Here is a 72,089-nt window from a genome sequence, read left to right as displayed (position 1 = left end):
CTAGGAACACGGGAGTAATCCCTGAGAAGAGAAACACAAAAGAGAATGGTTATCTCAACAAAGGAAGTAGTTACTTAATGTGGATCATGGTTTCTACATAAATTACAAGAGATCTGTGTTTTTACATTTCCTAGGGGTATACTATAATACGAAGAACTGAGCTGAGTACAGTGAAATACTCCTCCAAGTGCAAAATACTACTAGAGAGTAGCTTAATTCCACTAATATTGTGTTACTATGTATTTTGGGTAATAGATTAACAAAGCCTTTTATCCTTTTTCATGAGAATTTGACCTTAGGTTAATTTTCTAACTCTGTTCCCCTGGCAACTTAATAAGGTGTTATGTCCTCTATGTTTCTAAGAAACAAAGATTATGATTAAAAATAACCTTTGTTGGCAAATTTCATCCAGACTCAGAGATCTAAAAATACTTGATAAGAAGCCATAGCTTCAGACTTCCCTGAGTATGACTCTAGGCATATCTCTTGAGAGGACTCTAGAAACTATGTCTATAAATTATAACAAAAGATATTGACTCCTGTGGAGCATGAGATTTGTACCTCAGGTCAGATCCCGCACTCACTTGATGCACATATCCTCTTCTTGCAAGTAAGCAGTATAGGCCCCTGAAACATGAAGAAGAGGAATGCTTGATGCTTCCATGCTGGTAAATTGTATTTCCATCTTGGATCCTTCTTGGTAGTCTGGTATCAAATATGGCTTATGAGAGTCTTAGAACATATTACTTTATTCTCCAAAATTCCCTTGGTAGGTATTGTACTTCACATGTGTATGGAAGAAATATATTATGCTCATAAAATATGAGCAGTTCTTCACTATTTTGAGCTTGATCATCTGCAAAGGCCCTATTTCCAAAGAAGTTTACATTCATAGAAACTCAGGGTTAGTAACTAGGGAATTGAAAATTCAAAATCTTTTGGGGGAACAAAACTCAACCCATAAAAGAAGCATAGCCTTGCAGAGCTAAAATCATAAAAGTCAGATAAATTGTCTAGTTATTTAGACATGCCTGAATTTTGGAAGGTATTTTTTAAATTAGAAAAGTAGCATAAAAATAGTAGATGTTTCCTTCAACTACCACCACAACTTTCCTCCTTCAAGAGCCAAGTGATTTCCTCACACAGCGAAACCAAAATGAAGTAAAAAGAAAAACTTCCATCCCCTTCTTACCCTCAAAAGCTCATTCTAATACAATTTCAAGATATCAAATTCAATAAACACGACAGATACTTAAGGAAACCACATATAAGCAGAATATTTAGAAAAATAAATCTGGAATAATTTGTGAGAAGTGTAAATACAAATGCAAGACAATGGTCTTCTTCACATATTCCTTTGTTAGAGTATATTTCTGATTTATGTACTTGTTAAAACAGATATAGATAAATGGGATACAGTTATATGAAATCAATAAATACTTAAGAGGTATAAAATAGAATGAAAATGTCAAAATCAGTTTTATAATTAAAAAAGTAACTTATAGTATGACAAATAACATGGTTATTACTAAAATGGTTATCATTATTAATTACAATTTGCCTCAGAATGCTAGAGGTTATCAGTTAAAAACCTAGTTTAAGTCTCTTATTTAAGTTTCCAAAAACTGTTAAGGAATTCTTCCAAAAACCATCCAGATATATGTTTCCATCATATAATGAAACATATTTCATCATATTTTGAATGAGAGTTCTAATACTCTCAAGAGCCATATTTGATACCAGACTACCAAGAAGGATCCAAGATGGAAATATAATTTACCAGCATGGAAGTACCAAGCATTCCTCTTCTGCATGTTTCATGTTTGTGAGCCAGAACTGCACTTTTTTTTTTTAAAGGCAATTATATTTCACTATTAGAAATATTATCTGGGCGCCTGGGTGGCTCAGTGGATTAAGCCGCTGCCTTAGGCTCAGGTCATGATCTCAGGGTCCTGGGATCGAGTCCCACATCGGGCTCTCTGCTCGGCAGGGAGCCTGCTTCCCTCTCTCTCTCTCTCTCTGCCTGCCTCTCCATCTACTTGTGATTTCTCTCTGTCAAATAAATAAATAAAATCTTTAAAAAAAAAAAAAAGAAATATTATCTGATGTCCTCCACGTTATTCCCTGTATTCCACAAGTAAGTGAAACCATATGATAATTGATTTTCTCTGTTTATTTTTCATTCAGAATAATATTCTCCAGTCCCATGTATGTTGATGCAAAAGTTGGGTATTCATCATTTCTGATGGTTGAGTAATATTCTGTTGTATATATGGACCACATCTTTATCCATTCATCTGTTGAAGGACATCTCAGCTCTTTCCACAGTTTGGCTATTGTGGACATTACTGCTTTGAACACTGGGGTGCATATGGCCCTTCTTTGCACTACATCTGTATTGTTGCAGTAAATACGCAATAGTACAATTGCTGGGTCAATAGATAGCTCTATTAGGAGGACATTAGAAGAAGGAAGGGAAAAATGAAGGTGGGGTAAATTAGAGAGGGAGATGAACCATGAGTGACTGTGGACTCTGAGAAACAAACTTATGGTTTTAGGGGAGAAAGAGGTAGGGGGATGGTTTGGTCCAGTGATGGGTACTAAGGAGAGCAAGAATTGCATGGAGCACTGGGTGTTATATGTAAACAATGAATTTTGGAACACTACATAAAAAATAAATGACATACTGTATGGTGACTAACATAACAACAACAACAACAAAAATGCTACCTGAAGTATATCCCTAATTTATTCAATCCTACATGTCATTGTTTTCCATTATGATATGCCATAAGGCAATATTTAATCTCATGTTGAGTTCTCAGGAAAAATTATGTAAACACACTTGACAAGGTTCCTGGGTTAAAGATTTATGGAGTAAACATCCAAACACCCTCATATTAAGCAAACTATTTAAAATAACTTTATGATGAATTTTTTAAAGTTTTTTTTACTTTATAAAAATCACATGGGGTACTACTCAATATTTATTAAACAAATCATTAAACTTTATAGTATGCTTGTGCAAAAGATCTGCTTGTATAAAGTTGCTGAACATGTTTGTTCCACATTGTGCTAGATTGTCATCCTGAAGAAAACTCATATATATGGTTCCTCAAATAAAAGGTCCTATACTGATTTATATTTCATTAAAGGTATTCAATACATTACATAAGGCTATTGGGTGGACACATACATTATAAAGAATACCAAATGGTTGGAGAGCTTAATCTAACATTTGTTTCTATATCAACAAAACGTATTTTAATACACTTTTTTTTTTCATTTTAGAGCTGTTTGACAAGGTTTACTATAATAAAATATGTCTTAACTCCTACCTTGAACTTGAAACTAGAAGAAGTTGCAATATAGACAGGGTAAGTCATTACATCTCTCCTAGGTATACTGGGCTTATTATGCTTTGAAGGCTAACCATATTAGTCCTTTAGGTTCACATTAGCTTTACTTCCTCATTTGAAAATGAACTTGTCTATGCTATTTTTTTGATTAATTATCTTCTTATTAATCCAAACAGTCCTTGCACTGACACTCTGAAAACTCCAAAAATTCTTCCCCAATTTAATCCATGTCCAAGTACCTGTGAGAGTTCTCTTATTCTATAAATGCTAGTGGGTAAGACCACTTTAAATACAATGTTCTATGCCCTTCAAGAATACTATCTTTTAATTGTCATAGCACTCTTTATGGAGGATATCAGAATTCACATGATCATGACTCTGACACTTAAATAGGTTAATTTCTATTATCACAGATCTCTGGTGAACTGTTACTCATGGATGATTTATGTCACTTTGCTTGTCCTATAAAGCTGTGCATTTCTACCATTAATTAGCTATGTCATCATAGTAAAATTATCAAACCAATCAGAATCTCATTTTCTTTATTTGTAAAATAAAGGTGGACAGGTGAGTAGCTGATACCTTATAAAATTATGATATATGCAGAGGCCATATCTATTACCTAAAATGAAGCAATTTTGAGAGTTAAAGGGCACTGCTAATAATTATGCTAGAGAACAGACACACATGAATGAGCAAGGTGGTTCTCCTCATCTAACTGGTGAGTTCCCATGACTTTTTATCCAGCTCAATACATTTTCCATAGAATAATTATTTGTGGCTCTTCTGTTACCATAGATAGTGAAATTCACAAAGTCAAGAAACTTTCTGATTTGCTCACCCCTTTATTCCTAGAACCTAGCAGAAATGCCTAGAATTTACTAGACAACAGACTTTTTTTTAAGATTTTATTTATTTATTTGACAGACAGAGATCATAAGTAGGCATAGAAGCAGGCAAAGAGAGAGAGGAGGAAGCAGGCTTCCTGCTGAGCAGAGAGCCCTATGCGGGGCTTGATCCTGATCCCAGGACCCTGGGATCATGACCTGAGCCAAAGGCAGAGGCTTTAACCCACTGAGCCACCCAGGCACCCCAACAGACATTTTTTAAACGTATGAAATAATGATTTAAGAGTCTATTGTTGTTTAGGTAAACGAATTATTGGTGGAAGGAGGAAAGGAAAAAAGAAGAGAACAACTATTAACCAAGTATAACTATGTAATACAGAATTTCTAAGTAACAGAGATGGATATGTAGGAAAATACTAGACTTCATTATATATTGGTAGAAGCTACTCCACAGAATTCCTGCACTGTCATCACTTACCCAATGTAGCCATGATTTTTTATAGTAGCTAGCATCAGCCCTTAGATGTAAGCATATAGAACTGATTAGTTTATTGCTAGTCAATTTCAGAACTTGAGTCTCCTGATAACCTCCCTGTCCAGAAATCTTTCCAATAAACAACATGTTCAGAACTGATAACGATGTTGTGTGCTGATTCACATTCTGTAAATATGTTAAAGAACATAGTTGTGCTTAACAATTATTAGTGCTCTGTTCCTAGGAAAGATTTTTGGGTAGTTAATGACTTGGTAAACAATTATAATTTAAAGTTAATTGAATAAATGAATCAAAATTTCCCATATAGAATGATCACCTATTTGATAACTTATGTATAAGATTGATAAGAAAAAATGAAATCTTACAAATGTTTAACAGTTCCCTCTGCAAGATGGAACTGTAGGTGATACTTTTTTCTGCTACCTGCCTGTGTAAGTACACACACACACACACACACACACACACACACACTTATTCAATGAGTCAGTCATTTTAAACCTTTCCAGGGACACAGTTACTTTTAGCGGCTCTTCAGTCATGGCATTTTGCAGGAGAAAACTCCAGCCCAGACTCCATTTCTGATTGGTGACTCCAGCTTGGGCTCCATCTCTGAAGGGTCACAACCTCCTGGTCTTGGTCTTTAGGGGTGACCACACAGTCTAAAAATGCAGCAAGAAGTAAGATTTGTTTCTGACCCAGTAACAACAAGCTGCTCAAAACTTGCAGCTACAAACTATGGCAAACCCATATATAGTTTTATCTATGGCTAGAGGTTACAATTTAAGAACCTAATTTGAGCCTATTCTTTAAACTTACAAAAGTTGTTAAGAATGTCTTCTAAACACAATCCAAATATATGTTTTAATAATATAGTTCACTAAGAAATAGATATATATGTACATATGTTCCTATAGGTAGAAGTATAGATATATTCCTATGTAGTCTTCAGATGTTCTAGCAAAATAATTTTAAAATAAATCAGGGGTAGGAGAGAGCAAGATGGCAGAAGAGTAGGATACCTAAACTTCCTCAAGTCCTAGGAATTCAACTAAATAATTATCAAACCATTCTGAATATGTACAAACTCAACAAAAGATGGAAGAGAAGAATAGCAGCAATTTTATGAACAGAAAATCAACCACTTTCTGGAAGGTAGGATGTGCAGAGAAGTGAATCTGAGGTGAGCTATGGTAGGATAGACCATGGGAGACTGGCTCATGGCAACTTGCAGAGCAACAGAGAACATAATCAGAACTTTTAGAAGTCTCCTCCAAGGAGGTATGTCACTCCAGAGGCTAAGCGGCAGGTGGAGCCCTCACTGGGACAGTGTGGTCTTAGGTCCCTCAGGGTCCCAGAAAGACCAGGGGTGCCTGAGTGTGGCAGAGCATCCAGGTACTGGAATAGGGAAGCGAGGTGTAAAGATGGGGCCGAGGACTGGGCTGTCAGCTCGGGGTTGCCATTAACTGTAATCCCCGGCAGTCAGACTACTGCTCTTTGAACAGGGAGCCAACAAATGGCAGATCCAGGGAGACAACACCCCTTCCTCCACTGGGAGGAGCAATGTGGGAGCACACTGCTGGGTTTAGAGACTCCAAATGGGGCTATGTGCCAGAGATAGAAATGCTTGGTCACAGGCTGGTTGAGCACAGAGCCTGGCTCTGTGCTGGTCTCTGTCCCAGAGGCCAGGGAAACAGGAGTGATTGATTACTTTCCTCTGATGGTGCACTAAGGAGTGGTGACCTGAGCCCTTGGCTCCTTTGTGTTGGAGATTTGGAGGCTGCTACCTTCATTCTCATCTCCCAAAGCTATATGGAAAGCATCCCAGGAATGAAATTTAGGGAGAGCAAAACTGACCAGATTACATAGCCTGAGCACTGGTAAGGGCAGTGCAACTCCAGCTCGGGCAAAGACATTTGAAAATCACTGCAAGAGGCCCCTCCCACAGAAGATCAGCTAAAACATGCCAAGACCAAGTTTACTGATCAATGAGAACTGCAAAACTCCAGAGCTAGAGGAATACAACACATGGAATTCATGTTTTATCCCCCCCATGATTTTTTAGTCTTTCAAAGTTAAATTTTAAATTTTATTTTTTCTTATTCAATTTTTAATAAATATTTCCTCTTTCCTATTTATCCTAGTTTAAAAATTTCATCTTATCAACACCTTTCTTTTGGAAATCTTTTTTTCAATTTTCATTGTTATAGTCATATTCTATCCCTTCATTGTATTTAACCTTATTTTTTTGTATACATGTAAGTTTTTCCTTCTTAAAGAAATTTTTTTCTTAAATTTCTTAATTTTTTTAAAGAATTTTATTCTTTAAGAAATTCAAGAATTTACTCTTAAAGAATAAAATTTATTTCTTAAAAAATGTCTATCAAGTATATCCATCCCTTGTACCATTAATTAATCTTATTATCAAACACAAAGTCTTAAAATTATGTTCTATTTTTCTCTCCACTATATATACATAAAATAAATCACCACGAACTTTAAAAAACAAACAAACAAACAGAAAAAAAACTTCTTTCTTAAAAAATGTTGGGGTACAGTTTCTTCTAACAGACCAAAATATAGCATAAATCTATCATATGGCTTTGTACTAGTTTCCAGCCTGATCACATTTTCTCCAATTTTTTTTTTCTTTTTTCAACTGCTTCTTATTTTTCCATTTCTTTTTTAAAATCTTTTTTTTTAATTTTCATGTTTAGAGTCATATTCCATTCCTTCAATGTGTTTACCCTTATTTTTGTATATATGTAAGTTTTCCCTTTTTCTTTTTTTAATTTTTGTAGGTAGTTTCTTCTAACACACTGAAATACATCCAAAATCAAATTTGTAGCTCTATTCTATTCATCAGATAGATAGATATAAACATATATATAATTTTTCCCTTTCTTCTCTCCCTTGTTTCAGGTTTATTCTTATTTGGTTAGTGTGTATTTTTCTGGGGTTGTTACACTTTTAGTATTTTGTTTTTGTTTCTCATCAATCTATTCTTCCCTGGATAAAATAATAAGACAGAAAAACTGACCTCCAAAAAAACAAAGCAAAACAAAACAAAAAACAAGAAGCAGTACCCAATGCTAGGACATAATCAATATGGACATTAGTAATATGTCAGAACTAGAGTTCAGAATGATGATTATAAAGATGCTAGCTGAGCTTGAAAAAATGAAAATTCTAGAGAATACTAGTAGATAAAAGGTAATAGAGAATCCAGTATCTAGAAAAAGAAGATACTAGAGAATCCCATTCTGGGGAAATAAAATCCCCTTTTAGAGAAATAAAAGAACAAAAATCTAACAAGTTGAAATTTAAAAAAAAAAAAAGCTACAATGAGGTACAATAAAAAATGGAGTTTCTTACTGCTAGAATAAATGAGGCAGAAGAGAGAATTAGTGATATAGAAGATCAAACCATGGAGAATAGAGAAGCTGAGAAAAAGAGAAGCAAACAACTACTGGATCACGAATGGATAATCTGAGAGAAAAGTGATACCATAAGATGAAACAATATTAACATAATTGGTATCTCAGAAGAAGAGAGAGAGGGGCACAAGGTACATTGGAGCAACTTATAGCAGAGAACTTCACCAATTTGGGGAAGGAAACAATCATTAAAATAAAGAAGGCAGAGAGAACCCCCTCAAAATCAATAAAAATAAGCCAAAACCCCTTCATCTAATAGTAAAATTGACAAGTCTCAGAGACAAAGAGAAAATCCTGAAAGCAGTCTGGGTCAAGAGGCTTATAACACACAATAGTAGAAATATTAGATTGGCAGTAGACCTATACACAGATACCAGGCAGGCCAGAAAGGACTGGCATTATATCATGCCAGAACACTAAATACCATATCGAGCTAGGCTATCATCAAAAACAGAAGGAGAAATAAAAAGCTTTCCAGGACAAACAAAAACTACAAGAATTTGCAAACACCAAACCAGCCCTACAAGAAATATTGAAAGGGGTCCTCTAAGCAAAGAGAGAGCCTAAAAGTAACAGGCCAGAAGGGAACAGAGAAAATATACAGTAATAGTAACCTTACAGGCAATACAATGGCACTAAATTCTTATCTTCCAAGTTGCCCTGAATGTAAATAGGCAAAATGCTCCCACTGAAAGATGCAGGGTATCAGAATGGATAAAAAAATAAGAGCTATCAATATGCTGTCTTTAAGAAACTCATTTTAGACTCAAAGACACCTCAAGATTTAAAGTGAGGGGGTGGAAACCAATTGACCATGATAATGGACATCAAAAGAAAGCTGGGGTGACAATCCTTATATCAGATAAATTATATTTTAACCCAAAGACTATAATAAGAGAAGAGGAAGGACACTATATCATACTTAAAGAGTCTGTACCACAAGAAGATCTAAAAATTTGAAGTATAATATGCCCCTAACATGGGAGAAGCCAATAATATAAACCAACTAATAATAATATCAAAGAAACACATCAAATATAATACAATAATAGAAGGGTACTTTAACATTCCCCTCAGTGAAACAGAGAGATCATTGAAGCAAAAGACCAACAAAGAAATAAAGGCTTTAAATGACACCCTGGACCAAATGTACAAGACACATATATTAAGAACATTCCATCTCAAATCAATAGAATATGCACTCTTCTCTAGTGCACATGGAACATTCTCAAGAAGAGATCACATTCTGGGTCACAACTCAGGTCTCAACCAGTACCAAAAGATTGGGATCATTCCCCACATATTTTCAGACCACAGCGTTCTGAAGCTAGAACTCAATCACAAGAGAAAAGTTGTGAAGTACACAAATACATGGAGGCTCAAGAGCATCCTACTAAAGAATGAATGGGTCAACCAGGAAATTAAAGAAGAATTTAAAAAATTCATGGAAACAAAAGATAATGAAAACAATGTTCAAATCTTTGGGATGCAGCAAAGGTGGTCCTGAGAAGAAAGTATATAACAATACAAGCCTTCTCAAGGAAAAGGAAGGTCTCAAATACACAGCCTAAACCTACACATAAAGGAGCTGCAGAAAGAACACCAAAGAAAGCCTAAACCCAGCAGGAGAAGAGAAATAATAAAGATTAGAGCAGAAATTGATAAATTAGAAACAAAGAAGTCAATAGAACAAATCACTGAGACTAGGAGCTGGTTCTTTGAAAGAATTGATCAGATTGATAAACCCCTGGCCAGACTTATCAAAAAGAAAAGAGAAAGAAACCAAATCAATAAAATCATGAATGAAAGAGGAGAGATAACAACCAACACCAAAGAAATACAGACAATTATAAGAACATATTATAAGCAACTCTACGCCAGCAAATTTGACAATCTGGAAGAAATGGATTCATTTCTAGAGACATATAAACTACCAAAACTGAACCAGGAAGAAATAGAAAACCTGAACAGACCCCAAACCAGTAAGGAAATTGAAGCAGTCATCAAAAATTTCCCAAAAAACAAGAGCCCAGAGCCGGATGGTTTCCCAGGGGAATTCTACCAAGCATTTAAAGAAGAATGAATTTGTATTCTTCTGAAAATGTTCCAAAAAAATAGAAACAGAAGGAAAACTTCCAAACTCATTTTATGAGGCCAGCATTCCCTTGATGCTAAAACCAAAGACACCACTGAAAGGAAAATTACAGACCAATATCCCTGATGAACATGGATGCAATAATTCACACCAAAATATTAGCCCTTAGGATCCAAAAGTATGTTAAAATGATTATTCATCATGATTAAGTAGGATTTAGTTCTGGGCTGCAAGGTTGGTTCAACATCCGCAAATCAATTAATGTGATACAATGCATTAATAAAAGAAAGAACAAGAATCATATCATACTGTCAGTAGATGCTGAAAGAGCATTTGACAAAGTACAGCATCCTTTCTTATTCAAAACTCTTCTAAGTTCAGGGATAGAGGGTATATACCTCAATATCATCAAAGCCATCTATTAAAAACCATGGCAAATATCATTCTCAATAGGGAAAAGCTGAGGGCTTTTCCCCTAAGGTCAGAAACATGGCAGGGATATCCACTATTCACTACTGCTATTCAACATAGTACTAGAAGTCCTAGCCTTGGCAATCGAACAATAAAAAGAAATAAAAGGGATCCAAATCAGCAAAGGAGTGAAACTGTCACTCTTTAAAACAATATACTTTATTTGGAAAACCCAAAAGACTCCATTCCAAAGCTGCTAGACCTCATAAAGGAATTCAGGAATGCGTCAGGATATAAAACCAATGCATATAAATCATTTGCATTTCTGTAAACCAAAAACAATGGCATCAATTAAGGAGTCAATCCCATTTACAATTGTGCCCCAAACCATAAGATACCTAGGCACGAGCCTAACAAAAGAGGCAAAGAATCTGTACTCAGAAAACTATAGAGAACTCATGAAAAAATTTAAGAAGACACAAAGAAGTGGAGAAACGTTCCATGCTCATGGATTGGAAGAATATTGTGAAAATGTCCATGCTACTTAAAGCAGTCTACACATTTAATGCAATCCCTATCAAAATACCATAAACTTTTTCAAAGAAATGGAAAAAATAATCCTAATATTTATATGGAACTAGAAAATACCCCTAGTAGTGAGAGGAATGTTGAAAAAGAAAACCAAGGTTGGCGGCATCACAATTCCAGACTTCAAGTTCTATTACTAAGCTGTAATCATCTAGACAACATGGTAATGGCACAGAAACAGACACATAGATCAATAGAACAGAATAGAAGCCCAGAAATGTACCTTCAATTCCATGGTCATCTAATCTTCAAAAAATCAGCAAAGAATGTCCAGTGGAAAGAGAAAGACAGTATCTTCAACAAATGGTGTTGGGAAAATTGGACAGCCACATGCTGAAGAATGAAAATGGATCATTTCCTTACTCCACATGCAAAAATAGACTCAAAATGAATGAAAGACCACATTGTGACAGGAATAGATCAAAATTCTTGAGAACACAGGCTGCAACCTCTGTGACTGAGGCCCCAGTAAGTTCTTGCAAGACACATCTCCAAAGACAGGGGAAACAAAGACAAAAAATCAACTACTGGTACCTCATCAAGATCAAAAGCTTTTGCACAGCAAAAGAAACAGTCAACAAAACCAAAAGACAACCAACAGTATGGGAAAGATGCTTGCAAATGACATTTCAGATAAAGGGCTAGTATCCAAAATCAATAAAGAACTTTTCAAACTCAACACCCAAAGAACAAATAATCCAAATAAGAAATGGGCAGAAGATATGAACAGGCATTTCTGCAAAGAAAACATCCAAATGGCCAAGAGGCCATGAAAAAACTGCTCAACATCACTTGGCATCAGGGAAATACAAATCAAAATCACAATGAGATACCACCCTACACCAATCAGAACAGCTAAAATTAACAAGTCAGGAAATGACAGATTTTTCCCACCTACACTAGTGGTGGGAATGCAAGCTGGTTCAGTCACTCAGAAAACAGTATGGATGTTCCTAAAAGTTGAAAATAGAACTACCCTATGACCCAGCAATTGTACTACTGGGTATTTACCCTAAAGATACAAATATAGTGATCCAAAGGGGCACATGCACTGAAATGTTTACAGCAGCAATGTCCACAAAAGCCAAACTAGGGAAAGAGCCCAGATGTATATAAAGACATGAGTGAATAAAGAAGATGTGGCATATAGGAGGAATAAGGACGAGAAGGCAGAAAAGTAGGAGACCCTGTTTCTTTTTTCTTTTTTTTTAAATTTATTTATTTTTATCAGAGTAACAGTTATCATTGTTTTTGCACCACACCCAGTGCTCCATGCAATCTGTGACCTCTCTAATACTCACCACCTGATTCCCCCAACCTCCCACGCCCCGCCACTTCAAAACCCTCAGATTGTTTTTCAGAGTCCATAGTCTCTCATGGTTCACCTCCCTTTCCAATTTCCCTCAACTACCTTCTCCTCTCCATCTCCCCTTGTCCTCCATGCTATTTGTTATGCTCCACAAATAAGTGAAACCATATAATTGACTCTCTCTGCTTGACTTATTTCACTCAGCATAATCTTTTCCAGTCCCATCCATGTTGCTACAAAAGTTGGGTATTCATCCTTTCTGATGGAGGCATAATACTCCATAGTGTATATGGACCACATCTTCCTTATCCATCCATCCGTTGAAGGGCATCTTGGTTCTTTCCACAGTTTGGCGACCATGGCCATTGCTGCTATAAACATTGGGGTACATATGGCCCTTCTTTTCACTACATCTGTATCTTTGGGGTAAATACCCAGTAGTGCAATTGCAGGGTCATAAGGAAGCTCTATTTATAATTTTTTGAGGAATCTCCACACTGTTTTACAAAGGGGCTGCACATTCTCACCAGCAGTGTAGGAGGGTTCCCCTTTCTCCACATCCCCTCCAACACAAGTTGTTTCCTGTCTTGCTAATTTTGGCCATTCTAACTGGTGTAAGGTGGTATCTCAATGTGGTTTTAATTTGAATCTCCCTGATGGCTAGTGATGATGAACATTTTTTCATGTGTCTGATAGCCATTTGTATGTCTTCATTGGAGAAGTGTCTGTTCATATCTTCTGCCCATTTTTTCTTTTTATATGATTGTCTGTTTTGTGTGTGTTGAGTTTGAGGAGTTCTTTGTAGATCCTGGATATCAACCTTTTGTCTGTACTGTCATTTACAAATATCTTCTCCCATTCCGTGGGTTGTCTCTTTGTTTTGTTGACTGTTTCCTTTGCTATGCAGAAGCTTTTGATCTTGATGAAGTCCCAAAAGTTCATCTTCGCTTTTGTTTCCTTTGCCTTTTTTTTAAAAAATATTTTATTTATTTATTTGACAGACAGAGATCACAAGTAGGCAGAGAGGCAGGCAGAGAGGGAGAGAGAGAGGAGGAAGCAGGCTCCCCGCCAAACAGAGAGCCCGATGTGGGGCTCAATCCCAGAACCCTGGGACCATGACCCGAGCCGAAGGCAGAGGCTTTAACCCACTGAGCCACCCAGGCGCCCCTGGAGACATATCTTGAAAGAAGTTGCTGTGGCTGATATCGAAGAGGTTACTGCCTATATTCTCCTCTAGAGTTCTGATGGATTCCTGTCTCACATTGAGGTCTTTTATCCATTTTTATCTTTGTGTACAGTGTAAGAGAATGGTCGAGTTTCATTCTTCTACATATAGCTGTCCAGTTTTCCCACCACCATTTATTGAGGAGACTGTCTTTTTTCCACTGTATATTTTTTCCTGTTTTGCTGAAGATTGTTTGCCCATAGAATTGAGGGTCCATATCTGGGCTCTTTACTCTGTTCCACTGGTCTATGTGTCTGTTTTTATGCCAGTACCATGCTGTCTTGGTGATCACAGCTTTGAAGTAAAGCTTGACATCAGGTAAGGTGATGCCCCCAATTTTATTTTTGTTTTTCAACATTTCCTTAGTGATTCAGGATCTCTTCTGATTCCATACAAATTTTAGGATTATTTGCTGAAGCTCTTTGAAAAATACTGGTGGAATTTTAATCAGAATGGCATTAAAAGTATAGATTGCTCTAAGCAGTATAGACATTATAACAATGTTTATTCTTCTGATCCAAGAGCATGGAATGGTCTTCCATATTTTTGTGTCTTCTTCAATTTCTTTAATGAGTGTTCTGTAGTTCCTCGAGTACATATCTTTTACCTCTTTGGTTAGGTTTATTCCCAGGTATTTTATGGTTCTTTGTGCTGTAGTAAATGGAATCGATTCTCTAATTTCCCTTTCTGTATTTTAATTTTTAGTGTATAAGAAAGCCACTGATTTCTGTACATTGACTTTGTATCCTGCCACGTTGCTGAATTACTGTGTGAGTTCTAGTAGTTTGGGGGTGGAGTCTTCTGGGTTTTCCGTATAAAGAATCATGTCATCTGCAAAGAGAGAAAGTTTGACTTCTTCATTGCCAATTTGGATACCTTTTATTTCTCTTTGTTGTCTGATAGGAGACCCTGTTTCAACCTAAAGTGAGCTAATAATCTACCAGAACACTCTTAACACCCATATAATCAGCCTGAGATGTAAAATTATACACTTCTGGATCTTTATGGGGGCAGAAGACATCAGTGGAGAGATAAAGTGGAGTGGGAATGCTTGGATTGACACTGGAATCTAAACAGAATGGGGAGGGAGCCAACAGAAGTGACCCATTGGAAAGTAATGCACTAATCAAAAGTGTCCTGTGATTGGGGGCCATCATTAACTTGGAGTCTGGTAAAAAGCACTCAAAAAGAGCAAAAGATCTGAAGGGACAAATGGTGGAATCGGATGTCATGAGCATGGGCCTACGCCCACCAGCTCTATGCCCACAGTCCCTGACTACCTGTGCCAGAGAGAGTCCGGCAGGGCCCCTGATCCATGGTCCCTGAGGCTGCGGCTTTCTGCTCTTTGCATCACCACTCCATCTGGGCACATTCCCACCTGTGCTGAGACAATCCAGCATGAACTCCAGTCAGGATCCCTCATCCCGCAGAATTCCACAGCCTGCAGACTTCCACGACCTCCATGGCTGTTGGGTCTGAGCACACCAGGCATGGGCCTGGACTCCAGACAGCAGTCCTGGCAAAGGCAACCACTGGAAGTGGGCTCCCTGGACCAATATTACTCATGGTTTTCAGTGGCACAGGTGTACAGAGACAAGTGGGGACCTCAGGTGACCACTGGGACAGTGGCTGGGATGTACATCACCTGTGGGAGGTTGTGCTGTTCAGTGGAGTTTGCAGAGGAGGAGTTTGAGTGTTCTGGACCACCAAGAAGGTAACCATCTGAGGCTTCTCTCTGAGACAGAGGTCAGAGAGAAGGTCTGACCTCTTTGCTTCTTTGCTCTGACCCTGCGAAAAGCCACAAAAAGCTGCAAAAGAACAAAACCCTCCAGAGAACAAAAGCCTGGAAAACCGGTTTCCACAAAGCACAGCCCCTTGACAGGGGGCAGGGTGACTCAACCCATAAAAGACTGACTGGAAAACAATGCAGCGGACCCCTCCCTCAGAAGACAAACCAAAAGAACAAGAGGACAACCAACACAGGGTCCCTATAAAACTGTAAAACCCAAGCATCAGGAGAAAAATTATATTAAGCTCCTGGGTGCACCTTGCCTGGATCATGGTTGATATACTCAGCAATACACCCCCTCAACCATCTCACCAAAATGATTGGAGAAAGAAATACCAACAGAGAAAAAATCCACAGACTGTGCCCTCTTCCACAGAACTATTGGATATGGACATAAACAGCATGTCAGAAAGGGAGTTCAGAGTAATGATTATCCAGACAATGGTTCAGTTGGAGAAGACCATTAGTGACAAGATAGAATCTCTAAAGGTGGAAATGAGATCTGATCTGGCAGAAGTTAAAACTTCTATCAATGAGATCCAAGCAAATCTAAATACTCTAATAGCTAGGGTAACTGAGGCAGAAAATAGAATTGGTAATCTAAAACACAAACTGATAGAAAAGAAGGATCAGGAGAAGGCCTGAAACAAACAGAAAAAACAGCCTAGAAGCCATGAAAACAGAATTTGGGAAATAAATGACTCCATGAAACATTCCAACATTGGAAATATTGGGATCCCTGAGGGGGTAGAGAAAGAAAGAAGACTTGAAGATACAGTTGAACAAATTCTGATGAAAAAGTCCCCAATCTGGGGAATGAAACAAGTGTTCATGTCCTAGAAGCAGAAAGGGCACCCTCCAGGATCAATGAGTCTAGAAAGAGCTCCAGTCACTTAATTGTGAAATTCACAAATCATATTAAACAAGAGGTTCTAAGGGCATCTAAGGGGAAGAGATTCCTTACATACAGAAGAAGGTCCATCAGAATAACTTCAGATCTGTCCACAGAAAACTGACAAGCCAGAAAAGGACTGGCAAGACATATTCAGGGCATTAAATGAGAAGAACATCAGACAAGAATACTTTATCCAGCAAGTCTGAAATTCAAAATGAGTGGAGAGATAAAGAGCTTCCAAGACCAGCAAGGTTTAAAAGAGTATGTGACCACCAAGGTGGCACTACAAGAAATATTAAGGGGGATTTTATAAAAGAATAAAGAACCCAAGAGTGTCATAGAATAGAAACTGACAGAGACAATCTATAGAAACAAGGACTTCACAGACAACATGTCAATAAAAACATATCTTTCAATAATCACCCTCAATGTGAGCAGCCTAAACACTCCCATAAAACAGCACAGGGTTGCAGATTGGGCACAGGAACAGGACCCGTCCATTTGTTGTCTACAAGAGATCCATTTGAACCTAAGGATACATCCAGACTGAAAGTGAAGGGATAGAGAACTCTCTTTCATGCCAATGGGCCTCAAAAGAAAGCTGGGGTAGCAATTCTCATATCAAATTAATTCAATATTAAGCTAAAGACTGTAGTCAGAGATACAAAAGGACACTACATTATTCTTAAAGAATCTATCCACAAAGAAGATCTAATAATTTCAAATATTTATGCCCCCAATATGGGAGCAGCCAACTACATAAGACAAATGTTAATCAAAATAAAGAGTCATATTGATACGAATACATTAATTGTAGGGGATGTTAACATGCAACTCTTAGTAACAGACAGATCATCCAAGCAGAAAATCAATTGAGAGGAAAGAGTTTTGAATGACACATTGGACCAGGTGGACCTCATAGATATATACACAACATTCTACTCTAAAACAATAGAACACACATTCTTCTTGAGTGCACATGGAACTTTCTCCAGAATAGACCACATACTGGGTCACAAATTAAGGTTCAACTGATATGAAAAGATTGAGATTATTCCCCGCACATCCTCAGACCACAATGCTTTGAAACTGGAACTGAATCACAAGAAAAAAAAAAAAATGGAAGGAATTCAAAAAATTGGAAGCTAAAGACCATCCTGCTCAAGAATGTTTGGATCAACCAGGAAATCAAAGAACTTAAACAATTCATTAAAACCAAAGAAAATGAAGTCACATCAGTCTAAAACCTATGGGATACATCGAAGGCAGTCTAAGGGGGAAATACATAGCCATCCAAGCCTCACTCAAAAATACTGAAAAACCCCAAACACACCAACTCTCTTTACACCTTAAACAACTGGAAAATCAACAACAAATAAAGCTAACACCACACATAAGAAGGGAAATAATCAAGATTACAGCAGAGATCAATGAGTTAGAAGCTAGAGATATAGTAGAACACATCAAGGAAAATAGAAGTTGGTTCTTTGAAAGAATCAGTAAGATCTATATACCACTGGCCAAACTAATGCAAAAGAATAGACAGAGCACCCAAATTAACAAAATTGTGAATGAAAGGGGAGAGGTCAGGACTAACACCAAGTAAAGAGAAACAATCATCAGAAATCATTATCAACAGCTATATGTCAATAAGCTAAGTAACCTAGATGAAATTGATGCATTCCTGGGAACCTATAAACTTCCAAGACTGAAACAGGAAGAAATTGACATCTTGAATAGACCAATATCTAGTAATGAGATTGAAGCAGTGATCAAAAACCTCCAAAAAAACAAGAGCCCAGGACCTGACGGATTCCCTGGGGAAGACTACCAAACATTCATAGAGGAAATAATACCTATTCTCCTGAATCTGCTTCCAAAAATAGAAACAGAAGTAAAACTTACAGATATTTTCTATGAAGCCAGAATTACCCTGATCCCCAAACCAGGCAAAGACCCTATCAAAAAGAATTTCAGCCCAATATCCCTGATGGATATGGTCCCAAGATTCTCAACAATGTGCTGTTAGGATCTAACAGCACATTAAAAAAGATTATCCACCCTGACTAGGTGAGATTTATCCTGGAATGCATGGGTCATTCAAAATCTGCAAATCAATCAATGTGATAAAACAAATAAGGGAAGAGAGAAGAACCACATGGTCCACTCAATTGATGCAGAAAAAGTATTTGACAAAATACAGCATCTGTTCCTGATGAAAACAATTCAAAGTATAGGGATAGAGGAAACATTCCTCAACTTCATAAAATCTATGAAAAACCCACAGTAAATATCATTCTCAATGGGGAAAAGGTGACTGCATTCCCTTTGAGATAAGGAACGTGAAAAGGATGCCCAATCTCACCACCCTTGTTCAATATAGTTCTAGAAGTACTTGCAATAGCAGTCAAACAATAAAAAGAAATAAAAGGTATTCCAATTGGCAAAGAAGAAGTTAAACTCTCTCTCTTTGCAGGTGACATGATACTTTATGTGGAAAATCCAAGAGACTCCACCCCCAAACTACTATAACTCATAGAGCAATTCAGTAATGTGGCATGATACAAAATCAATGTACAGAAATCAGTTGCTTTCTTATAAACTAACAATGAGAATATAGGAAGGGAAATTAGAGAATCAATTTCATTCACTGTAGTACCAAGAAACATAAGATACCTGGGAATAAACCTGATCAAAGAGGTAAAAAATTTGTACTCAAGGAACTACAGAACACTCATGAAAGAAACTGAAGAAGACACAAAAAAATGGAAGACTATTCCATGCTCATAGATTGGAAGAATAAACATTGTTAAAATGTCTATCCTGCCCAGAGCAATCTACACTTTCAATGTCAATCCGACCAAAATTCCACCAGCATTTTTCAAAATGCTGGAATAAAAAATCCCAAAATTTGTATGAAACCAGAAAAGAACCCAGTTGCTAAGGAAATGTTGGAAAAGAAAAACAAATCTGGGGGCATCACATTGCCTGATTTCAAGCTTTACTACAAAGATGTGAGCACAGCTCACAATAAAAGAAAGAATGTTACTGGCACAAAAGCAGACATGTAGACCAATAGAACAGTGTAGAGTTATGATATGGACACAACTCTATGGTCAAATAATCTTTGATAAAGCAGGAAAAAATATTCAGTGGAAAAGTGACAGTCTCTTCAATAAATCATGCTAGGAAAATTGGACATCTATGTATAGAAGAATGAAACTTGACAATTCTCTTGCACCATACACAAATATAAACTCAAATGGATAAGAAGCTTTAATGTAAGGCTGGAATCTATCAAAATGCTAGAGAAGAACATAGGTAGTAACTTCTTCAACATCAGCCACAGCATCTTCTTTCAAGACTTATCTCCAAAGGCAAAGGAAACAAAAGTGAAAATGAACTTTTGGGACTTCATCAAGATCAAAAGCTTCTACACAACAAAGGAACAGTCAATGAAAGAAAGAGGCAACCCATGGAATGGGAGAAGATATTCACAAATGATACCAGAGACAAAGGTCTGACATCTAAGATTTATAAAGAACTCCTCAAGCTCAACACCCAAAAAACAGATAATCACGTCAAAAAATGGGCAGAAGACATGAACAGATACTTCTCCAAAGAAGACATATAAATGGCTAATAGACACATGAAAAAATGTTTATCATCATTATTCATCAGGGAGATTCAAATCAAAATCACATTGAGATACCACCTTATACCAGTTAGAATGGCCAAAATAAAAAAGATAACAAGTGTTGGAGAGGTTGTGGAGAAAGGGAAAGCCTTTTACAGTGTTGGTGGGAATGCAAGTTGGTGAAGTCACTTTGGAAAACTGTGGAGATTCCTGAAGAAATTAAAAATAGAACTTCCGGGAAGGAGAAGTCAAGATGGCAGAGAGGCAGCAGGCTGAGACGATATCAGGTAGCAGAAGATCAGCTAGATAGCTTATTAAACCATTCTGAACACCTACAAATCCAACAGGAGATCGAACAGAAGAGCAACAATTTTAGAAACAGAAAATCGACCACTTTCTGAAAGGTTGTACCGGCGGAGAGGTGAATCCAAAGTGATGGGAAGATAAACCACTGGCTATCTTGCCAGCTCCCGGCAAGCGGCCGAGCAATGGAGCACAAAATCGGAACTTTTAAAAGTCTGCTCCACTGAAGGACATCGCTCTAGAGGCTAAACCAGGGTGAAGCCCATGCAGGGACAGAGTGGCCTCATGTCCTGTGGAGTCACAGAAGGATCGGAGTTCTGTCACAAAGCTTGCAGGTATTAGAGTGGGGAAGCCGGCTACAGAGATGGAGCTGAGGACTGAGCTCTCAACTTGGTGTTGGCACAGGCCACTGCTCTTGAGTGGGGTCCCCACAAGATCCAGGGAGACCCCCCCCCCCCGGTAGAGTTCAGGGATCTGCAGGTTCAGAGACTCCAGGTGGAGCTGTGTGCCAGAGACAGAGACCCTTGGTCACAGGCTGGGTGAGCTCAGAGCGCATCTGGAGGCCAGGGAGATGGGAGTGATTGAGCATTTTTCCCTGAGGGCACACTGAGGAGTGGCGCCCTGAGCTCTCAGCTCCTCTGGGCCAGGGAATGGGAGGCTGCCATTTTCATTCCCGTCCTCTAGAACTCTACAGAAAGCGTTCAGGGAACAAAACCTCCTGAAAGCCAACCTGAATGGATTACTTAGCCAGGCCCCTGGTAAGGGTGGTGCAATTCTGCCTCAGGCAAAGACACTTGAGAATCCCTACCACAGGCCCCTCCCCCAGAAGATCAACAAGAAATCCAGCCAAGACCAAGTTCACTTACCAAGGAGAACAGTGGAAATCCAGAGGAGGAGAAGGCAAAGCATGGAATTCATGGCTTTCTCCCCATGATTCTTAAGTCTTGCAAAGTTAATTAATTTTTTTTAAATTTTACTTTTTTTTTTCTTCTGCTAATTTTTTTTTAACTTTTACACTTTCCTCTTTTAACATTTTTTAACTAGTATATCTTAATATCTTTCATTAAAAAATACTCTTTTTTGAATTATTACTGACTATAATTATTATTATAGTCATATTTTATCCTTCATTGTATCTAACTTTATTTTTTGTATACATGTAGGGGTTTTTCTTCTACAAAATTTGGGGTATAACTTCATCTAATAGATCAAAATACACCCTAAATCTAGCACCAGGCCTATTCTAGTCTCCAGCCCGAGCAAATTCTTTCCACTTTCCTTTTCCTTTTCTTTATTCTCCCAACCAGCTTACCTTATCAACTCCTTTTTTAGAAATTGAGGTTTTTTTCATCTTTATAGTCATATTCCATCCCTTCATTGTTTACCCTTATATATGTTTTTCATTCTATAAAATTTTGGGAGGTAGTTTCTCTAAGAGACCAAAATACTCCCCAAATTAAGTGGGTGACCCTGTTCTAGTCAGTAGTCTAATATATATGTGTATATATATATATATATACATATATATGTGTGTGTGTATATAAAAAATTTTTAAAAAGAAAATAAATTAAAAAAATATAAAAATGAATATATATACATATATACATATATAAAGATGAATATATATGTATATATATTCATTTTTATATTATTTTACAATTTTATGTGTATATATATATACTTATATATATTCATCTTTATATTTTTTCTTAATTTTTTTCTTTTTTAAATTTTTTTTCTGAATTTCTTTTTACACCTTTCTCCCCCCCCCCCATGATTTGGGGTCTCATTTGATTTGGTTAAAGCACGTTTTCCTGGGGTCTTTGCCACCCTTTTAGTAATTTATTTGCTCCTTCATATATTCTTATCTGGACAAAATATCAAGGTGGAAAAACTCACTACAAAAATAAGAACAAGAGGCAGTACCAAAGGTTAGGGACCTAATCAATATGAACATTGGTAATATGTCAGATCTACAGTTCAAAATGACTATTCTCAAGGTTGTAGCCAGGCTCGAAAAAGGCATGGAAGATATTAGAGAAACCCCATCCAGAGAAATTAAAGCCCTTTCTGGAGAAATAAAAGAACTAAAATCTAACCAAGTTGAAATCAAGAAAGCAATTAATAAGGTGCAATAAAAATGGAGGCTCTTAACTGCTAGGATAATGAGGCAGACGAAAGAATTAGTGATATATAAGACCAAATGGAAGAGAATAAAGAAGCTGAACAAAAGAGAGACAACTACTGGACCATGAGGGGAGATTTCGAGAGATAAGTGATACCATAAGACAAAATATTAGAATAATTGGGATTCCAGAAGAAGAAGAAAGAAAGAATTTCCCTAAAATGGAAAAGGGAACAAGCATTAAAATCCAGGTGGTTCAGAGAAACTCCCTCAAAATCAATAAGAATAGGTCCACACCCCATCATCTAATAGTAAAATTTACAAGTCTTGGCGACAAAGAGAAAATACTGAAGGCAGCCCTGGACAAGAAGTCTGTAACATACAATGGTAAAAATATTAGATTGGCAACAGACTTATCCACAGAGACGTGGCAGGCCAGAAAGAACTGACATGATATATTCAAAGCACTAAACAAGAAAAACATGCAGCCAAGAATACTATATCCAGCTAGGCTACCACTGAAAATAGAAGGAGAGATAAAAATAGAAGGAGTTTGTCTTCCAGGACAAACAAAAACTGAGAGAATTTGCAAACACCAAACCAGCTCTACAGGAAATATTGAAAGGGGTCCTCTAAGCAAAGAGAGATCCTAAAAGTGGTAGATCTGAAAGGAACAGAGACAATATACAGTAACAGTCACTTTACAGGCAATACAATGGCACTAAATTCATATCTCTCAACAGTTACCCTGAATGTAAATTGTCTAAATGCCCCAATCAAAAAACACAGGGTATCAGAATGGATTAAAAAACAAAACCCATCAATATGCTGCCTACAAGAAACTCATTTTAGACCCAAAGATATTTCAAGATTTAAAGTGAGGGGGTGGAAAACAATTTACCATGCTAATGGACATCAAAAATAAGCTGGGGTAATAATCCTTATATCAGATCAATTAGATTTTAAGCCAAAGACTATTATAAGAGATGAGGAAGGACACTATATCATACTTAAAGGGTCTGTCTAACAAGAGGATCTAACAGTTTTAAATATCTATGCCCCTAACCTGGGAGCAGCCAACTGTATAAACCAATTAATAACAAAATCAAAGAAACACATCAACAATAATACAATAATAGTAGGGGAACTAACACTCCCCTCACTGAAATGGACAGATCATCCAAGAAAAAGATCAACAAGGAAATAAAGGCCTTAAATGACACACTGGACCAGATGGACATCACAGATATATTCAGAACATTCTATCCCAAAGCAACAGAATACACATTCTTCTCTAGTGCACATGGAATATTCTCCAGAATAGATCACATCCTGGGTCACAAATCAGTTCTCAACCAGTATAAAATGATAGGGATCATTCCCTGCTTATTTTCAGATTACAGTGCTTTGAAGCTAGAAATCAATCACAAGAGGAAATTTGGAAAGAACCCAAATACATGAAGACTAAACAGCATCCTTCTAAAGAATGAATGGGTTGGGACACCTGGGTGGCTCAGTTGGTTAAACAGCTGCCTTCGGCTCAGGTCATCATCCCAGGGTCCTGGGAACTAGTCCCACATCAGGCTCCTTGCTCGGCAGGGAGCCTGCTTCTCCCTCTGCCTCTGCCTGCCTCTCTGTCTGCCTGTGCTCGCTCGCGCTCTCTCCCTCTGTCTCTGAAAAATAAATAAAATCTTTAAAAAAAAAAAAAAAAAGAATGAATGGGTCAACCAGGGAATTAAAGAAGAATTGAAAAAATATCATGGAAACAAATGATAATAAAAACACAATGATACAAAATCTGTGAGACACAGCAAAGGCAGCCATGAGAGGAAAATATATAGCAGAACAAGCCTTTCTCAAGAAACAAGAAAGGTCTCAAATACACAACCTAACCCTACACCTAAAAGAGCTAGAGAAAGAACAACAAAGAAAGCCTAAACCCAGCAGGAGAAGAGAAATAATAAAGATCAGAGCAGACATCAATGAAATAGAAACCAAAAACAAAACAAAACAAACAAACAACAACAACAACAACAAAAAACACAGTTGAACAAATCAACAAAACTAGGAGGTGGTTCTTTGAAAGAATAAATAAGATTGATAAACCCCTGGCCAGACTTATCAAAAAGAAAAGAAAAAGGACCCAAGTAAATAAAATAATGAATGAAAGAGGCGAGATCACAACCAACACCAAAGAAATACAAACAATTATAAGAACATACTATGAGCAACTCTATGCAGACAAATTAGACAATCTGGAAGAAATGGATGCATTCCTAGAGACATATAAATTACCAAAATTGAACCAGGAAGAAATAGAAAACCTGAACAGTCCCATAACCAGTAAGGAGATTGAAACAGTCATCAAAAATCTCCAAACAAAAGCCCAGGGCCAGACGGTTTCCCAGGGCAATTCTACCAAACATTTAAAGAAGAATTAATTCCTATTCTCCTGAAACTGTTCCAAAAAATAGAAATGGAAGGAAAACTTCCCAACTCATCTTATGAGGCCAGCATCACCTTGATCCCAAAATCAAACAAGGATCCTATCAAAAAGAGAATTACAGACCAATATCCTTGAGGAACAAAGATGTGAAAATTCTCACCAAAATCCTAACCAAAATGATACAACAGTACATTAAAAGTATTATTCACCATGACCAAGTGGGATTTATTCCAGGGCTGCAAGATTGGTTCAACATCCACAAATCAATCAATGTGATACAACACATTAATAAAAGAAGGAACAAGAACCATATGATACTCTCAATAGATGCTGAAAAAGTATAATATATTTGTACTATTTGTATACTACAAATAGGGGTGTATAGTACAAATATGGGTGGTTTGGGGGGTAGGAAAAGAATAAATGAAACAAGATGGGATTGGGAAAGAGACAAACCATAAAAGACTCTTAATGTCACAAAACAAACTGAGGGTGGCTGGGGGGAGGGAGGGAGGGAGGGAAAGGGTGGTAGGGTTATGGACATTGCGGAGGGTATGTGCTATGGTGAGTTCTGTGAAGTGTGTAAATCTGTTGAGTCACAGACCTGCACCCCTGGGACTAACAATAATACATTATATGTTTAAAAAAAAAAAAAAGATTTTCCTTATGACCCTGCAATTGCACTACTGTTATTTGCCCCAAAGATACAGATGCAGTGAAAAGAAGGGTCATATGTACCCCAATGTTCATAGCAGCAATGGCCACAATTGCCAGACTGTGGAAAGAGCCAAGTTACCCTTCAATGGATGAATGGATATAGAAAATATGGCTCATATATATAATGGAATATTACACCTCCATCAGAAAGGATGAATCTCCAACTTTTGTATCAACATGGACAGGACTGGAAGGGATTATGCTGCATGAAATAAGTCAAGCAGAGAAAGTCAATTATCATATTTTCACTTACTTGTGGAGCATAAGGAATAACGTGGACATTAGGAGGAGGGAAGAAAAAGTGAATGGCAGAAATTGGAAGGTGAGATGAACCACAAGATCCTGTGGACTCTGAGAAACAAACTGAGGGTTTTGGAAGGGGGGGTATTGGGGGGATGGGTATGCTTGGTGTTGGGTATTAAAGAGGGCATATATTCCATGGAGCACTCGGTGTGGTGCATAAACAATGAATATTGGAACACTGGGAAAATAAAATTAAATTAAAAAAAATAAGATAGGACATCTATACAATAGAATTCTATGCAGCCATCAAAAATTGAAATCTTGCCTTTTGTGATGACTTGGATGGGACCAGAAGGTATTATGCTAAGTGAAATAAGTCAATCAGAAAGAGACAATTATCATATGATCTCACTGATATGAGGAATTTGAGAGGCAGTGCGGGGGTTGTGGGGGGAAGAGAGGGAAAAATGAAACAAGATGGAACCAGGTAGGGAGAGAATCCATAAGCAATTCTTAATCTCCCTAAAGAAACTGAGGGTTGTGGGAGGGGAGTGGGGTGGGAGGGATGGGGTGGTTGGGTGATGAACATTGGCGAGGGTATATGCTATGGTGAGTGCTGTGAATTACATAAGACTGATGATTCACAGACCTGTGAAACAAATAATATATTATTTGCTAATAAAAATTAAATTAGGGGTAAATATTTCTTAATAAGATACATAGAACCTGAATTATCAAGATTTCAAGTTTCATCACCCTAAAGCAGTGAAATATGAATTTCTCTACCAGAAACTTTCATTGAGAATTTTTTTGTTTTGTTTTGTTTTGTTGTCTATTCCATCCCTGAACTTTCTGATTTGGATAATAGCTATGGAAGAAGCTTAAGTACATGGATAAATATCTAGGAATACCCTGGGCTTATGAATGAATAAATATACAACAATTTCTAAGTTTATATCTGACTTTCATTTCATTGGGAAAATGCAGAAGTAATTTTGGGGGCACCTGGGTGGCTCAGTTGGTTAAGTGCCCAGCTCTTGATTTCTGCCTAGGTCATGATCAACGCCCACTACTGGGCTGCATGCTCAGTGAAGAATCTGTTTGAGATTCTCTTCCTCTCCCTCCCTCTGCTTCCCTCCACACTGACACTCTCTCTTTCCAAAATAAATAAAATATTTTTTTAAAAAGTCAGTAATTTTTAAATATGGGTGGTAATAATTCAATTGTCTCAAAACTATAGGACAACTATACCAGAGCAAATTAAACTTCAATGTGGATCAATGAATTCCAAGATATATAAAATATTATGAAAAATATAAGTGTTTCTTATTATTTCTGGGATTAATTAATGAAAAATAAAAGGTAAATTTGCCTAATTAGTAAATAGGAGCAATTTGGAAAAAATAAAATTAAAGAACTATGATTTAAATATAAGTCTCAATTGCTATGAACCTTGTGCACCCAATATGGGTTCTATTATTGAAAGTACTAAAACTGGAGTATATATATATATTTCATGAAATTTACCATTAGGCTACCCATCTGTAATGATATCCCACTGCTGTCATCCATTTCCTTTGTCTATAATACAGGTGAATGAAGCTAAAAGATTATTCCTGATATAAAGGAAGAACTAGAATTAAAATATAAAAACAAGAACAAAAACAAAGCAAAACAGAAACAACAGAAAATAAAACAAAAACTGATGTAAATGGTTCTTTTCTATATCTAAAAATATTCCCCTCAGGTTAAAAATTATTTTTAATATACTGCAAACAGTAGGGTCTTTCTTTATAATTAAAAAGCTTGGGAAATGAAGGGAATTTCATGTACCCTGTGTGCAAAGCTGTTTTTCATTTTATTTACTTTTTAGTCAGCATCCTAATCTCTCATCCAAACCTAACAGCTGATACTACGAAGTAAAGCCTAAATTTTTCCTTTTCCCAAGGAGATGTAATCTTACGTTCTTGACTGCAACAGATTTCATATATGAGCAACTAAATGAATTAATAGCCTTTAAATCATTTGACATGTTAAGAAAGATATCATGAAAATCCAAAGTATTATCATTTTGAAAGGCATGAAATCTCAGAAAAAAAATAGTTACAATGGGTTTGAAGACATTCCTTTTACAGAATCTATTATCACACACAGTATTTCTATTTGAGGTGGGAAAAAAACTCTATCATTGCTAAAGGACTGATGATTAATATGAAATATTGAAAGCATTTAAAAATGTACATATTTTATTAAATACATTAGTGTTTTCATTGGAAACTTTTCTGCTGCATAACTTTGACGTTCTTATTAAGGTATTGGTCTGTTTTCCTAGAATTTTCACTATGTTCTTTTTTCTAAGCTTACATTTAATTCACTCTCCTGGAAAACTGTGTGTTACCAACAATTACCCATTGAGTATTCCAACTGAAATACTATGGATAAGAAATTTTAGAAGATCTGAAATACTATGCATATTGGTTTAAACATTCCTCAATACAGTTTTCTGAGAGAATAAATATATAAAAAATAAATATCAATGTCAAATAACTGAGCTTCAAAACAGGTTTCTTTCAACTGTCACACTGAATTAGACAGGTGATAAGACAGCTTGAATAACTAGGTTGAAACCTTTTAAATAGTTTTAACCCCGGCATGCCAGTGAAGACATTGATTGCTGTACATTATTGAAACCTTTGATTCTCCAGCCAAATAACAATCCATTTTTCGTATTCTTCTAAACTTAATCTTACGGATAGACTGCAAAAGAAGGTATAAATAGTACACATTCTGTCAAGAATGCCTCTTGGTATAAAGGAAAAGTACTAGCCAGACCATCAGTTTCAAAATAGTTTCATTCTCTGGTCTGCTGAAGTCTCTTAAAAAGAAATAAAATGATAATAATAAACTTAAGGTTTAAAAAGAAAGGAAGGAAGGAAGGAATAAAGGAGAGAAGAAGGAAGGAAGGAAGGAAGGAAGGAAAAAAGAAGAAAAAATCTTGATGAATCTCATCAAAGGAATATATTTGAACTAGATAATAAGAATTAAAAATTCAAAAACTAATTTTATGCCTTTTTGTGTGAGCCCAAAGGAAAGAAAAACTCAAGGAACAGAATATATAGATTGTTTCTTACAAGGAAAGCCTAACTTTTTTTTTTAAGTACTGATTCAAAAATTGCTGTGATTTTAGCCCAATCTCAGTTATGGTACCATAATTGATGCCCAGAATCATTATGCCATTTTCTTTCTTAAATATACTCATAAAAGCGGCAATACTGAATAGAAGGGTTTTAAAAATTGCTATTTGCTACTAGTGTATAGCAAATAGTCTTGACTAAAAATTTTATTTCATAAGGATAAATAAAACCTATTATATGTCCTGAAATCTTACACAAAAATAGGAAACTATATTTACCTTAATTTCCTTCACTACCATGATTTTCCCAACAGCTTTGGAAATATACTGTATATGTGCATGTATATTATGTATATACATACATAAAACATGTATATAAATACATTGTATGTTTGATTGGCAGTTGGCATCCATTCCTAACAATCTTTCAATACTGTAATATCTAGAAAGCAACATACTACAGACCTCAGACTTCCTCAAAACTAGAGTAATGGATTTAAATTAGATTCTGCAATGAGAGGCATTTGTTCAAGCTGTTGCAGATGAGTTGAGCCACACATCATCTTCCTGCTGCAGTTACTGTCAGCCAGGAAGGTTACAGAGATATAAGAATTGGGGACTGCCCACAATGTTGCAAAGTCTAGACTCCAACCTCAAAAGAATCTTGAGGCAGTTGAAGCAGATGCACTTTGCACCCCAATCCCTAGCCATTAGCTTTATGAGTGACAGATGAAGAATCAGAAGTAGTGTCTTCTCCTCTGGATTAAAATTAAGGTATTAGTATATATTTGACATCACTAATCCATTGGTAGCTACTTTTATTTTGTTCTCCAGACTTTCCAATAATTTGTAAGCATGAGATGCTTTCCATTAAGTTATTTCTTTGAAAAAAGAATGCTTCCTATTTCCTAAAACATTCAGAATGATAACACAAATAGGGGAAAGTAAGATTCTCCCACAATAGACCAGGGAAGACTGTGGATTCTTCCATTAATTTCATCTTGTTACTATGGTCCCCTTCTTACACTACTTGAAAAATAATGCTTGAAAAATATCTTTGTTCTGCATAGACTGTTGAAATGAGAGGGAAAAAATACAATTCGGAGCAGGAACTCTACACACATATCAGTGATAAAAGCTTTGAATCCTCAGTGGAACAGTTGGAGTGTGAGGACTGAAGACTTTAATTTTAAAGTTGAGAGCATTTCCATTTTGCAGAGATAAAGACTTTAATTAATCATTGAGCCTCTTCATTCTTTTGTTTTGGAAAGTCATGAAATTGCACAGCACATGGAATTGCAAAGGATATTTTATTTGCCCTGAATCCTATTCTGTGGAGACATGCCATTCCTTGATTTGACAATTTTGTACCCATGTGGATAAAGTATGCGTGAAGCCCTGATTTCAGTGTCTTGGTAATGGTTCCTTGACCCTGGCCTGAATATTCAGGGTGCTTTATCACCCTGGCAAGCAGTGTGGTTCAAGAGTCAATCCAATCAGAGGCCTTCCTCAGATTAGAAGCTATGATATCTCTTTAATAGCAACAAAATCTATAAAAACTACTCAAGTTTGACTCCCAGGGTTACCATGTATCTATGAGGAGAGACTAAGTCTGTGAATTAACCCATGCTAAGATGAGCAAAACCAAGAGTAGGAGAAAAAGAAGCAGTCCTAAAAATACTGTTTGAATCTCTGGGTCCAAGTATGATTGGAGGGAATATGTAATGTATACTTACAGTAGCATAAATATGTAAACTTTCAATTTGTTTTTAGCTTAGTTTTAAAGTATCACTTGCAATATTGAAACTCAATGGATCCTAATAGAAATCCATTCATTAGGTGAAAACTCTGAAGCTACTTTAAATAAATGGCTTAGGATGTAAAGCTAAGTGTTCTGCTTGCTAATATATATGCATATGAATTTTCTACAATTGTATAACCATTGTTGCTTCTCTAGGAAATTTTTTTTTTTTAATTTTGTTTTGTTCTTAACTATGGGTTTAATTTGTCGCTCCTTCCACACCCCTCTCCTGGAAAATATTCCTTGAACTTGTAAAGTTTGTGTGTACCCCTGAGGTAGTTTTGCTCATAGGGAAATTATAAGCAGACTCCAAGGAGTAATCTTTAGGCAAAAAAATGGAACTCCTAGAAGAGAGGACATACTCAAAATGGCATTTTGGGGCCTCCTGTGTGGCTCAGTTAGTTAAATATCTGACTCTTGATTTTTAGCTCATGTCGGGATCTCAGGGTCCTGAGATCGAGGCCTGAATAGGGCTCCTCACTGGGCATAGAGCCTGCTTAAAATTCACTTTCCCTCTCCCTCTACTCCTCCCTCCCCCACTTCCATGAATGTATTCTCTCTCTCTCTCTCTCTCTCTCTCTCTCTCTAAAAAAATAAAATAAAATAATAAAATAAAATAAAAGCAACATGGTATTTTGGGAAGAAATAAATTCATCATGAAACAATCCAAAGTTAGCAAGGTTGCTCTAAGAACAGTTTTATCTGATAGAAATCATATTACACTATATTATCAATCTATTTTAATTTCTTCAAATGCTTTATAAAATCTTATTGCATTTTAAAGCCTTGTCTTAGCTATCACTGTAATAAAATATGAGAGAGCTCCTGAAAGAAAGAGAAATGCAACAAAACTATAAACATAATGAGAGATACCAAAACTCCCAGTAAGCAATATCATGTATAGTAAGGTCACAGGAAGAAGAAAGACATTTCACTAGATTCAGAACTCAGATTGTAACTATAGATAATAATCAGAGTCTGTAGGTGGATAATTTTTACTCCTCTGAGTATCACAGAAATATTTCTGAAATGAGGCATTTAGTAAAATGATTTCCTAAAATAAAAAAAGAGAGACCATTACATACTTACCAGATGGTTAAATTTTAAAATATTGACAACACCAAAATACTGGCAAGGAGGCAGAGAAACTGGATCATTCATACATTACTGGTGGGGATGTAAAATTGTACTGTCAATCTGATATAATTTGCAGTTTCTTATAAAACTAAACATGCAACTATCATAGAATTCAGTAATTGTACCCCTGAGAGTATTATTTCACAGGGAATTTATGTTCACACAGGAACTGATATACGAGTAGTTTTACTTGTAATATCCCCAAACCAGAATCAACCCATATGTCTTTCAATATGATAATGGTTAAACTACAGTAAGATAATAGGGAGTACTACTTAACAATATAGAGAAACAAACTTGATAATACTCAACAAGTTGAATAAACCTCCAGAGAACTATACTGAGTGAAAAATGCCGCTCTCAAAAGTTTACATGCATTACTATTCCATTCACAAAACATTTTTGAAATCACAATTATTAAAAACGTAGGACATATTAGTTTTTGAGAGGGTTAGGAACCAAGTGAGGGTCAAGGAACTGTAGGGAGATGGGTGTGGTTATAAAAGGATGTTAGCATTGAAACTACCCAGTATCTTGATATACAACTTACACAGAGTGACAGAATTGTATAAAGTTGTATAGAACTTACACACACAAACACTCAAAGGGCAAACATAAAAGTGGGAAAATTTGAATAAGATGGGTGGAATGAATCAATGTCAGTATTCTGGTTGGGATATTATGGTTTTGCAAAATGCTACCATTGAGAAAAACTGAGTGAAGTGTACAAGAATCTTTTTGTATGATAGCCTACAACTATCCTATTACTGTATCAAAGATCCTAAAACTACGTGATATCCTACAACTTTCTTCATGATATCCTACAACTACATGTGAGTCTGCAATTTTCTCAATAATAATATCAGTTAAAAAAAATTTCTGGATCCTAAAAAAAAAAAAAAAGATAGGAGCCTGTGTTTTTCATAGACACATACAGTAACAGGAATGCAACTTCATTATTAAAAAAAAAATAGGCAGGTAAATAAATACTAGAGACACACTTGTAAGTCATTTTTAGTCCTTTCTGGAACAAAGTAGATTTTGACTTGAATGGAGCAACTTATAACTTAATTAAATATATAACAAATTTTATTAAGTAATTGTTGTGTGTGTTCATTTACTTTTTTTCCTGAAATTCTGTTTTTCCATTTATGTTTTTCAGGTACATTCTCTAAAATAGGTCTAATTCATAACTAATAAACCAAGAGATTTGATTCTTTATGTTTCCAGCTCAATCACACACTTCCAGAGAAACAATTTTAATTTATTGAAAAATCCCATTAATTGATACAGTAAAACAACACATATTTTATATTCAGAATATTAAATTATTGTAGTTAAATTTGGATAATTCTTTTCCGAATATTTTTAATTATTCAAGACTATGTTTCTCTTAAGTTTTACTCATAGAACAACAGAACAGGAAACAAAAAAAAAAATGAGAAAAAAATGTTTTGCTTCTTATTGGATTTTTCTTAATCTACTTTTTAATAATTGTTAATCATTTTTCTTGACTAACATTTTAAAACTGAAACTAGATTCAAAATATATAAATATTTCACTTTATGTTTTCTTAAACAATATCAGTTAGACTTTAACCTTTATGAATCTTTCTCCGATCACCTCAATTAAAAACAATCCCTTCTTGCTTGGAAGATCTCTAGTTTATATCACTAAATATTTTGTTTGACACTTAAAATTAAACTTCATTTATCATTAATCTTATATACAGTGTTTGCCTTAGGACAGGAATTAGGACTAATTATTTCTTGGTTTCTTATATTCCCCAATTTACCCAATGATTTCTATTTAATAGGAGCTTACTTAATAAATGTTAATTGATATTGTACCCAAATTTACCATATCTAAGCAATACAAGAAGTAAAAATACTTCAAGTGACATTATCTGATAAAGGGTTAGTATCCAAAACATATAGATAACTTACACAACTCAACACGAACATAAAAACAAATAATCCAATTTAAAAATGGGTAGAATACATGAATAGATATTTCTTCAAAGAAGACATACAGATGTCCAACAGACACATGAAAAATGTTCATCACTCATCACCAGAGAAATGCAAGTCAAAACCACAGGAGGACGCCACCTCATACCTGTCAGAATAGCTGAAATAAAAAACAAACAAACAAACAAAAAAACACAAGAAATGACAGATGTTGGAGAGGATACGGAGAAAAAGGAACTCTTTTACTCTGTTGGTGGGAATGCAAACTGGTGCAGCCACTATGGAAAACTGTATAGAGATTCCTCAGAAAATTAAAAATAGAGTTACCATATAATCCAATAATTCCACTACCAGGTATTTATCCAAAGAATATGAAAACATTAACTCAAAAAAGATATGTTTATCCTTATGTTTTCTGTAGGATGATTTACAATAGCAAAATTATGGAAGTTGTCCAATTGTCCATTGATAGATGAATGGATAAAGATAGATGAATGGATAAAGAAATGATAGATAGAGATAGAGATAGAGTAGAGATAGAGATAGAGATAGAGATAGAGATAGAGATAGATATGTCTATCACTTCTTTATCCATTCATCTACAGTGGAATATTCTGCCATAAAAAAAGAATGAAATCTTGCCATTTGCAATAACATGGATGAATCTAGAGAATATACTGCTAAATGAAATTAAGTCAGATAAATTCCATATGATTTCACTCATATGTGGAATTTAATAAAGGAAACAAAGAAAAAGACAAACCAAATAACCAAAAAAATATATATTCTTAATTATAGAGAATAAACTGATGGTTATCAGAGGGAAGGTGGAGAGGGGATGGGTGAAATAAGGGGATTAAAAGCACACTTATCATGATAAGCACTGAGTAATACATAGAATTGTTGAATCATTATATTGCACACCTAAAACTAATATCATACTGTATGTTACAAACTATACTGGAATTAAAATTTAAACAACAACAAAAAGACCAATGTGGGGAAAAGAAGTAAAAATATTTAAATCTTCCTAAATATAAAATATATGAGGGGCGCCTGGGTGGCTCTGTCACTAAGCGTCTGCCTTTGGCTCAGGTCATGACCCCAGTGTCCTGGGATTGAGCCTCACATTGGGCTCTGTGGTCGGTGAGAAACCGCTTCTCCCTCTTCCAGTCTCCCTGCTTGTGTTCTCTCTCTAGCTGTCTACCTCTCTGCCAAATAAATAAATAAAATCTTTTTTTTTTAAGCATATGAATATGTAGATCACCTTCACACTATTCTAGGTGCATATCAGATTCTTATATTTAATATAGATAATGCATCTTCAGGCTATAAATGCACATTTTATAAATATGATTTGTAAGTAGCCACTCCAGTTAGAGATTGAAATTTCCATATGGGTTATCAAAAATCCATTTTCCTTCTCCAAAATTTCTGGGAGTGGATCACACTGTTTACATTTTAGGAGGTTCAAGGACACTGCTATTTTCTAGGGTATACTCAAGAAGAGAAATATGGGAGAGTTTGGAAATCTCATTCCTAATGCAGTCATCTCAAGTGGAAAATAATTGGCAATAATTTTTCATAGAGACAAATGTTTAAATTGTGAATAAGCTTTAAATAGTAGTCTTACTCTATTTTAGTGGCATTAGAAACAAAGCTTCTTGTATATTATTCTGAAAGAGGACATCGATACGTATAATAGCATTTCCTTAGCAAAAATGCTTTCTTTATGTGTTTCAAACAACCAACTTTGATCAGAAATTCTAAAGCAGGTTTTTGGTGAGTTTGAGACTGCCTATACTAAATTCTTGCCAGAGTTTTATAATTTGGGTTATGGGAAGCTGGGTAAAGGTGCATATGTATTTTAAAATATGACTAAAAGTTTTCAAGATAATAACGTCAATCTGAAACTATAAAATGTATCAGAAGAGAGCAACAACTACTAAGGAGAGTCTTCATTTTGACTTCCAAGTCTTGGCATAACTCTTTTACAGAGAATGGTGATTACATACTCTCTTGCCCACTGATGATTCAGTGAGAGTCAGTAGGATAGAATTTTGATGGAATATTTGTAGAGGGAGAAAATCTACAATTTAAGATGAGAAATATGTGTATATATATTTATCATATATATATATATATATATATATATATATATATATATATATATATATTTTTTTTTTTTTACCTCAAGGGGTATCTGGGGTTGAAGCCCAAAACAACATGCTTCATTGGGAATCTGAAAATTTGAAGAACTTGGAGTGGGAGAGAAGAATAGAGAAATGAAGAAACCATCCATTCCTTTGGAATTATTAGTGTTTTCTAGAAAGATCTTGATGATTTTTTTAATGTTTCCCTCAGGTCTGATTCCATGCAATTCCTTTGGCTTTTTTTTTTTTTTAAGATTTTTATTTATTTGACAGAGAGAGAGATCACAAGTAGGCAGAGAGAGTGGAGAGAGGGAAGCAGGCTCCCTGCTGAGAAGAGAGCCTGATGTAGAGCTCCATGCAGGGCTCAATGCAGGGCTTAATCCCAGAACCTAGAGTCATGACCTGAGCTAAAGGCAGAGGTTTAAACCACTGAGCCACCCAGGTGCCCCAATTCCACTGGCTTCTTAAAGCTTCTTTCTGAACTGTCAGGTACATCCCTTTCCACTTGAAACCTATTTTTAACATTCACTTTTATTTGATCATGCCAGTTTCTCCTTTTTAATTCTGAGGTCCTTTGGAAGGGTCCATAACCCATGACAATGTAAAACAGAGTGAATATCAGATAACTTCGTCCTCGGTAAGTCACCTATTTTCACGTTTATTGCCTTGTCTGCTTTATTAGATCAAGTCAATGTCTATGAAATGTTTCACACTGATGCCCCTCAATAAATGTTTAGTCTGAACATCCCTGCCATCAGTATTAATTAAAGGAGTTTTGTAAGAACTGTTTGCAAAATGTTTTGAAATACCCAGATGATAGTTACATAAAATGCATCACACAGATTAATATTTATTAACTGTTTAAAAATTTATATAGAAGCTATCACTTTAGAACATAGACACTTTGACAAGGATACTATTTTCACATTAGAATAGAACAGATGAGGCTAGAGTACCCTATTTACTAGGTCAGCCCAGGTCCACAGACAAGAAATTAAATGCAAGTAGGTAAATGTAGCTTAGAATAGGACTTCGAATTTACTCTCAGTAAGAACACGCTAGTCCACTATTCTCCTGATTTTTTCACTAATCTTTCCTACTACTTCCCCTAATGCTTTTGTCATATTTAGAGTCAGAGGCACTCATTCACATTGTTCTGACTCATATGACACCTCTGCCGCTTCTTCCTTGGTCTATCACTCTGATATTCAGGTTCCATTCTGACTCGTGCATTCTTTTCCCCTATTATCCTTCTACATAAGTGCTACTGTCTTTTTCACACAAAATTCTTGGGTGGCTGATTTATTTCAACTCAAAATATATGATGGTTTGAGAAATGAAATTTTGTTCCTTTGAGTAACTGTACACATGGATAGAAAGTTCAGTGACTAAGAAATGTTTTCTGTAGGTTTTCTAAAGGTTATTCTAAGAAGAGTAATATACTCCAAGAATAGATAAGTACTGTCTGTCTTCTGTAGCGACACACTCCAAATGACAAGAGTAAGAACAACAAAGTAATTCCATTTTATATCATTAATGTTATCACAACCAATGAACTCCATAAAATTTGCTTTTCTTTTCCATATGCACTTTATGACTTTTTAAAAGGTTTATGGAATGCTAAATTATTTTCCTGGGATCAATAGAGTAATCTCGTGGACTTTTAATAAAAGGAATTTTTACTCTTAGAGTACCTTCAGTGATATGATCAAATGCCAAGAAAGCTTCAGTGCTTTCTCAGAAACTAAATATTTTGACAAGATTTGTGTATCCTCAAATGTTTATGCAGCATTAAAAAAAAAAACAATAAATTAAACTGACTCCATTGGTTTTACTTTCTGATGGACATGGATTATTTAACCTATCCTATATTATAACATTATAACAACAAGTTAGAACAATATTTCCTTTTTTATTTTTTTAAATTTTTTTATAAACATATAGTGTATTATTAGCCCCACGGGTACAGGTCTGTGAATCGCCAGATTTACACACTCCACAGCACTCGCCATATCACATACCTTCCCCCATATCCATAACCCAACCACCCTTTCCCTACCCCACTCCCCGGGCAACCCTCAGTTTGTTTCATGAAATTAAGATTATTTTATGGTTTGTCTCCCTCCCAATCCCATCTTGTTTCATTTATTCCATTCTTACCCTCCCAAACCCACCACATTGCCTCCCAACTTCCTCATGTCAGGGAGATCTTATGATAATTGCCTTTCTCTTGTTGATTTATTTCACTAAGCATAATACCCTCTAGTTCCATCCATATCATCACAAATGCCAAGATTTCATTTCTTTTGATGGCTGCATAGTATTCCATTGTATATATATATACCACTTCTTCTTTATCCATTCATCTGTTGATGGACATCTAGGTTCTTTCCATAGTTTGGCTATTGTGGACATTACTGCTATAAACATTCTGGTGCACATGCCCCTTCGGATCATGACGTTTATATCTTTAGGGTAAATACCCAGTAGTGTGATTGCTGGGCCATAAGGTAGCTCTATTTTCAACTTTTTGAGGAACCTCCATGCTGTTTTCCAGAGTGGTTGTACCAGCTTGCATTCCCACCAAGAGTGTAGTAGGGTCCTCTTTTGTCCTCATCCTCATTAGCATCTGTCATTTCCTGACTTGTTAATGTTAGCCATTCTGACTGGTGTGAGGTGGTATCTCATTGTGGTTTTGATTTGTATTTCCCTGAGGCTGAATGATGTGGAGCACCTTTTCATGTGTCTGTTGACCATCTGGATGTCTTCTTTGCAGAAATGTCTGTTCATGTCCTCTGCCCATTTCTTGATTGGATTATTTGTTCTTTAGGTGTAGAGTTTGCTAAGCTCTTTATAGATTTTGGATACAAGCCCTTTATCTGATATGTCATTTGCAAATATCTTCTCCCATTCTGTCAGTTGTCTTTCAGTTTTGTTAATTGTTTCCTTTCCTGTGCAAAAGCTTTGGTCTTGATGAAGTCCCAATAGTTCATTTTTGCCCTTGTTTCCCTTGCCTTTGGCAATGTTCCAAGGGAGAAGTAGCTGCAGCTGAGGTCAAAGACATTGCTGCCTATGTTCTCCTCAAGGATTTTGATGGGTTCCTTTTTCACATTGAGGTCCTCCATCCATTTTGAGTCTATTTCCATGTGTGATGTAAGGAAATGGTCCAGTTTCATTTTTCTGCATGTGGCTGTCCAATTTTCCCAACACCATTTGTTGAAGAGGCTGTCTTTTTTCCATTGGACATTCTTTCCTGCTTTGTCGAAGATTAGTTGACCATAGAGTTGAGGGTCTATTTCTGGGCTCTCTATTCTGTTTCATCGATCTATGTGTCTGTTTTTGTGCCAGTACCATGCTGTCTTGATGATGACAGGTTTGTAATAGAGTTTGAAGTCCAGAATTGTGATGCCACCAATTTTGGCTTTCTTTTTCAATATTCCTTTGGCTATTCGAGGTCTTTAGAACAATATTTCTTCTGTACTTTTTGAGTCTGTCTGCCAAAAATATCCTGTTCTTACCTGATCACCTGCCCATATTCTTTAGAGTATCATATAATTCAAAGACATTCTGGTGACTTATCTTATGTCAATGGAACAGAATTTATCTGATTTATTGAAGATAAGTCTGAGCACATCTTATTATACAACATGCTTCTGCCATATAGAAAGTTATCAAAATTTATAGTTAGGATCATAAAACTCAGACATAGAGAAAAGTTTCTTTAAAAAAGCCCTACTTAATCAAAACAGATTCCATCTCTACTCAGAAACTTTGCGGGAAGAAAAAGATGCCTGGAGTAACACATTTGCTAATAGTTGAGATATTTAAAAAATATTTCAGACAGCAGTGTAAAAATTACCTTAATACTTGAATTTTTTTTCTATTTCATGTTCCACTGAAGATTATTTGTCCTTACCATGTTGAAAATTTTTATAATTTCTCTCCAAGATATGATAACATATGGTCAGTTCTAAACCAATTTCCCCAATGAGATTAGTAATAAAACAATTCCTTCATAGTAAATTCATTTAAGAAACATCAACCAAGTATTTTGTATCAATTCTGCTCATGGTTTTAAAAATAAATATTATTGTTCTTAATTATGATAAAGACTAAGAGTAGTGGGTGAATACCTATCAACCTATAGTGAAACATAACTTTAAGGTAATTATGATGTCAAAAGGGACAGATTAACAATCAATACCTCAATTATAGCTGCAAAACTACAGTGATTTTAATTCCTTATCTTAACTCTAGCATATAAGAAAATGGATTTATCTTTCACTACTGGAGTGGATGAGAAAGGCCATATAAAAAAATTCAATCAGCTTCAGATTAACCATACTAAAAGTCTGTGATTCATTAACAGTTGATGTCAAGATGAATTATTACTAACAATTTATTTAGTTATTTATGTTTTAAAGATTTTATTTATTTATTTGACAGACAGAGATCACAACTAGGCAGAGAGGCAGGCAGAGAGAGAGAGGAGGGAAGCAGGCTCCCCACTGAGCAGAGAGCCCAATGTGGGGGTCGATCCCAGGACACTGAGATCATGACCTGAGCAGAAGGCAGAGGCTTTAGACAACTGAGCCACCCAGGCACCCCTACTAACACTTTAAATGAACTTTTCAAAATATAGTATTTTCTTATCAGAAATTTGAATTCCTTTTTATTACCACCTCAGGAAAATAAAAGTGATTAGTGAAAGTAATTATATCTTCAACTTTTATTAACATGAGACACTATTGTTTTTAACTTAAATATTTTTATTTAAATTCAATTAGCCAACATATAGTATACCATTAGTTTCAGGTTTAGTGTTCAATAATTCATCTGGTGTGTATAACACCCATTGCTCATTATATCAAGGTGGTGCTATTCTCTTATCATAACAGAGCAGCTATTATATAATATTAAGCAATAAATTAATATGATAATATGAATGATAACATCTATCCTGTAGTAGATAATAAAAATTCTTGAAGAATGAAATTAATGATTCTATTTTAAAATTTTCTATTCACTTATTTGAGAGGGGATGAGAGGGAGAGAGAGTGGGTGGGGAGGGGCAGAGGGAGAGGTAGAGAAAGCATCTCAAGCAGACTCCCATGCTGAGCAGACTGGGGCTCAATCTCACAATCTTGAAATCATGACCTGAGCCAAAATCAAGAGTCAGATGTTTAACCAACTCATCTACCTAGGAGTCCCAAAGTCACTGATTCTTAAAATAGCAATTTGCATGTTTTTCAAATTTTTAGTCTAGGGTGCACTTTTTATTTTAATTTGTGCTTATATCCCTACAAAGATGTGATAGCAATGAAACTGCACCCACATGTAGCAACATGCAAGTAGAGATTACAACTGTACTGTGTAATTTGAAGGAACTCTATTCCTTTTTACAAACAGTTGAGAGAATAATCATATTTGCACCCCATGAATTCTGCATTCTACTCCATTTGTGCCCACATATGTTGAATATTGACTTCTGGCCTTCTGTCATTATCTGACACGCTGTTCAGTAATACTCTCCTTGAACCCAAGAAGCTAAAGCAGTCAAAACACCTGTACCTTTTAAAGAACTCTAATTGAACAATGATAACTCCCTGAGCTCTTTACCAAATTATCGAGTTTATCAGTCACACTGTCAATAACTGCATCTGTTCCCTTTACCAGTTCCTGTACTTCAGAATGAAAGACACTTCTTTGTGCTAAAGTGAGTTAGGGATTATATCCTATAAGAACCACTATAGGTGATGGACGTTTAAGTGATCTCCTGCTGCTTGCTTTGGACTGTGAAGCAGTTGAGAATACTAATAGCAACAGAGCAAGAGCAGTTTTTGCTAACTTAGGATCATACCAGCCTCTATTGATGTAAACAGGAATTTGATGGAGGCAATGAGCTCTCTGCTCTCCACAAACAACACACAAAACTTATTTTAAATTATCTTCTTATATTTCATCTGAAATGCAGGATGGACTATGACTGAATTGATGATAATATTGGAATATGACTTTGAGGCACACAATTAAAAAAGCACACAGCTTCTTTTATCACTGTTTTTTTTTTTTTTTTCTTTCCATCAGTTACTATCCCCAAAGAATTTACTGGAAGCAAAATGAAATTTTAAAAGAGACAAATGAAAAGAAAAAAAAAAATGATGCTCAGAAAAGACCTACTGCTTCAAATCAGGGATGAAGGGAAAATATAGCATTTGGGGCTGTTGAAGCAGCATTTAGGGCCCCAGCATAACTGCTGATTTTCACACCATATTCTATCAGTATGTACGTGTCTGGGATGTGCAGTACCTTGCAGCTAGTGACTCTCCTACAGAGAAAAGTTGTTTTCAGATTCTCTTTTCTGTGGAGCCTTCCTCCACAGAATTCACAAAGTGCACTCCTATTTTCCAGACTCAGCATTTATTTCTCTTGTGTTTTGCTACTGAATAATAGCTATGTATGGTTTGCTCTGGAAATGACACCTCTGTAGTAAATCGTTGTAACACTAACTAATGTGAAAAGTTGATTTGCAGATTTCCCTGTGTCAAATGCTCATTTCATGGTATTATCACAAAGCATTTCTTCCAGGATCAGAAGAATTGAGGACTGAAATTTCTAAAGACTAAAGTTGTGAGACTACTGTAAGGAAAGGTAAGAACTGGGCAATAAAACAATAAGTATTTTTCTCCAGTGCCTTCATATCTGTTTGATTACCCAAGCTGGCTCTGAATGGCATCATACTTATTTGGCAAATGCCAAATATCAGAGCTACAGTTTATTAGAGACAGAGCTTGGGGTGCAATCGTTTTATAAATCAGATTTACCTCAGTGATAGCTAAATCAAAGAATTGAATCTTTCCTTGTATGTCCCTTTACAAGAGCAGTATTATAGAAATATTTCAGAAGTCATTCTATCTTGTTTCTCTTCTTATTCATGATCCATCACCCCCACTCAATAATGTTTAACTTCATTGTTCCTAAGGCCAAAGCTTTTTTTTCTCTCTCCATCTTCAGAGCTCTTTCTTTCCCAGGCATGTTCTGAATCTTGATTTTCAACCTACCCACTATACAAACCTCACTTCTAGTAGTCTTCCATTAAGAATGCTCCAGTGAGCCATTTAAACTACTAATGATAGATAATTCTTAATATGTTGCTCCTTCCCAGGAACAAAAATCCTATCTCAAATTGATAGAAAATCAAGGTACTATATATTGAGGCACTATATTCTCTTTAATGCTTTTCAGATGCCACTAGAGCTCTCACTTGAAAGAACCTTCTCAAGAGGACCCCCTATAAAAGTATTTTATGGAAACAACATTTATCCCTAGGAGGTAAGGACGATTCCCTGGGAGCTAATATTGTAGTCCCTCAAGGACTGATTGAGGCATTTCATCTCTGGTGGTAAAACTCAGTTCATGATATCAAGATGACATACATCAGTTGAAGTTGAATTTTCTTTCTAGCATAAGGAAAGATTTCAGAAAGTTTGCCTAAAAGAGTGAAAAATACAAATTTAAACAACTGCTATTATTACATTATATATATATATATACACACACATATATATGTGTATGTGTGTGTGTGTATTTTTTTTTTTTTAGAGAATCTTCTTTGTGATTATTTCTAGAAACTCCTATCTTTATGATAGTCCTAAGAGATACCATTTATTTAGACCACGGACTTACAGATGGACCTTCTAAATGCCACTTATTAACCCCGATTTACTTGCCTAATGTTAGATAATAATGGAGGACAGATGGCTGCAACTTCTCTACACCATCTCTATTTACCACACTAGAGATAGTCCTTAAATATCACTGAGACAAATGCCCATCATTACACGTGTCAACTTAGTGCTTGTCATGAATATGCTCCCCCTCACCCTAAGCCAGTATCAAACATGGTAGCAATAACTATGAGCATATTGTATTGGTCTGCCTCTTACTTATTTCACTTAACATAATACTCTCTAGCTCGCTACGCATCTGCAAATGGCAAGATTTCATTCCTTTTGATGGCTGAGTAATATTCCACCATGTATATATACCACCTCCTCTTTAGCCATTCATCAGCTGATGGACACTTTGGCTCTTTCCATAGTTTGGCTATCATTAATAATGTTGTTACAAGCATCGGGGTGCATGTGCCACTTTGAATCAGTATTTTTGTATCTTTTGGATACCTATTTACTAATACAATTGCTTGGTTGTACAGCAGTTTAATTTTTAACATTTTGAGGAAACTCCGTATTGTTTTCCAGAGTGGCTACACCAGTTTGCATTCCCACCAACAATGTAAGAGTTACAGATACAGATACTTTCTCCATATCCTCACCAACATCTGTTGTTTCCTGTGTTGCTAATTTTAGCCATTCTGACAGTTGTGAGGTGATATCTCATCATGGTTTTGATTTGTATTTCCCCAATGATGAGTAATGTTGATCAACTTTTTGTGTCTCTGTTAGCCATTTGTATGTCTTCTTTAGAAACATATCCATTCATGTCCTCTGCCGATTTCTTAACTGGATTATTTCTTTTTTGGGTGTTGAGTTTGGTAAATTCTTTATAGATTGGATATCAAACCCTTTATCAGATATGTCATTTGAAAATATTTTCTCCCATTCCATAGGTTGCCTTTTAGTTTTCCTGATTGTTTCCTTTGCTGTGCAGAAGCTTTTTGTCTTGATGAAGTCCCAATAGTTCATTTTTGCTTTTGTTTCCCTAGCCTCCGGCGATATGCCTAGTAAGAAGTTGCTACGGTCAAGGTCAAAGAGGTTGCTGCTTGTGTTTTCCTCTAGGATTTTGATTGTTTCCTGTCTCACATGTAGGTCTTTAATCCATTTTGAGTTTATTTTGTGTGTGTTGAAAGAAAGTGGAACAGTTTCATTCTTATGCCCGTTTTCCCAACATCATTTTTTGAAGTGACTCTTTTTTCCATTGGAAATTCTTTCTTGCTGTTTTGAAGATTATTTGACCATATAATGTAGGTCAACTCACACGTTCTCTCTCTGTCAAATAAATAAATAAATAAAATCTTAAAAACAAAACAAAACAAAAGAAATGCAACAGATTTCTGTACATTGATTTTTTTAAATTTTTTCAATTTATTTATTTTCAGAAAAACAGTATTCATTATTTTTTCACCACACCCAGTGCTCCATGCAATCTGTGCCCTCTATAATACCCACCACCTGGTACCCCAACCTCCCACACCCCCGCCACTTCAAACCCCTCAGATTGTTTTTCAGAGTCCATAGTCTCTCATGATTCAATTCCCCTTCCAATTTACCCCAACCCGCTTCTCTCTAACTCCCCATGTCCTCCATGCTTTTTGTTATGCTCTACAAATAAGTGAAACCATATGATAATTGACGCTCTCTGCTTGACTTATTTCACTCAGCATAATCTCTTCCAGTCCTGTCCATGTTGCTACAAAAGTTGGGTATTCATCCTTTCTGATGAAGGCATAATACTCCATAGTGTATATGCACCACATTTTCCTTATCCATTCGTCCGTTGAAGGGCATCTTGGTTCTTTCCATAGTTTGGTGACCGTGGCCATTGCTGCTATAAACATTGGGGTGCAGATGGCCCTTCTTTTCACGACATCTGTATCTTTGGGGTAAATACCCAGGACATTGATTTTATTCCTGGGACTTTGCTGAATCTGTATATCAGTTCTAGTAATTTTTTTTTTAATTTTACTCATGTGGAATTTAAGAAACAAAACAAATGAATATAGGGGAAGGGAAAAAAGAGAAGGAAGCAAATCATAAGAGACTCTTTTTTAAAAAAATTATTTAAATTCAATTTATTTAACATATAGTATATTATTAGTTTCAGGGGTAGACTTTAATGATTTTGTGATCATCAGTTGCATATAACACCCAGTGCACATTACATCAAGTGCCCTCCTTAATGCCTATCATGCAGCTACCCCATCTTCTCACCCACCTCCCCTCCAGTAACCTCAATTTATTCACTATAGTTAAGAGTCTCTTATGGCTCGCCTTCCTCTGTTTTTATCTTATTTTATTTTTCCTTCCCCTCCCCTATGTTCATCTGTTTTGTTTCTTAAATTCCACATAATTATATGGTATTTGTCTTTCTCTAACTTATTTCACTTAGTATAATATCCTCTACATCCATCCATGTCTTTGCAAATGGCAAAATTTCATTCTTTTTGATGGCTGAGTAATATATCTATATATCTATATATATATACATTAATATAATTATATTATATATAATATATAATATAATAATATAATATAATTAATATACTAATATATATAATACATATATATGTGTATATCTCACATATCACACTCTCTTTATTCATTTGTCGATGGGTATCTGAATTTTTCCATATTTTGGCTATTGTGGACACTGCTGCTATAAACATTGGGGTGTATGTTTCCCCTCAAATAACTAGTTTTGTGATAATACCTGTAATGCAACTAGATAAATATCTAGTAATGTAATTTTTGCTCAATAGGGTAGTTCTATTTTTAACTTTTTGAGAAACCTCCATGCTGTTTGTTTACCAGAGTGGCTGCACCAGTTTGCATTCACATCAACAGTATAAGAGGGTTCCCCTTCATAAGAGACTCTTAACTGTAGAGAACAAACTGAGGGTTGGTAGATTGAGGTGGGCATGGGATGGGCTAAATAAGTGATGGGTATTAAGGAGGATACTTGTGGTGAACACTGGGTATTATATGTAAATGATGAATCACTAAATTCTACATATGAAACCAATTTTACCATGTGTGTTAACTAACTAGAATTTAAAGAAAAACTTGAAATAAAAATATAACCATAACCATAATATCTTACATTTGCATAATGCTTTAGAGCTTTCAAAGAGGTTATGTATTTATTTTCTTATTTGATCCTCACAATCCATGGAATTTATAGATTTTAGAATGGAATACATAAAGTTAATGGGTTATACAACAGCATAAGTATTTTAATACCAGTATACTGGAGAATATTTTTAACCTGAAAATGCACCTTTGGGTTTTACTTTAACATTTTATTGCATTTATTATAATCACTTAGTTAAGAGAGACACAAATATATAAATTTAAGACTTAATAAATGAAGCAAAACTAGATCTAGAACACAGATTTTATGATTCTTTATTCACATGCTCATTAGGCTGCTCTATGCACTACATACCAAGATACTCCAACTCTTAATTAAAACAACCAATCCCAGCATAAATTCAGCATCCAAAGCTTCCAATACTGCCAATTTTTGATATGCATGCCAAAAGGTATCAATGTCTGTGGATCTGGATATGTGGCCCCTTGAATTATCATAAAGTATTCATGAAGCTCTCACAGTGTTCAATGGCATGGTTTTAAGCCCTATTGAGGAAAGTGTGCTTTTCCTTGCTAAGAAGATTCCACAAAATTAAGTGACCAGCAAATAATAATTATTTCCAGTCTTTATTAACATAGAATCTGGGGGCCCTTGGGTGACTCAATCATTAAGCATCTGCCTCTGGTTGGGATCAAGACCCACATTGGGCTGTCTGGTCTGCAGGAAGCCTGATGCTCTCCCACTCCTCCTGCTGTGTTCCCTCTCTCGTTTTGTGTCTGTCAAAAAAATAAATAAAACCTTAAAACAAAACAAAACAAAACAAAACATAGAATCTGTAATGGAAATAGAAGACTGCTAAGGGTAAAATCAGAATCAGATAATAGAGAAAACAGCATTTATTTCACTGAGTATATCTCTCAAGTTAGACTCTATCTTTATAATTATAATTTGTACCATATGAATAAAACTGTTAGGTTTTCCCTATAATCTAGTATTGCTTTCTTTCACTGTTTGTTTGGTTTTTTTTTAAGATTTATTTGTTTATTTTTTGGAGAGAGAGATTTTGAGAAACAGAGACAGAGAGAGAGAGAGAGAGAGAAGGGGCAGAGGGAGAGGAAGAAAATCTCCCTGACTCCCCACCGAGCACAGAGGCCATCACAAGGATTCATACAGGGTTCTATCTCAAGACCCTCACTCAGATCATAACCTGAGCGGAAACCCAGTCAGACACTTAACCGACTGAGCCATCCAGATGCCCCCCCAACATTGCTTTCTAAAGCTAATCTGTCTGAAGAATTAAAACTTTTCAAAAATAATAATATATTATTTGCACAGATTATATTTTTAAATGGTATATGTAAATACAGATGCTTTCCTTGTGTTTTGATATCATTATTTTACTATCTCTAGCACATATAATACATTATAAGAAAATTTGATTAGATTCATCCATTTTTCCATTATAAAATGTGTTTTTAGTGTGTCTTTATCAGCGCTACTTTGGTTAAAAAAAAAATAGCCCTTGTGACTAGATCCACAAAACAAAGGATCACCTTTGGGTAGAAGGAAAGATACTCCATTGAAATAAGATAACGGAAAGTGAGAATAGGGGTAGATGTGGTTACATTTTTTAAAGTAAGAGCAAGCCGGTTAAGGGTGTTGATGCTGCTGTGGCTCTTAATCTCACAGGGAATTCTTGATTGTTAAGACAGCTTGAATCATCAATTTTTCTCTCTCTTTTGAATGACTCCATTTGGACAGAAACATGTTATATTATACTCAATTAAAAAAAAAAAACAACAACCTTTTTTTTTTTCCCAAATGTCTTTCTAGCCACTATGATTGATTGATTTTTTTAAATCAAAAGTTGTCTAAATATTTTTTTCTCCTTACTGCCTGCACTTTCTCAGTTCCCATTCTCTCAAGTCCAGAGTTCTTCCAGACCTTTCTCCTAATTAATCTTATCAAATCTCAAATGGCTGCCATGTTGTCAAATCTAATGGTCACTCTGGAGTCCTCATTTCTATTAACCTGTCATTAGCTTGACACTTGATCACTCCCAGTCATGAGCCATCTTCTTTACTTCACTACATGGGATCACAAGTATCTGGTTAGCCCTTGGCCTCGCTGACCACATTGTTGACTAAAGTTTCAATTCTGAATCTTTCTAATTTACCTAAACTCTGAATGCAGAATTAATATGGGAGTTAGGCCATAGATTTTTGTTTTTCATTATACTTACTCCCTAAGTAAGCCCCATGGCTTTATTTCTTTAGATTCTAATACTTAGAATCTCTTTAGACCACTTTCCAACTATCTATGACTTCTATTTATTGTTCACACTTTAAATTTAATTTATTACCTAAATCTTGTCACCAAAACTCAAAATACATGCCAAACTCAACCACTTCTCATCACCTTTAGCCTTGTACCAGGAAATACTATGTCTTGTCCAAACTGCTAAAGTAACCTATTATTTTCCTGATTTCACTCATGCCTTTTTCTAAACTATTTTCTAGACAATAGTCAGAGTGTTCCTTTGCAATCATAAGCCAGTTATAGTTATTTTTCTGGTAAAAATGTTCTGATGACTTCCTATACCACTCAAACAAAAAAATAAAACCCAGACTCCATCCCTCCTAAAACAAACAAAACACCAGAACTCTTAGCATTGTATTACAGGGTCTTATAGATCAAGGCCTCATCCACACCCTACCTTATCTCAATTCTCATTTATAACTACTCTTTCATGTTTCATACCACTCTGCTTTCACTGGTTTCCACACTGTTCCTTATTTTCTTTTAGGACCTTTGCAAGTGCTGTTGCTTCTATTACACTATTAATTACTAAGAGATCACCATGACCCATTTCCACACTCATTTCAGGTCTCTGCTCAAATGTCAGCTTATAGAGACTTTCCCTGAAAACTATATGTAAAATATCATACACCCTCAAACTCTGTCTAGCTTATTAGTCATGATTTCTTTTCCATAATCTATTACTACTTGAAATTATTTATGTGTCTTATCCTCTAAAATGCAAGCTGCAACTTAAACTGCAGTACCTCTGGTGCCATAGAAGAATACCTTTATACAAAATAATAACAAAATAGCACAGAAAATCAACAATAAGTCCTTGTGAAATGCACAAAAGAATAAATGATTGCATGTATTTGCACTATCAGCTACAAGTGAGTTCAAAGAACTTTGAGCAATGAGTAAGGAGATTATAAAAGTATGAAGAAACCATTTTACTACTGAGGTAAAGATTATTTTTTAAGAATATGATTTTAGTACAACTTTGAAATTATTTTATACTATTATTTCTATAATTCTTGTATTATTTAATATTTAAATTGTTTGTAGTTTTTTTGTTACTACTTTGCTGCAGTAAACACCTGGAAATAGATGTTCATGAACATCTCAACTTTTTAATACTATAAATTCTAAGAAGTGGAATTTCTAGTCAAGAATTTTAACATTTTAAAGACTTGATAAATATTACCAAACACCCATCAAGAAATAAACATTAACTTTTCACCCACCAAAAGAACACTAAAATTCAACTTCTTCCACCCTGGGACAACCCCATGCACTATCCACGAAAATAAATGTAACAGCAAAAGGACTTTATTAATATAAGAGATGACAAAGTCACTCCTCCCCTATTTTCCATTATTGATGAGATTGGATATTATTGTGTATTTTGTAATTTTCCTTCATCACTACTAATTTTATTATAAAGAGTTGTCAACTTTATCTTATCTTCCCTTTTATTCTGCAAATATTAATGCAAACATTATTTCCCAGTTCACTGTTAGAATTTTGTTTACAGAGTTGACTTTTATGTGATCAAGTGTGTCCATGTTTCCTTATAATTATTTTACCTTTTAATAATTTAATAATTAGCCATCTTTCTCCATCCTGAGATTGTGTGTTTTTCCTTTTCACAATTTAAGCTTAAATCCTTATAAGAATTATATTGGAGTACATTATAAAGTAAGTCTCATTTTATTTGTCCCCAAATCATTAGCCAACTGCTAGAAAATAAGTTACTAAATAATCTTTAATTTCCCTATTGCTTTCCATTTATCACTTCTATTGTATGAATCTCTTTATGTATATGCACTACTATACTACACAGATCTCAATATTCTTGCTTTGTAAATAGTCAGGAGCCATGTCTATTTACCTTACTATTTATCCTTAGAAACAAGAAAATACCTAATAATTGTTTTTGAATTATGAATAAGGTGAGAGTTACTCTCATGCAAAACTGAGGAAGTAGAACAGGATTCCTGTGGAATGGATATTCTCCAAGTCAGGATCTCTAACCACAAAGCCCAGGGCTCCTCAATGTTCTGCAATGCTTTCAGCCAGCAAACCTAGAAAATAGGTTAAAAAATTCTTTTCCAGAAAGTCTGAGGTAATACTGAGAAAAGAAAGCTTTCTCCAAGAGAACGATCTTAACAGTCTTCATCAATTGCTAGTCAAATGTACTGCTTAAGAGCTGCTGGGACCAAGTGAATCTGATTTCCTTAATAAATAGCAGAAAGAAAATCAGTACTGTCTTCTAATATTCTAGAATCTATCTCTCTGCTTCAGAATACCTAACTCATGAATAAAGGACTTGAGGATATTCTTGGGCCTTAGCATCCCGGAGTGAAAGTTTAGATGGAAGTAGAAGAGCTGAAGTATATAGGACTAGATGTCACTGTAACAAGTATGTATCCATAAATTAAATCTCCAACTCCTAATACAAACATGTTTTCTTGCCATTTGGTCTCATTCACCATATAAACCCAGGTTAAATATTCCCTCCTAGGCGAGCCTTTTCTGTTTTCCTTTCCCTGATCCTCCTTTCTCCCCTCTGTCACACTAGTTATTCTATTATACAGTGATGTATTAGCTTGTAAATTTCTCAAGTGTAGCTCCAAAACTTTAGGAACTATGTCTGTATCTCCAAAATCTAGTATAAGATGTCATACACTATAAATTTTAGTGGATGTTTATTGAACTCATTTAGTCCCATCACCTAATGATGGATCAGAAGAAATTTTGTTTAAATGAAGGTCCCAGTAAGTTATATCTGAATCAAAGAATCATGTACTTTCAGGGCTGCACATAGTCCTAAAAGTCGTCTTGTCCAACACCTCTTCCAATGCGTGAATTTCCTTTACATCCTATTTGAACACTTAATTATGAGCAGCATATCCCCTCTAGAATTAGCTTATTTCATCACTAGTAAGCTCAGAGTTTTATTTTTTTTTAATTTTTTAAAAGATTTTATTTATTTATTTGACAGAGATCACAAGCACGCAGAAAGGCAGGCAGAGAGAGAGGAGGAAGTAAGCTCCCCACTGAGCAGAGAGCCCGATGTGGGGCTCCAGAACCCTGGGATCACGGCCTGAGCCAAAGACAGAGGCCTTAACCCACTGAGCAACCCAGGTGCCCCAAACTCAGAGTTTTAAACCTAGAAAAATTTTAAAGCCTTAAAACTCTACTTTCAGGTTAGTAAAAACCTTCCTTCCTTTACTATTCAAAGCAAGTCTATTAATTATTACCTCTTTCATATCACAACCATTCAAATATTTCAAGACCATTCTTGTTCCCTGTATGTTTTCTTCTTCAGAAAATAACATCCCTAGACTTCAATATTTGGCTGCCAGTGTAGTTCCAACTTTTGTCTCCACTATTCAGAGATAAGCTGACCACTGTAGAATTAATCAGGACTATCAACTGCTCTTCCTCTCTCCTTATCTTTTCATCTTACATCTTACACAGTTCACAAGTTTAGGCCACAGCCACTGTGAGATAGCTTTGGCACACTGTGAACTAAATCTCCTAAATCTTTTTTTAACAATCTGCTGCTAAGGCAAGACCCTTCACTTGCTATGGAGAGGGCATGTGTGAAGAGTTGGTTTGCCTCTGTTAAATTTCACCTTGTTAGGGTTTCCCATTTTTTCAGCTATGCCAAGACTTCTATGAATCTTGGTTCTATCATTCATTGTGATTGCTGCCTTTCTCTGATTTTTGTTATATCCAAACTGAAGGTCTTGTCTTCATCAGCTCATTCCAGAAAGAGCATGAAATAGCCTAAATGGAGTGGCCTTTCTTGAAGTCTATTTCCTCAGTCTTTTCAAAACAAAAGAGCTGAGCCAAGGTTAGATGCCTCAGTGTACTAGGTTTGTGACATTGACAGTACACCACTCACCTGCATGGCTGGAACAGAAGAAACTAGGGCCAGAGGCCTAGCTTTCACTGCTAACACCTCCCTGAGACACAGCCTCTAGAGCCATTCCCAGGTGCCATCATCTTGAGGAAATACACTGAACTGTGTAGGTAGCCATCTTGAGATGGTTGGCAGGTAGGACAGCTCCGTTAATGATGTAAAACAGAACGGAAAGAATAAATTCACATACAGCCCAAGTTTCTCAGGAACAACTATTTTAAGTAATTGTTAATTGGGTCTATTTGGTACTAAGGGGGTATTTCTTTGAAAAGTGTCCCCAGATACAAATACCAGCTACCCTCTCATGATATAGTTTCAAAAAATTTTTCCATTTACCACTTGCGTAAGCAAAATGACTACTTTTTCCAGTCCCCATGTTTATAGAGAAGAACTGGCAAGTGATTCCTTCCCAGTAGAATGTTGGTGAAAATCATTTGTGCCACATTCATGCCATGCCACATAATATCCCTCACCCTCTCATGTGTTCCACTACTCACACTACTAGACATAAAGGACTGAGAGAGAAAATATGTGAGGGAAATAGCCTAGATTCTGAGGTCACTGCCTAGAGTATAGTTGCTTACCATATACCTGGTCAAAAATATCTGCAAGGGATTTGCATGAAAGAAATAAAATTATTGGATTATACTAATACATTTGGGACTTGCTTATTTTATCAAGACAATTTTGACTAACATAGTATATACTTAGCAATAAGCAATGCCAATCAACACTGTGTCTGGTGACTGATATTATAAACTTTCTCATTTAAACAGTAAATACTGCAAAGGAATGGACCTCTACTTTTTGCAAAGCTCTTTTTGCCTTACCTCCCATCCTCACATCCACATTTAATAATATCTCTTCCATAATAATAGATAGGGAATTAAAAAGACTTCTCTCTATAATAGCTTTTTTTGTATAATGAGAAGCCACCAACTTAAGGACTATTTTTATAAGAAGTATCCAGAATACTATTATGAAACTAGCTAAAATATTCTAACCAGAAAGTTTAATATGTAAGATTTTTTTTAAATTTATTTGACAAAGAGAGACAGATCCCAGGTAGGTAGAGAGGCAGGTAGAGAGAGAGGGGGAAACAGGCTCCCCACTGAGAAGAGAGCCCAATGTGGGGCTAGATCCTAGGACCCTGAGATCATGATCTGAGGTGAAGGCAGAGGCTTAACCCACTGAGCCACCCAGGCACCCCAATATGAGAGATTTAAATATATGCACAAATTGTTTAAGTTTTAGTTTATTTCCCTAAACATTTTATTGAAAACTAAAATTGTGTCCTGCCTCAAAAATACACAATAACTTAATGAAGAGAGAAGTTGGCATAACTAAGATTTAACAAAAACATACTCAATATATGAGAAATTCTAATAAAGTCACATTTTATATTGAATTTTAATAGAATCAAGAAAACTTAAAGAAAAGTGAATTAGATCACATGGGAAAGCAATACGGCTTTGACATCTTAGTTATAGAAGCACGGTATATAGCATTTTAACATGAGAATCACGGTCTTCATAAATGTTAGTAGATTAAAAAAAAATTTCTTGATTCTTCAAATCTACTGGTTTACTATAAGAGTACATAACTTATGAGATAAAGATATAAGTAATACCAGAAGAGATGGTAGAGTTAATGAATAAAAACTGACAAACTGGAGCATCTGGGTGGCTCAGTTGTCCAACTCTTGGTTTCAGCTCAGGTCATGATCTCAGGATCATTAGATCAAGTCCCATGTCAGTCTCCACTCTGGGTGTAAAGCCTCCTTAGGATTCTCTCTCACGGACCACCAACAATAAGTATCACAGTCTATTTTTAAAAATAAAAACACAAATCAAAGATCATATAAGGTAGAGTAAACTATATGAGGAAGTATAATCATTAAAATTATAAATTCCTCAAGTTAGTAATAAAAGATTCACGAATTTTGAAAATTTACATAGTGTCAAAAATTAAAATTACCTTTTCTTCATGGGGGTCATATTGTGTGTAGAAGATTTTCACAGGAAATTTTGAATAATCTAATATCTAACAAAAATGTACATATATAAAATGTTACACTGAAAAAACACCAACATTCATCATCTTCTAATACCTGTCAACTGATATCAGCATCAATAACAAAACTAATTAAGAAGAGAAAAATTAGATTGAAATGGGAATGAAAAATATTGGGCAAAGAAAAATAAGAGCAACATAAGAAAATGTTAGAGAAAACTAGTTATATATTATCTATTTTTGAAAATATACTATAATCGAGTCATAATCATATTTTCTAGCTAGGAATGAAATACTAATGTTAGAGAGATAGAAGATGGAGACATCAGAGAACAAAACCTCTTTTGCAGTGAAGTAGGCCAGTGGAAGAGAGGGTCAAAGAGTAGCTATAATGAGGCTGAAGAACGTGCATATTTGTAGTGTATTTTTCCCCAATAGGAGAGACTTTAACATTATGAATGATTTCATTTTCTTTAAGGACAAAAGCATAAAGTCTTGAGGAAATAGTCTGTCTTGAAGAAATAAGAAATTCTAGGGGATATGTGGTGTTAAAGATAAATTATAATGATTTCAAAATCTTTCAAATTTAACCTAGTTTCAAAATTTTTTAAATGCAATAGGTTTACATACATTAGTAAACAAGTGCACATTCCCAATATTGACATGAGACTCTAAAAACTATAGAACACTTCTAGATAAATGCTACATAAATTTCATTAAACTTTTCCTTGATTTTCCAGCCAGATGAAAAGTAAAGGTGATAGATGGTGAACTGGGCATCCAAAATACAAAAATATCAGCAGAATAATTCTGCAAATTAGCACAACTTCTTGTATCTCAGTTCACAATATGGTGTGTAGAAACAAGGGTAAACAACATTTCCAACATTTTGTTGACAATGTCAAATGGTTAGTTTGTACTATAACAAAAAACCTGTTCCATGTGGCACTGACCTGCCATAAACAGACATAACCCAAGAGGTTATTTAGCAATTTGAGTATTGAAAACCTATCAGAATAGGTACTTATAATTTCATTTTTATTTGTAGTACTTATTGCTGTCTCTATACTCATTTGTTAAGAAAATGGAAAAAAATCACATTTGCCCTTTTTCAAATCAATAATAAATAATAAATTATGTCAATGTAAGTGTGATAAGAAATTTCTAATTCTATACAATAATTTCTATCACCACCACCCTAATTAAAGGTGTTCTTTTGTTTTGATTCTACTTTAGTATTTATGTGCCTTAAAGAAATTACACTTTTTTGCATTTTGTAGGAGAACATTACTTCTTATATGGTATAATCTCTTATAAATGTATAATACCACAAAAAGGATTTAATAGCAACAAAAGCATGGTGCAGAGCTCTTTTGTGGGGGCTTTCATCTATATAGTAAATGAATTTGTACACTACAGAATATTTTGCTGTAAGTGTAGTTTTGTCTATAAATGATTCTGCTGAGAGACATCACCTTGACTAGTTCAATTTTATGCTAGTTTTCTTTTTTACTCTTTCTAGAGAATACAGACATACAAATAAGACATAGTAAGTATACTTCAGATTTCTCAGATACTTTTAGAAAAGAATCTTTCTTTTCAATTTGGATATGGTCGGCCTTGTGTAGACAGAGCTCAGAAAAAAATATTTTCCATCCTCTACATCCTCAATCTAGCTACTGTTTTAGTGATCTAAATTTGTTCACCTATTGCAAAAACAATGAAAAACAGGCTGGAGACTATCATTGGCATTAAAACTATTACCAAAAAAAAAAAAAAAAAAAAAAAAAAGGAAATCCTTATGATATTGTTTTTCCATATGATAAGATTTTAGTTTTCTAAGCAGCTATAATAATTGAGATAAATACAATATTGTGGGTTTCAGAGGAGAAGAAATTAAAATTCAAGCAGTTATAGACAATATGCAGATGGCATTACCAAGGAGTTGCATCTAAGTCTGGTAAAGAATGAGTAGATGTTCTATTTTTAACATTTTGAGGAACCTCCATGCTGATTTCCAGAGTGGTTGTACCAGCTTGCATTCCCACCAACAGTGTAGGAGGGTTCCCCTTTCTCCGCATCCTTGCCAGCTTCTGTCATTTCCTGACTTGTTCATTTTAGCCATTCTGACTGGTGTGAGGTGATATCTCATTGTGGTTTTGATTTGTATTTCCCTGATGCCGAGTGATATGGAGCACTTTTTCATGTGTCTCTTGGCCAGCTGGATGTCTTCTTTGCAGAAATGTCTGTTCATGTCCTCTGTCCATTTCTTGATTGGATTATTTGTTCTTTGGGTGTTGAGATTGCTAAGTTCTTTATAGATTTTGGACACTAGCCCTTTATCTGATATGTCGTTTGCAAATATCTTCTCCCATTCTGTCAGTTGTCTTTTGGTTTTGTTAACTGTTTCCTTTGCTGTGCAAAAGCTTTTGATCTTGATAAAATCCCAATAGTTCATTTTTGCCCTTGCTTCCCTTGCCTTTGGCGATGTTCCTAGGAAGATATTGCTGCGGCTGAGGTCGAAGAGGTTGCTGCCTGTGTTCTCCTCAATGATTTTGATGGATTCCTTTCTCACATTGAGGTCCTTCATCCATTTTGAATCTATTTTCATGTGTGGTGTAAGGAAATGGTCCAATTTCATTCTTCTGCATGTGGCTGTCCAATTTTCCCAACACCATTTGTTGAAGAGGCTGTCTTTTTTCCATTGGACATTCTTTCCTGCTTTGTCGAAGATTAGTTGACCATAGAGGTGAGGGTCTATTTCTGGACTCTCTACTCTGTTCCATTGATCTATGTGTCTGTTTTTGTGCCAGTACCATGCTGTCTTGATGATGACAGCTTTGTAATAGAGCTTGAAGTCCGGAATTGTGATGCCACCAACTTTGGCTTTCATTTTCAATATTCCTTTGGCTATTCGAGGTCTTTTCTGGTTCCATATAAATTTTAGGATTATTTGTTCCATTTCTTTGAAAAAGATGGATGGTACTTTGATAGGAATTGCATTAAATGTGTAGATTGCTTTAGGTAGCATAGACATTTTCACAATATTTATTCTTCCAATCCAGGAGCATGGAATATTTTTCCATTTCTTTGTGTCTTCCTCAATTTCTTTCATGAGTACTTTATAGTTTTATGAGTACTTTATAGTTTTATGAGTATAGATTCTTTGCCTCTTTGGCTAGGCTTATTCCTAGGTATCTTATGGTTTTGGGTGCAATTGTAAATGGGATTGACTCCTTAATTTCTCTTTCTTCTGTCTTGTTGTTGGTGTAGAGAAATGTAACTGATTTCTGTGCATTGATTTTATATCCTGACACTTTACTGAATACCTGTACAAGTTCTAGAAGTTTTGGAGTGGAGTCTTTTGGGTTTTCCACATATGACCCAGCAATTGCACTACTGGGTATTTACCCTAAAGTTACAAATGTAGTGATCCGAAGGGGCACGTGCACCTGAATGTTTATAGCAGCAATGTCTACAATAGCCAAACTATGGAAAGAACCTAGATGTCCATCAACAGATGAATGGATAAAGAAGATGTGGTATATATACACAATGGAATACTATGCAACCATCAAAAGAAATGAAATCTTGCCATTTGCAACAACATGGATGGAACTAGAGGGTATCATGCTTAGTGAAATAAGTCAAGCGGAGAAAGACAACTATTATATGATCTCCCTGATTTGAGGAAGTGGAGATGCAACATGGGGGGTTAAGGGTGTAGGAGAAGAATAAATGCAACAAGATGGGATTGGGAGGAAGAAAAACCGTAAGTGACTCTTAATCTCACAAAACATACTGAGGGTTGCTGGGGGGAGGGGGGTTCAGAGAAGGGGGGTGGGGTTATGGACATTGGGGAGGGTATGTGCTATGGTGAGTGCTGTGAAGTGTGTAAACCTGTCGATTCACAGACCTGTACCCCTGGGGATTAAAATATATTATATGTTTATAAAAAATTAAAAATTAAAAAAAAAAAAAAAGAATGAGTAGATGTCTGTAGAGTGAAAAAGAAAGGCTATTCCAAATAGAGAGAGACTTGAGAGAGTATTTGGTGCAAATACGTAAAAATGCAACTCATAATGGTAAAAGATTTTTTTTTTTCTTTTAGACTGACTGACAGAATGAGAGAGAAAGAGAGAGAGAGAGAGACAGTGTGCACTAGAAGGAGGGGCAGAGGGAGAAGGAGAGAGAAAATCTCAAGCAGACTCCATAATGAATGTGATTGAGGTGGGGCTCAATCTCACAATCCTGAGATCAGGACCCTGAGATCACGAAGCAGAAGACAAGAGTTGGACCTTAATCCACTGCACCACCCAGGTGCCCTTAAGATTATGTTGTAGGTAGAGATAAATATAGGAGTTGATATATATATATATATAAAATGTATGTCATGGTAAGCAGTTTGAGCTTTACTGTATAAGCAAGTTAAAACAAAATTACAAAAACAAATAAGTAAATTCATTGTGCATTTACGACGGGCCAATTGTAGGAGCAAGGACCTACCATATTAAATTCTTAAAACAACTTTTGAGTTAGGTACTGTTGTTAATCTTTCATTCACTAAAAGAAAAAACTGAGGCGCAGATAAATTCATTTGCTTGTGTTGCAAAGCCCTAATTTGTACCCCAGCAAACACAATCTAGAGCCTGTGTTCCTCAACACTGCAACACTCAACCTATCCTAAGGAACCATATTTTATATTATGAAGTATAAATAGTCTAAAAACACTTCCTCATTATAATTATTCAGTAATGTTTAATTTTGTGAATCTAATTTTAGTTTGAAATCTAATGAACAGGATAAGGGAATCTTGAAAATACTGAAAATGCTTCATTAAATATTCTTTCAAATTATAGTTTTAGTTTTTTTGTTGATATCCTGTAGCATTTTTCTGTTGCCATTTATGGTCTAGTTTTTTGTAAGTGTTTCAGATAAAACTGTTAGTTTGAGAGTTTCTACACTTAGGTTTTTTAATATCAAAATATTACATAGTATATCAACTTCAGTGAAAAATCTTGCCTAAAATAAAATGATAAAGACTTGTCATGCTCTTGTTTTTAAGGTGCTGGAGTCCACAATGTAAAACAAATAAATAGAAAAAAGCTTTGGATCTGGCTCAGCTGGGTTCAAATTCCAAATCTGCTATCTACTCAAATTATGATTCATTGACTTAGAAAAATCTCCAAGTTTATTCAATGCCCTGAATTCTTTTTTTTTTTTTTGCTTATTTCTACCTGTAAATAATGCTTCACTCATATGCTCCTGGTGGGAACTATATAATAGAACATTTAAATTCTTATACATTGCTAGATCTAATAGTTCTAAAAACGTTGTTGCTGATGTCATTGTTATTTATATTATTGTTACTGTTGTTTGCTGTCATAAGGACTGGTCACCTAGCCCTCTCCCAAAGTCGCTCGTCCTAGGTACCTTGGTTACTAATGTTCACTTACTGCCAGATTTTTTAATGTCCAAAATTAATTTTTTAAAGAATCTCCCTCTACTTGAGCTCCACTGCCAGTGAATATTTATTAACTGCTACAGTCAACTGGCCATGGGATAAATGTCATCCCCAAATACCACCTAGGGGTGATTCTCATGAGAGATCGCTCCATATCCAGTTTCCTTAGCAAAAGGTTCTTGAGACTTAAGGTAGAGAGCTTTCTTTCAACTATTCTAGCATGCAAATAATACATTTGAGAAACTGCAGTTTGAATCTACTTGGCTTTTTTTTTTTTTTTTTGCCAAAGTAGACACGCTATAATATTTAATGCTATTCTGTGTTTTCTCTGAAACACTTATTGGTTTTCAGGCAGGGTGAATATTTCTCAGTAAAACTGAGGAAAAGAATTTTCCCAAAGATCAGATCAGATTCTGATGACATAAAGGACTGAAAGGAGGAAAGACAAATACTATCTGCTTTGCTTCCTTACCAAAAACTTGAGTCCTATGATTTCCCTCAGAATATGGGTTTTTAAAAAACATCTAGGATTAATAAATGGAACAAAGACATGTAAGTATAATTATTACATTTTCCTTTCCAATTTCAATTTTTTTCTAATCAAAAAACTTCTTCACTTCTTGTCATTACTAATCATGCTTAAAATAATTTCCTTGAAGGTCTGATCCTCGAATAAATTTACATATATAGATATTAAAAATATATAAAGGCATTAAGCTTTTTCAAAAATTTAGAAAAGTTTTTAAACTTGTTTTAGATTTCCCAATAATGTGATACAAAAAGTGTGTGTGAATATCATATACATATATATGTTATACACATACACACGTATATTTACACAAACTGAATACTTCTTAAAATCCAGGGTTTTTTAAGTTTAATTTTTATTTTATCCCAAATTCCACTCTTTTGTTTCCACTTAGTCTCATTTATATACTTCTTATTACATGTATATTTAGTAATAGCTTTTGTTACTGCAACAATCTTAAACCTGTGAAGTGAACTCTCTTAACTGCCCTTATAGATTTTGAGCAGTGAATTCCTCCAAACCTCAGTTATACAATTTTATCTCTAAGATATCCTAACTGACAATCATCAAAATTCCAATTCTTAATTTGTTTCAACTGCATTTAGTTATAATATATAGCATTATTCACAAGTTAAATGTAATATTCCACACTTAACTTTCAAAGATGCCAATACCTCTCCAGTTCAATGGCATCTTCCAAAGTGAACCCACAGACTTCAAGAATTTTTAACTGATGCAGTTATACACAGAAGGTATGTTTCCTGTGTAAGGCTAGCAAGATGGCTACCAGGAGCCCTCTGGGATGGCATTCATTACTTTAGCAAATTTGCTGTGGTCAAAGGTCTGCCCTTCAGAACTGCAGATACATAAACCTGATTTTGTCAGCATACACAGAATGTGTCCTTCTCTCCGGACAAGATATTGACCAAGCTCACGTGACTGATGTATAAAAGCAGAAAGTCAATTGTTCTGTGGATAGAGTGCAATGGGTTCTTAACCCTCCTTTTGGCTATTACTCTTTGGTGTTTGTTTTCCACTTTTAATCAAATGATGCCTTCTATCTTACTACAAGTGCAATTTCTTTCACACCAGAGTCTGCTAGCTGTTATGAAGTGGTGAAAGGAATCAGAGTATTCCTCAGTTTTATTGTTCACCCCCTTTCAGAATTTTTTCAGAGGTTATGAGCAGAATTATCTACAACTTTCACCATACTTTCAATTTTCTTTTGAGAGAATGGAAAGGAGACCAGCCTCTAAATTTAAAAACGACAACCACAGAGGGAATAAAACATACTACTCTTTAAAGTGTTCCAGACCCTAAAAGTTTAGTGACTATCTAAATCTGAGCTGGTTTACCCTCTTCCATGAATACATGGTTTTTGCTTTCATATGTCATTGAACAAAATGTTTCTAAAATACTGCCTTGTTACATCCCTAAACTTGATCCCAAATGGCCTGTACAGATAGCTCACTTATCAATTACTTTAATAAGAACCAGGACATCAGATGCTTAATAGTAAATATTTCCCCATAAGCCATGTATCCAAACTGCATTTTCAATGATACAAAGGGCACAAAGGGATTGACTGGAAAATGCCTATATAGGAATATACCAATTCATAACAGTCTCTCCAAGGGCAGAGAACACCTATGTAAAACTTCAGTCAGGGGCGCCTGGGTGGCTCAGGTGGTTAAGCCGCTGCCTTCGGCTCAGGTCATGATCTCAGGGTCCTGGGATCGAGTCCCACATCGGGCTCTCTGCTCAGCAGGGGGCCTGCTTCCCTTCCTCTCTCTGTGATCTCTTCCCTTCCTCTCTCCTACTGTGATCTCTCTCTGTCAAATAAATAAATAAAATCTTTTAAAAAAAAAAAAAAAAAAACTTCAGTCAATAGGAGATATAAACCCTTATGCTCTGATGTCAATCCAGAGTCAAAAAATTACCAGTGAATACAATGCCACCTACTGTACCAGCAAAGACTGCAAACAATTCAAACTCCCTTCAATTAATTAAAAAAAAAAAAAAGTTGTTTATCTCAATTTAGAGGCCATCCTTGGAATCTCTTATAGATAGAAAGGCCATTTATCTCAGCTTGCCCAGGAAACTCCTATTTTTTGCTTGTGATCCTTGCATAATTATTAATTATGCTCAGTTCTTTTAAAATTGTCCCAGCTTGGAAAGGTTTTTCTTATTAAGTCAATTCCAAGTTATCTTTTCTAGATTTTGTACAATCCTTATCTTTACGCATGCATCTCCAGCCACGGTGGCCTTCTGATAGTCTGTTGTAAGCCGTGTTTACTCTCTTCACATGGTCGTTGCAAATACTGCATTAAATGACTTGTTTCTTGCTTAAAAGTATGCATTCTTTAGATCTCAGTTAAGTGGTAGTTTAGGAAGACTTCCAGGCTTCAATGAATATCCACCTATTATTCACATCTACTGTGCAATGAACACAGTCATATCTATTTGCTTTTTTTACATATAGTTATGACCGCTGTATATGCTTTAGTCATCTCCACTAAACTACCAACTCCATGAAAGCAAAAGCTGACAATTTTTCAAAGACCATAAGTCTCCAGGACATAGCATAATGCGGGGCATAATATAATCCTTTAATAGTATCTACTGAATAAACAAACAAGAAAGTTTAGAAGATAAAATGAATTTTGGAACATTTATACAAGCAATTACAAATTAGCTTTCTGCTTTTTATTTATTTTTGTACCACTCCAAAAGCACCCATACAATTCCAAGAACACTGAAAGGTAAAACATAGTAAGACTAATAATGTAGGTCCTTCCGCTCTGACTGTGTCCAGAAACCTTGGGTTCATCTTCTTTATACTTTCTCAGTCCATCTCTGAGGAGAGAAAGATAAAGCAAATACAGAATTTGAAGAGTATATGACACAGTATGCATTCTTCATGTCCTGCCAGCCTGTCCCACTTATTCTAAAACCTTAAAAGTCTCTGGGAGGAAAAGTTATTCTACTCTTTGAAAACTGAAATCTTTTTTTTTTTTTTTTTTCCCAAACAGATACCTATAGACTTATCCTACTTCTTCCTCAATTTCCACTTCTGTATTTATACTTGGGATTAAAGTAACCTGGCAATGGTAATTTGAACTCTACAAAGAATTATCTTCTATTTCCCATTACTTTTATAAAAATAGAATACAGGTTTGTACAAGGAGTTAGCATAATGACTTTCTTATCAAAAAGAATAATTTTAATTGCATTTCTTATATGTATTGCCAAACTTGAAGAAGGAACTCAAAGTCAGTTCATGTGTTCAGTCTCATCCAAGTATTCAAATCCTAACACCTAATCTAGGATTTCCACATATATACCAACTTATTATTTTGTAATAAAAAATAAAATTTGTTGTAAGTCCTGAGATACTCAAATCCCTGTGATTTGTGTATTTTCTGTTTTAATCAGCTCTACAAGGGAAAGCTGGATAAAAAATTGCATGTTTCTCAAGAAATCAAAACAAAACTAAATTTAGGTGTATCAAATGTTCAGTGACAATAAGCTAAGAGACTCATCATCCATCTCTCACTTAAGACAGCCTCATTAACAAAAAAGGCAGGCCTAAAAGAAGTGTGAATGAGAGTGTGGAAATAGGGCATGCAAAGTCTTCACCCAAGAGAAATGGATAGATCCTGTCAAACATTATCCCTATTATTCTTCTTTATCTACGTTTTTGTCTCTGATCGACTCCCCACATGAACATCCATTCTTTCACCAGCTGTTAGTAACAATTTACTCAGGTAACAATTAAGTCACATAGGCCTGCTAAGTATTCCTTCCCCTTCCAATGACCTGAATATTCCTGCTTTGCTCTACTGTGTTAATATCATCGTTAATGTCTCAAAGAATTATTATACTTTACTTATTCCCAAATCCTTGAATAAAACCAACTATAGTCCTAAGTTACAATATTTATGTTCATATGCTAAATATGTCTTATACACCAGAAGTTTTATTAGTCATTGTTTATATAATATACAGGATTTCTTTAAATCCAGTCATATTAGATGAAAACTCATTGCGGGGCACCTGGGTGGCTCAGTCAGTTAAGTGTCTGCCCTCGGCTTCGGTCATGATCCTACAGTCCTGAGATTGAGCCCCATGTCTAGCTCTCTGTTCAATGGGGAGACTGCTTCTCCCTCTCCCCCTGCTTGCCACCCCCGCTTCCCGCTGTGCTCTCTCTCTCTCTCTTGCTCTCTCTCTTAAATAAGTAAAATCTTAAAAAAAAAAAACTAAAAAAGAAAATACATTACTTAATGCTTAACTTAGACAAACTGTTTCTTTTTGTTTTGCAGCACAGGTCTGTGAATTCTAGCAAAAGGACCGAGTATGTTTTGGTTAACTTGACCAGTCAATAAATGTAAATACAAGCACAGCACTATAATTAAGTGAAATTTATTGAACACATTCTTTTTTGTTAGGTATCATAGAGGAAAATTCTCAACATTCTTAGCAAGAATCTTTGTATTAAGATCCATCTATGTTTGGTCTCTCTTCATTAAGAAATCAAATGACAAAACAGAAAATGCAAAATCATATATCGTAATAAGATGTAACTTAATATTTGACAATAACTTCATATTTGACACACATACTAAAATAATTCTTTGTGTGATGTAAGAATGGTTATAATTTTGACAACCTACAAACATAAAATTTTAAAGCCTGTTGTATCAAAGCAAATTCCTCATATTCCCTGTCAAGTTTAGTTCTGTTGAGATACTGTTAAACTTTATTTCTTTTTTTTTTTAATTAATTAATTTATTTATTTATTTATTTATTTTATTTCCAGCATAACAGTATTCATTATTTTTGCACCACACCCCGTGCTCCATGCAATCCGTGCCCTCTATAATACCCACCACCTGGTACCCCAACCTCCCACCCCCCGTCCCTTCAAAACCCTCAGATTGTTTTTCAGAGTCCATACTCTCTCATGGTTCACCTCCCCTTCCAATTTCCCCCAACTCCCTTCTCCACTCTAAGTCCCCATGTCCTCCATGCTATTTGTTATGCTCCACAAATAAGTGAAATCATATGATAATTGACTCTCTCTGCTAATATGGCTGGAACCACTACCATGACTCTGTTAATGCTTACACTTCCTTAAATATAGTTAGTTGTAGTTCAAAACTGAGTCCATGTCTGACAGATTTTTTATTTTATTAAAGATTTTATTTATTTCAGAGAGAGAGAGAGAGAAAAAGAAAGCATGAGTGCAGGGTAAGGGAAAGGGGGCAGAAGCAGACTCCCTGCTGAGTAGAGATCCCAATGTGAGACTCAATCCCAGGACCCTAAAGGCAGATGCTCAACTACCTGAGTCACCCAGGCACCTCCTGACGGCTATTTTAATTATGCTGGTCAACTTCTTACTACATTCAAAACCCATCATCAGATTAACTCTCTATTTTTCAAGACCAAAACCAAGGTAACAAAGTAGAGGCAAAGAGAAGTTAACTGTCTCCATGTGTGTACATTGTTTCTGGACTTTCAGAGAACGCCATATCTAGAACTTTCTGAATGGCAGTCTAGAAGGAAGGATTTAGAACATATACTCCATATCAGATCATGGAAACGAAGCACTTTTTCTTGAAGTTTTAAGCAAAGGAATAGAAAAGACCTCTCCAGTATGGTCTGTGAACTGTATTCTTGTTAGCCTAAGCATGTTTATGGAACATCAGTGGCATCAACATCTGTGAGTCTCTTTAGAAATGCAGAATATCAGGTCCTATCTCCCACATTCTAAATTATATTCTGTTTTTATCAAATTCTGCAGGCAATTCATATATGTACAATAAAGTTTGAGAAGCACTGCTCTAGACAACCTTCACCAAAAATAAAAATTATACTTCATGTGAGTTTCTTAGAAATTTGTGCTAACTGTGCATTTATTTCAATGGATTTAGGAGTTATATTTGCATATTCTCTCCTAGTTATAAGCAGTAAGTTCAGTTCAATAAGATAATTCAAATGTTTGTACTAGGCAAAACCCAAGACACATTCAAACTAAGTATTACATTAAATTTTAAACACAAATGTATTTCAAAGGAATTCAATCTATATATTTTGAACTAATTTACATTTAAAAATTTTAAAGCACACTTTTGATGTCTATAAAGTTTCAAGAGGTGTGTGTGTGTGTGTGTATGTGTGTGTTAATACCAGAAACTTCAGAATATTATTCATGGATCCTGAAATTTAAAACTAAAGTTTTAAAAATATATTTAACTTAGAAAACTGTGATTTACAATTCCAGTCCAAATTAACATTACTTAAAATAATTCATTACACCAAAGTTTCAAGATAAAGAAAAAAATCCATTTAAAGCAATCAATTTGCTATTTTTAACACTTTGCAGCAAAATATAGTGATAGGCTTCGATTATGCAATTTTAAGCAAAATGTTAAAACTGCAGTGACATATGTGGGTGAATACTTAATTTTTTCCTTATATTACCTCTGAAGTAATTTTCAAATATTAAGACTAAAAATGGGATTTTCTTCATAGGCATGCTGTTTAGATATATGTGAAAGATTGATAGTAAAACAAAAACAAACAAATTCCAAAAAGTGCAATAATACCAAATACCTGAGCAAAAAGTGTAGAGAAGAAAGTGATACAATTAGTGGGGTGCACAAAGTCTAAGAGAAAGCATAAATTATACAATCGGATCTATCATATTTTCCATAAATAAGTAAGAGAGTTGCATTAGCTTCCTTGTAAATGAGTCGGGAATTGGCCAGGCATACTCCTCATTTGTCTCTCTTTCACTAATATATTTGTCTTCTTTCTCCTTAAATCAAATGAATGATCAATATGATGTAGCTATGGGGATATTGACTTGGTTTTCCTATGGTCTCAGAGAATAAGTCTTACTGATATTTTGGCTGTATATAATTCTTATGTAAAATAAAACTGCTGAAGATGATGATCTATCATCTAATTTGAAGTACATGATAATTCTATTAAAAACAAATTTTAATGGGACTTGCTGTTTCTCTAAATTACCAATACACTCTCCTAAGTTATTAAAACTTTATTGAGCAAGAAAACAATGAATTTTCTTATCAAGTTCATCATTAAATAATCAAAGAACTCTATTCTTTTTTTTTTTTAAAGATTTTATTTATTTGACAGAGAGAGATCACAAGTAGACAGAGAGGCAGGCAGAGAGAGAGAGAGGGAAGCAGGCTCCCCGCTGAGCAGAGAGCCCGATGCAGGCCTCGATCCCAGGACCCTGAGATCATGACCTGAGCCGAAGGCAGCGGCTTAACCCACTGAGCCACCCAGGCGCCCAAAGAACTCTATTCTTTATGCTGTGCTCAAAATTAAGCAGATATGAATTGGGATTGATTGTATCACCTGTCTTTTCTGCAAGCACAGGTATGTATGAATGCAATTCTTACTTATTTTCAGTCCTTTCTTTTCCTCTCTTTTCTTTCCTTTCTTTTTTCCTCTCTCCTTTTCTTTCTTTCCCTTTTCCTCCAACTTTTTGTTTGTTCTAAGGGCCAGAAACTTAAGTGTCAAAATACAATCAAATAGCTGTCAAGAACAAAGAAAGACCCCAATTTTTTTTTTTTAATTTTTTTTTAAAGATTTTATTTATTTATTTGACACAGAGAGATTACAAGTAGGCAGAGAGGCAGGCAGAGAGAGAGAGGAGGAAGCAGGCTCCCTGCTGAGCAGAGAGCCCGATGCGGGACTCGATCCCAGGACCCTGAGATCATGACCTGAGCCGAAGGCAGCGGCTTAACCCACTGAGCCACCCAGGCGCCCAAGACCCCAATTTTTTAAAACCTGAGGTGAAGAACTATGTTTTTATATCTTGTCAATATTTCTTTACCATGCTTCTGAATGACAGAGCTGCACTATGCTGACTTGCTTTTATTTTCGGAACAAACAGCTATGCACAGAAATACTGACAATAGTGTTTTTACAAGCTAAAATCTCATTTTCCTTAAGGATTTTTTTTTCTTCATACTGTTCCATACACTTGCAGCCTAAATTTCTAATTTTAGGCAATACAAAAGTACCTGAATAAGACTGCCTTGTCATCGTGAAGCCTCACCTAGCTCTCTCAAAGAGCTACCAGAAGGTTATGTAGAAACAGAAGCTGAAACCAAATCATTGGATAGAGCTGCAGTTTCTAAAGGTCAATCCATACCTTACACCAAGTGAAAGCCTAGGGCCATCAGAGTACATTAAGCTTGGGCAACAACATATGAGTAGTAAGAACACTGACCTTAACAAAGTACACCCTGTAGGGGGATGATGGCTCTTGAAATATGCTATTTATGAATATTCCATTTTCTTATAATCCAGTTAAAATTTTCCAAGTGCAATAGTAGAATCTTTTATGCCCTACATCTAACCTAAAATCACTAATTTTTTACTAATATGATTCCCTAAAATCTATTAAACTATAGGAAATATGAGATCAGAAGCCAAACTTTTTAGAATTTTTACATAATTCATATACTCAAGTATTTCACATTGTAGCCCCAAAGAGTCCTTCTCAGTCCTGACTAATAGACTTGAATATTGGCAATCTGCCTGGTAAAATCTATGGACAAATTAACACCTTGTCTGGTCCTGACCTCCTGACCCATTACCGTTAAACTAACTTAGTTATTTCCTACTGAATACAACTCTGAAATTAAATATAAACCCAAATATCTCTCAGTCCAAATCACCTTATAGAAATAAAAAACAAAACAAAGCAGTGGTTTATATAATTACACTTTATTACTGTTTGGAAATTTCAGTGCATTAGATTTTAAAGAAAAATGATCTTCAAAGGAGCTTGGCTGAGATTTGATGGAATTCTAGTGTGACACAAGTACATACCTAATTGAAGACAATCATTACAGAACACATACCTAATTTCCTTGGCAGGCAGAAGACATACTTTTAAGGAATGGTAGAAGGTAGATATTATGGTTATGAAAACAACTTAAATGAATGATTAGTGGGAAAAAGCATTTTGAAGGTGACTTACTGTTCACTATATACCCTCTTAAAACTCTGATGTTTATACTATGGTCATGAATGTCATATTATAAAGTACACCATATAATGTACAGTTGACCTCAAACAACACAGGTTTGTACTGCACAGGTCCACTTATACGGCATTTCTTTTTTTTTTTTTCAGTAAATACAGTACAGTACTGTAAATGTATTTTCTTTTCCTTATGATTTGCTTAAATAACATTTTTTCTCTAATTTATTGTAAGAGTGCAGTATAGAATACATATAACATATAGAATATATGTTAATTGATTATGTATGTTATCAGCAAGTCTTCCAGTCAACAACAAGCTGTTAGTAGTTAAATTTTTGGATAGTCAAAAGTTATAAGTGAATTTTTGACTGTGCAGGAGATTGGTACACCCAACTTCAGTGTTGCTAAATGTCCAACTACATTAGCATTTTTAAGTAGTCAAAATCAACTTTAGAGACAGAAATAATACTCTATTTAAAGATAAATTACCAAAAAGTTGTATTAAAGAATTTTTATTAGCGATTAATATATATATTAATATATAATATATATTATATATTAATATATATTTATAAATATATTTATATATAAATATTATATATTTGATAATATTAAATGTTATTAATATTTATTAATATTAATAAAATTAATTGATTTTATTAATATTTTAATAGTAACTTAAAATATTAAGTTACTATTCTCAATAGTAACTTAGGGTTTCTTAGCAATAGGGTATTGGACACTAAAACAGAAATGACTTATCAAACAGAAATGACTTATCAATGAACTCAACAATTCTTCCTAAGAAAGGCAGTAAGATGGAGTAAGGGAGAAATGAATTAAAAAAAGAAGCATCATTTTATTTCAAGAAAAAGCATTATCTGTTCTTTCCTCTTCCAACGTACATGGAAAAGAAGACTGCAGTGAGAGAGTTTAAAAGAGGCAAAGGAGGTGCTCTGTCAGTATAATCTGACTGCAAAGGCAGAGACAGTAAGTTAACAGTGATAGAAGAAACAGGAAATTATAAAAATACTATAAAATGAGTGCCAAGCAGTCACTGAGAACCTCGATACAAAGAAGTCTAAATGCTGAAAACAAAATAAAAACATTTAAGTTAAAAGAAATAAATTATGTTTATTTCAATGGCAAGGACCTATGTTTATATGAAATAGAAGACCCAGAGTTTCCAAAGGGGTCCTACTTGGGTGGTGGCTTAGAAGTCAGACTATTTATATTTAGTCCAAATTCTGCATCATACTAGCTAAGCAAACTTGGCCAAAATATAAATACTCCTACCCCTCTGTCCCCATTTCCTTGGAATGATTTTTTTAAAAATATTTTATTTGTTTATTTGAGAGAGAGAGAGAGAGCACATGAGAAAGAGGAGGGTCAGAGGGAGAAGCTCCCTGCTGAGCAGGACGACGAATGCAGGACTTGATCCTGAGATTCCAGGATCATGACTGAAGCCAAAGGCAATTGCTTAACCAACTGAGCCCCCGGGCACCCCAGGACTATTTTTTTAAAGATTAACTTTGCAAGACAAAATCCACAACACATACATATAATGTAAAACACACACATACATATAATGCAGCAGTAAATATCATTCTACTAAAAAAAAACAAAAACAAAAATCTAGAGTCATAGTCATAGTCACATTTGCTGGCTTGCAAAAACACCTTATCAATCTACCAGTTTTTCTTCTTCAGGAATTAACATGCAAAAAGAAAGCACAAGAAGTTGGGGGGATTCCTTGGTTTTAAGATTCACTGCTCCAATTTAGCATTTCAAAGTGAGGCTTATTTACCAAACCTCCAGTTACCTAAACACAATTAAAACTCATAATCACTGATCAAAAATTAACATAGTTTGTGTGA

This window comes from Mustela erminea, chromosome 1, assembly GCF_009829155.1.
Source record: "Mustela erminea isolate mMusErm1 chromosome 1, mMusErm1.Pri, whole genome shotgun sequence".
Taxonomy (NCBI): Eukaryota; Metazoa; Chordata; class Mammalia; order Carnivora; family Mustelidae; genus Mustela; species Mustela erminea.
This window is presented reverse-complemented; position numbering follows the sequence as displayed.